Source organism: Malus domestica, chromosome 15 (assembly GCF_042453785.1).
Source record: "Malus domestica chromosome 15, GDT2T_hap1".
In the NCBI taxonomy this organism is placed as follows: Eukaryota; Viridiplantae; Streptophyta; class Magnoliopsida; order Rosales; family Rosaceae; genus Malus; species Malus domestica.
The window spans coordinates 26809526-26877622 of NC_091675.1; the positions used below are offsets into that span (position 1 = coordinate 26809526).

Sequence of the window (68097 nt, forward strand, 5' to 3'; positions counted from 1 at the left end):
TGGATACTCTCAAGTGGGATTTAGAGTTCGACATTTCGACAGTTGAACCACGTTTACTGTTAAGACTTATATGCGCTTTGAGTATTTGTGCCCTTACACTTTGGTGTCAATTCGGCGTGAGTTTACTCTGACGAATACCATCACCGTGACCAAATCCGACGACGATGATTTGTGAACTTTGTAAGAATAGTAGCCTTGTCTTCAGGTTCGAGAACCCAAGAGGCCGAGATGTGTTCCTTCCTCGGTCGCAATTGCAAGACGAAGTCAGGCAAGCGCTCAACGCAACGTCAACACATTTTACTCATTGGCCGAGCTCGGCCGTAGAGTTGGCACGCCGCGCATTCAACCGAATGACGTAGTTAGCTCATAGATTACTCGGTCTGCATGCCACGTAGGCTTGGTAGTTTTTAGGGTCAACATAAACTTATGCTAATTTACAGCTAGCTCTTTAGGCTTCCATCATGTTGTCGATGTTATACAGCTCTTCTTCTGTCAAATTATTCCAATACTGTTCATCGCCTTCTATTAGCTCCGCATCTCTTTCTCTATCTTCTTTCACCTTGTAATATATTTATGCTGTTTCTTCTTTGAAAATTTGGGGCTTCCAATAAGGCTGATGACTAATTCTTGTTTTGCTGTAAATATACATCTCTTCTTCTTCTGCTACTAGTACCATGTGATACCTAAAATCTTCAAACTCATCTAAAGCAAACATTTGGATCCCTCTAAATTTTAAACTTTCTTTGTATGAAAGAGTCCACCTATGTGAGGAGATAGAGGATAGTCTAAAGGACTCTTCATTAATCATGACTATATGCCTAGCTTTCTCCTTATGCATATGTACATACCAGTCTGGAGGACTAATAATAAAGCTTATGCAAATTTCTTTCTACCTTTCCAGATAATCTTCTGCTACTTTTATAAGTTTTTTAGGAAATGATTCTAGTTGGGAAATACGGTTAATGAATATTTTATCAAGATAACCAAACTCTAATAGTAAGGCAGGGGTAACTTCTACCACATTATGTTTTTTCTGATGCTCATAACTAAAATGCCATGATTTAAAGTCTCTCATGTTAATCCTGGTCACAGCTATGCGAACCTCTGGTTTACAAATACAATTTTCTGTACTATCACAAAGACATGGTGGATACATCTTTGTAATAACATCCATCCCTGGTTTTGGATCAAAGATGGACTCATACAAAGAACATTGTAATTGTAATTGCAATTCCTTCATGGACTGTGATACTCTATTCAGGATCTCATTTTGCATATCTGGTGCCATTATTCTTAATTTTGCTTTTGAAATTTCTTCTAATAAAACATCATCTAATATTAAGTCTGAAGATATATTGCTAAGAAAACTTTCATATTTTTCTTGTTCTTCTTTGTCACTAAGAACCTGATGCTGCTCATTATTTTGATGTTGCTCCATTTCAAAGTATTCTTCTAAAAGCTCAACCTTAATTTCTTCTATGGGCTCAATAACCTCTTTTCCTTTATTCTTATGCTGATTAATTTATAAACCTATTTTCAATTCTCTTTTCAAGGTGTCACTTGCCTTTTGCTGCATTATAAGAGATTGGAGTTCTTGGTTCATTTTGGTAAACTTACCAAGTAATAACTCATGGTCCCTAGAGATGACTTGAAGGTTGTGCTCAAAAGAATGAATATGTTGCTGGTTTTGGTGGAAATTAAAATTAAAGCTATCAAACTCTTGTTCCAAGGCTCTAATTAATTTTTCATGACCTAACCTCATGCTCAGCTGCTTGATTTGGATATTCCAAAAATTATCTAAGAGAACCTGCTGCCTATCAGAAAGCCCTGGTACCCTTGACCTATATCTCAAAGTTGGATTTCTGATTCCTTCAACAATATTGCCATTAAAGTTGAACGTAGGTACTGGTGGTAATGCTGGTCTGCTCATGCTATTTTGAAATCCACTGAATGGTGGAGGTTGATGGTGCATTATCATGCCATTGAAAGAAACTCTTCTGCCTTGCAGCCTTGTGCTATTTGCTGATGATGGTCCACGATATTCCATACCTGTTCAACAAATTAATTTTGATAAGATATCAACTAATGTATTATCATTACCTTTTATATGTTCAAAAATTGGTTTAAAACCATTTCCTGTAATTGAATCAACAAAATTAACCCATCTTCAGGTTGCCTGTAAGTGAATTAATTATCCCTAAAATTTCTAAATCTGTTGATGGTAATCTTGACTGTACATCACTAAACTTTCCTGAAGAATATCTACAAACTTGTTTGTTAGACTTTGGAGACTCCCTATGCTTTTTCTGGTATAGTATACCTGCCTATCCTAATGATGAAGCATCTGTTTCAACTATCTTGTAACTATCATCTAATGGTAATGTTAATGGCTTAAGTTTAGTAATTTCTTCTTCTATTTTTTGAGCTAATTTAATATCTTCACTATTAAATATTTTTGTCCTGTTTTGTTAGTTTTACTATGTAATATTGCTATTTTTCTTCCTAAATCAGGGGTAAAATTTCTTGCATAATTTAGCAATCCTAAAAATGCTTGTAACTGTTTCTTATCTTCTAATTCGTCTGGAAATTCTAACACCTTTTTAGCTATATGATCTTGTAATTGTATTGTACCTGACTTGATATACATTCCTAAAAATTCTATATCTTGCTTTTCTAATGCTATTTTATTTTTGCTAATCACAATTCCATTATTGATAAATTCTTGTAATACTATCTCTAAATGCTTCCTATGTTCATTTTTATTTTTACTATGTACTAAAATATCATCTACATAAACACTACAAAAATTATCATATTTCTTAAAAATTTGGTCCATCTTTCTTTGAAAGATCGATGGAGCATTCTTAAGTCCAAATGGCATAACGAGCCACTCAAAATGTCCTTCTGGACAAGTAAAAGTTGTTCACTCAATTGATTCTTCTGCTAATCTTATTTGCCAAAAACCTGATTTACAATCAAATTTGCTAAAATATTTACTCTCTTGGATTTTATTTATAAGCTCATTCTTATTTGGTAATTTATAACTATCTTCATATGTATTATCATTTAATCTCTTGTAATTATAAACTATTCTAGTCTTACCTCTCTTTAGTTCTGAATATTTTCTTACAATAAATGATGCTGATCTATATCTAGACTTATAGGGTATTACTTTTAAATTTAACAACTCTTTTATTTGCTGCTCAAACTCTTGTTTATCTATTATACTACAAGGCATATCAGCCGTCTTAATGGTTAAATCTTGGTTAATTATATCTAATTTTGCTAGTATTTTATTTTTACTCCAATGTAACTGTGGGTCTTCTCCTATAATCCTAGTTTGTTCTACTAATTGTAACAACTCTTCTAAACTCTTTGGTCTATCTAACTGTAATATTTCAATACAGGTTCCTTCTTCTAAAATCGGGTATTCATGTTCAAATATCTCTTCATCAAACTCTTCTATGTTATTATGCTCATCATTTTCTTTTGAGTTTTCTAAATGATAACTATCTTGGCCACTAGGCTTTTCTATACTTATGTTTTTGTATGCTTCTACAATATTACTTTGGTCAGTTATTGTAATGCCTCTTTTGAAAAATGTTATGTTAGGGTTCATAAATAAAAAACCTTGCAAACTTTTCAAAAAGTTTAAACCTAAAATAAATGGATATGATCATACTGGTGAAACAAATGTTAATAGTAAATTAAATTGTTGTTTTTCTACTTTAATAAACTCATTATTTATACAATGTGTTAAGCAAACTGGTCTCTCATCAAATTGTGTTATTCTTACTGGTTTTACTAATTTTTGTCTATATTTTTCTGGTACTAGCTTTTTTCTTATGACACTCTTTGTACTCCCTGTATCTATCATAGCTATCGTTTGTATCTTATGTTCTTTTGCTAATTCTAATTCGCAATTTATGGTAATTAAAGAACTATTTTTTGGTTTTTCTACACTATGAACAATATTTCTTAATATTTTAGTATTTCTTGTGATTCTGCTGAATTAACTTCTAATAACCTATTATTATAATATTTTTCACATAATATTGAATATGTATTATAGTATTTATTTGCAACTAATTTACTACACTTATGACTTTTTTCTGGCCAACCTAAATTGATGTATTTATATTCTTCTTCATGTTGTTCTTCTATGAATGCACACATATACTCTTCTAGATCACTATTTGTGTTACTTGAATCTTCTGAGTCTGAATCTATCATGTTAATACTCTCTATACTATAAATACTTTCATTATCACTTAAATTATCTAAACTGTATATAGATTGAATATCTTCATCTTCTTCTAACTTAAACAACTCCATCAAATGTACTTTTTCTTTCGACTGTTTACCTAATTTTGGACATTTAGGTCTAATATGTCCAGCTTCTCCACATAAATAACATTTACAATTACTCTTATCTTTGATGCTTTATATTTTCTAATCCAAGGTCTGCCACTCTTTTTCTAAATTGTTTTGGAATATATTTTCTTTTCCTATATGTTCTTGAATGTCTTATGCTGAAATTCTTATGCTGTTTGTAGGGTTTATATGACTTATATTTTTTTTTGTATATTTTCTTATGCTTTTTTCTTATGACAACCATACTGTTGTGGTAAATCTATATTTTTACAACACATGTAAAATTGTTTCCTAATTTGTCTCTTAGCTTTTATTTGACTACACTCTTGTTTGAGTATATCATATACATGTTGAACTCTAGGTCCTATAGCAATATCATTTTTCTTCAGATGCTTTTGCTATTCATTCCAAATCTTTTCACCTATTGGTCCTTTTATTTTTTTCATCTAAGTATCTAATAAATTAATATCACTAATTCTACCCGTTCTTCCTAAATATTTAAAGAAATATGTGATATACTCAGCTATATACTGTAAATCATAAATTTGTAATTGTTCTAAATTTCTAATTACTCTTATTTGTTCTTGTTTGCTTCCGTCATCTAGCCTATTATGATCTAAAAACTCTTGTTTAATCAAAGTAACAAAACCATCAATATTAAAATGTGTTTTAGCTGCTTGATGCTGTTCTGGATTTTGAACTTTCCATGACTGGAAATAATAAAAAACTAAACCATCCAAAGTATGCTTAAAGTAATCTAACATATTTTGTGAATTACTAAAATTTAACATTAATGCTGCATGTACGCATCCTTTTTCCCATCTCTCAATCGTTCTTTCCCAATCTTGTGGATCTACATTATCTAAATTTAATATATTACCAGCTATATTAATTTGTTCTAACCCTCTCAAATATGGAATCCTATTTTTTCTAGGTTTTATCATATTTTCTTCCATATAGTCTACTTTTGCTTTTTCATTATATTGTTCATTTGTTGGTCTCAAAAATTGTTGATCAGTTTTACTTGTGTGTCCTGGATTTTCTACCCCTGATGTACTACTTTCTTCTGCTAAATTACATTCTGCTTTCAATTCTAATAAATTATTATATTCTTTTGATTCTAAAATGTGTTCTACTCCTATTTCTAAGATTAAAATTTTCATTTCTTTGTCTGAAATTTTATGTAGTCTTAAATCATATGTCTTATATTTTTCCAAATATTGTTCTTCATCTAAATGATCAATATCTTCTATAAGTTTATCTACAATATGATTAATATTTTGTTCAACTAAATTAATATCTAAATTATCAAAAGTCATATGTATACTCTCATTTTCGATTTCACTCTCATCCTCTTCTATTTTTTCTAGTTGCATATAATTACTAAACCTAATTGTTGCTTGACATGTATTAGTTTCATATATTTGTACTTTATCTGGTTGTCTATTTGGTGCTACTTGTAAATTAGGCAATGTCCACCGAGTTCCTTCTAAAAAGCTATTATCTACGGGTTTTGCTTCTATCATATTTACATGTTTACTGCCAAATGTTTGAACTAAATTTTGAAACTCTAAATTAAACTTATGATTATATCTATCAGACACTTTACCTATATACATTAAGCTAATACACAAATTTTTATACTCTCCTTTCATATTATAATTTTTTGTTCTTATGCTCACTTTAATATATTTACTAAATGCATTAATCTTCATAACATAATTTGGAATACAACCTATGACTGCTAAGTTTGAACTTAAGTTTACTTCAGTTATTGCTATTGCTGCTTGTTGGTGATTATCTCATCTATTATCATATATGTATACTAAAGCTTTTGTACCTACTTGTGCTCTGGTTAATCCTGCTATTCCAATTAATATTGTTCCTATATGAATCTGACTAAAATGTGATTTTCTCAAATGAGTAACTGCTTCTTTACTAATTAGATTAAGTGTGACTTCTTTATCAATACAGTTAACTTCATGTTGACTGATGCTGCTTACAATTCTACTTCTATTTTCAAATAAACCTAATTGATACAAGTTATATTTATTTCTCTGTGTTCTCTCAAAACCTCTTCGAATAAATTCTTGTGCTTCTTCTTCATTTGGATAAATATCTATTGCTCTAACTACTTCTTTTCCTTTTTTCCTAAAGAGTTCCATTTTCTATTATCAAAAGGATTTAGCTTAGGTCTTCTATTATTATTTGCACTCAATAGTGTTTCCCTGTTTTGGACTAGAAGTCTAATTAAACAAACACACTAAAGGAGGAAAATAAACTTACTTAAGACTTGGAGATTACTTGAATATGTACACTTGAACTTTTATTGATATATGGAATGTTTACAAAGATGGTTGTTTACAAGAAAGTGATTACAAAGAAGTGTTTACAATGATGCTATGAAGACTATGCATGCTTGAGTGTATGAAGTGAGTATGGTGTTTTCAGATGTTGAGAGAGGTGTGTTCTGTATGGGAGGAAAGGCTCCCTTATATACAAAATCTAATTCTTCAAAGACAAAATAACATTTCATCTATTTACAATTTTTTGAATAATGACAGCACACTGTTTCTGAAAACTGTCAGCACTGTTTCTGAAAGCTGGCTATCTTGTCTTTGCTTGAATGTCATGTGAATTTATGTTATCTTGGTTACTGCAGTGTTTGCCACATTTTCTTTTGCATGTGAATCTGTATTGTCTTGGTTGTTGCAATGTTTGCCACATATTTTTTTGCATGCAAATGTTTTCTGAAAATGCCAATCTCCTTTTTCTTCTTTTAGATGTATCCACATGAACTTTGCAGAAAGTTGATCCAATCTTGTACATATGTGTGAAGGGTAGGATCGGCATTTTTGAAAAAAATATGTCCTGATGATTAAAAGTAAAGTTTTGAGGGTGTTTTGGTTAGTTTTTCAAAAAATAAATGGTATTATGACATTGATTTGGAGAGTTGGATTAAGAGAGATGTTGTGAGTGGTTGACAGTCTTGACAGCAGACACTACTAGAATTATGCTTATAGGACACCATTTTTTGCACACCATTTGAAATTGGTGGCCATAGATATAAAGCAGCATTTTTTGGTGTCTTTACAATGGGATGCCACTGATATGGGTGGCTTTCAACATTGAGACACCAATGATTGGTGTCTGTTAAATAGTTTTATTTCTTAAAATTACTTTTCTTCTACTTGTTTATTTTATTATTTATTTTGTAGGCACCGATCGAAATGGTGTTGGTTAATTTTTTTGTTTTCAAAGCTGGGATATATATTGCAATTTTTTTTTTGTTTTGAACGTTGCGATATATATTGCAACGGGAGAACACTCATCCTGAGAAGAGAACCTACGGATGCAAGTGAAATACAAAAGGGAGATAGAGGCCAAAACCCATAGAAGAACAGAGCCTATGACCTTAATCGCATCTCTCAGCCATTATTGCATCAGTGATGAAGTCGGGTGGTTCCACGAACCAGTCGCACTCGCAGAATGCGGACAGGGCGTAGTGGCCAAGGGAAGGTGAGCGGCCTCGTTTAGTTGGCGACGGGTGTGGTCAGCGGAAGCTCCACTCCTGGTGGAAGGCTGGTTATCTGCTTCTCAAACTTTGCCCTTTCAATTTCTCAACATATTAAGCTCCTCGGTTCGCCATTTATTTTTAGTTGGGTTTCGTACAATCAATTTGGGGCTGCAAGACATTGAATTGATTTTGGGGAGTAAAAACAGGTAATTTTGTGTTTCTTATAATTAATATTCAAAAATTTTTGGATCAAACTTTTCAATTTGTTTATTAAGTATTCGATTCTTGGGAGTTTTTAGAAGTTAGGTTTGAAGTGCTTCTTCTATCTGTTCAAGTTGGATCAAACTGGAAACCATACAAGGTTTAAGCTTATAATTGTTCTTGCAAATACAAGCTAGGTGTTCATTTCTTGTTATATAAATATGTAAATTCCTTTACTGTCTCCACGAAAGCACGAGTTAGGCAAATCGCAACTACGTTTTGGAATTTGATAATTTAGGTGTTTTTTCCTTCTTGTTTTTTGAATGACTAAGAATGTCGCAAGAAGGTAGGTGGAATTTGAAATTTTAGGTGTTCTTGGATGTTTTTTTTTTCTTTTTCAAACTACTATCCTTTAAGCTTGTAGAAACTAAGGGATATAAGTAGAAATATATATATATATATGTAAAGTTCCACTCTTGGTTAAGCTTATGCTATAAGGATATCACATTTTGTTCTTATGTTCTATAAACACTGTAAAAAACATAAAGGACTTGGGTAGAGAAAGTCTGGCTTATATTAACAAGGCTATGAACGAACTTGCATATGATATTTTGTGTGTTTTTAAGTTTTGGTATGATTTTTAGCTGATACCTACTACTACTGCATGAAAACTAATAGTTAAGCTAGATTCCATGATATGTTATGTGGTCTAAAGCTTCAAAACAATGTTATTATTAGTGGATGAGGAAGCGACATGACCTCTGTTGGACAACTCCATGTTGTTTACCTACGTGCATTCATTTTGTCTCATCAATATATATAAATAGGAGATTTCCCCTCATTACAACATTTGCATCGCTCTCCAAGAGTGATGGATTAACATTCAATAATCACAGGGGGGGTTTTCGACACGTCTTTGCTAAAGAGCCCTGTCTTTCTTCATTCAAGTAATATGCTAAACTCGCTCACCTTCTATACATTACATTAGTAGGGTAGGAGTTGATCATTTTGTCGTCAACCATTTTGGAAGTTTGAGATTGAATTCAAATGGGTAGATATATCTTTCTTGAAGTTGTGCCTCTTAATCAAATGGTGCAAATAAAAAAAAATTGAGGTTTTGAATGGTTGTTTAACCATTCTAGAATGAAACACTTAAACCTCTATAGATAGAGACAAATTTGGAAGGACACACGATTAACATTCCTACAAATACTATACAAATGCTGTATACGAAACAAACTTATTACCTCTACCTTTTTTATTGAGAAACCAAAGTAGTAAAGAACAATTTTCTATAAATTCTATTCTTGGTATAAACTTGAGTGTTTCTTGTTATTTTTTGTGTGTTCGGGATTTGCTTTAGAAGTGTGCAAAAGTTGGACCTCTGATGAATTATATGAACTTGTTACCATCCCTTGCACCCTGTGTTCTATGTACAAGCCTGATACATACAATGTCACTTATAAAATCGATTGAATTTTTGTTTTCCTATTACAAATTATTTGTCCGTACAATATCTACTCTCCCTTGCAGTTGGAAATTGTAAATTTTTGCCTCTTTATTCGCATACTATATTTACTTAATTTGTTTCAGTTACATATTTTACTTGACTTCTTAATCATTAGGCACCTTATTGTTCAAATTCAGGAAACTATTTATTATATTCAATCGCAATGGACAAAAGTTGGGCCACTTTGAATCCGTTTACAGAGGATTACAGAACAGGGCTAGCAAAATTTATCTCAAACTCATTCCAAGTTTCTTCTCATGATGACAACATCAAATGTCCATGTGCTAAATACTTGAATAGGTTATGGTTGAGTAATAATGAAGTCGAAGCACATCTAACTGTTGAAGGTATGGACCGTTCATACTTGGAAGGCTCATGGGTATTGCATGGAGAGACATTTGGTGACCCTCTTCCAAATAGCCAAGATGCACAACAAATTGCTGTTGTTAATATTCCTCATTGTGAACTAGGCCCCTCGCTTGAAGATATTTTCTCGGGTCCCAGTGTAATGGGTGGCAGGCCTATTAGTAATCACAGCGGTCAAGAAGCTCTAATACGTACATATACACGTAAGTTTGAAGTGATGGTGCAAGACGCCAACACGGAATTATATCCAGGTTGTAGTATGAAGAAAATGGATTTCCTAATACGAGTATTTCAAAACAAGTGCTTATATGGGTGCAGTGAAAGTGCAGTGCAAGCTAATCTTCAGCTTTTGAAACATATACTCCCAAATGGTCATTCTTTACCGAAGAAGGTGAAAAGTACAAAGGGATTGCTGAAAAATTTCATGTTGCCTCACCAAAAGATCCATGCATGTGAAAATGATTGCATGCTGTATTGGAAACATAACAGTGGTTTAAATGTTTGTCATACATGTGGTGTGTCCAAATATACAACCGAGGTGGATGACACAGCGCAAAACAGTAAAAAGAGAATACCTCGGAAGGTGTTAACATATTTTCCTATTACACCTCGCTTGCAAAGGCTTTACATGTCTCGACACACTAGTGAAGACATGTGTCGGCTTGGTCTTTCTCGCCCCGAGGATGGCTTCTTAAGACATCCAGCTGATTCCTTTGCATGGAAGCAATTAGATATGAAATTTCCAACATTTGGTGGCAAAATACGCAATGTACGTCTTGGGTTGGCAAGTGATGGATTCAACCCTTTTGGAAAATGTAGCACCGACTATAACACCTGGGCAATATTGTTGACTATATACAATTTACCACCTTGGTGGTGTATGAAATCACCGTTCATATTGATGGCTTTGTTAATACCGGGAAAAGAATCTCCAGGAAATGATAATGATATATACCTTGAACCATTAATAGACGAGCTGAAGGTATTGTGGACCTCAGGGGTTCCCACTTATGATACGTTTAGGCAAGAGACCTTCACCTTACGAGCAGTTATTTTATGGACTATTAGCGACTTCCCCGGCTATGGGAACTTGTCCGGTTGGAGCATACATGGGAAATTAGCATGTCTTCCTTGCAACTACAAGACTGAGTTGACATATCTAAAAAATAGTAGGAATATTGTTATATGGTTCACCGTCGTTTCTTGCCCATGTCATATGTTTTTCATTGACAAAGGAAAACCTTTAACCTCTCTGATGACAGAGAGCAAGCACCTTCCCCATGACCGGATGGGAATGCCTTCGGCAGTTATTCATTTGACGGTTCAAATATGGTAAGACCCCACGACAAAAGGTTGGAGATAAAAGACCACCGCCTAGACCAACAATTGGGCCATGGAAGAAACATATTATTTTCTTCAAATTGTCATATTTGGAACATCTTGTCCTTCGATACTGCCTTGATGTCATGCATATTGAAAAAAATGTCACTGAAAGTTTGGTTGCAACTCTGTTGGGTATTGTTAGGAAAAGCAAGGATAACTTGAATGCAAGGTTGGACCTAGAATTGATGGGCATGAAACCGGAGTTGCAAAGAAAATTTGTGAATGGAAAGCCAAAGATGCATCCTGGTGCATATACTATGAAACCATTGGAGAATGAATTGTTTTGCAAGGTTTTAGCCTCAACAAAAGTGCCTGACAATTACTCGTCAAATATTTCACGGCTTGTGCATGTAAAGGAAAAGATTGTAAGGGGACTTAAAAGTCATGATTAGCATGTTTTAATGCAGCAATTCCTTCCAATTGCCATACGCAAAAGCCTCCCAGCTGGGACTGCACATATATTATTGGAACTAAGTGCATTCTTTAGACATTTGTGTACAAAAAAAGGGTCAGTGGAAGGATTTCACAAACTTACACCCAAAATAGTTATGATCATGTGCCAATTGGAAAGGATATTACCCTCTGCATTCTTTGTCGTCAGTCTTCACCTCACAATACATCTTGCTGAGGAAGCTACACATGCAGGTCCAGTACACTACAGATGGATGTACCTAATTGAGAGGTATTCTTTAACTTTTAATATGTTTCCATGGGTATTACATTTGTGCATCATACAATTTATAACCGAGTTTGTAGTATTTAAATTAGGTACATGCTAACCTTGAAGAAGTATGTTCGAAATAAAAATCGACATGAGGGAAGCATGACCCAAGGATATTTGGCTGAAAAGTGCTTGTCTTTTTGTACGATGTACTTGGAAGGCGTGGAGACACGTTTGAACCGTCCAAGCCAAAATGTAGATAGAATACGTCCTGACTATGAGGTTGACATTGACATATTTTGTGCCACAGGGCATTCACTTGGTATGCGGGAAGATTATCATCTTGACAACCACAATTGGGAGATTGCACTATTGTATGTTTTAGCCAATTGTGATAAGTCAATGGCATATAGGAGGCAATTAAACTTAAATGTTATAAACTGTAGTTGAATGGCCCTAAATTCTGAAACTCAACTTGTGGTTATACAAAGTGACATTGGCATTATTTTCACATACAGAAGTTATGTGGAGAATGCTCAAAGAACTCGAGGGAGTGCTACAAGCAAAGAAAGAAGCTATTAAATCCTTCCCATATTGGTTTGAAAAACATGTTAGTACAGAATAAGTTGATTATGCATATAATGGTTTCCTATTTATCTTCCTATTATGAACTATGCATATGAACCTATGTGTAAATTGTGTAGGTTAATCAATTACAACAATTAGGTGATCCAAGGGCAACTGACGACCTGGTGGCGCTTGCTAATGGACCTAGTAAGTGGTGTCAGAGATATAAGATTTTTGTATGTAATGGGTTCAGGTTCAAAGTAAGAGGCACATAATCTAATGGGAAATACCAAAACTACAGTGTTTTCCTATAGTCTGATGTTCCAAGTTATGCTAGCCCATGTGACTGGAACCTTGTTATTGGTTTGGTAGACTACTATGGGGTTCTGACTGATGTATTTGAAATCAAGTACCATATGGAACGCACAGTGGTATATTCAAGTGCAACTAGTTTGATGGCACTTCTAGAAATACTAGTCAGGGAGTAAAAACAGATAGATATGGCTTTAGATTGGTTAACTTCAATAAGATTTCGTCTCTGAGTGACCCTTTCATTCTCACATCACAAGCACTACAAGTAAATGTATAAGACCCAATAGATATTGAATGGCACGTTGCAATCAAAATGAGACCACGTGATTTCTTTGATATGTCCTCAACACATGATCATGATCCGTGCGATAAATAGGATATGGAACATGCAACTGGTGATAATGATGAGGTTTGAGTTAGAAGCGATGTAGATGCCCAAGACTTCGAAGAATGCCTGTAAAAGCATTTCACTTTTGATTAAGGTAATAGTTATAAGAAGTATGACTGGAGGTGCATTGGAGCATGGGTTTATCCTAATTCAGATCATTATAGTATGTTGAAGCCTTCCGGACATAGCATTGCTGCTTGTTCTTTTTTATATCGCACTCAATAATTCAGTAGTAAGAATATAATTGAGGTATGAAATGAATTGTGAATTAACCAGTTATATTGTCATGATATTTAATTAGAGCAACTATAGCTGAATACATATAAATTAAACCAGTACACATTTTTATAATTGCAAAATACACAGAGTAGTCTTACAAGATTTTGATTCCATAAACCATCCATCCAAAAACAAAAATAACAGAGTAGTCTATATAGTTACCAACTGCTTAGGTTCAAAATATAAACATCCATATCTTTTATGGTGGTATAAACTGAGAAGGAATGTTTACATAGAGCAAAAAAGAAGAGATTTTTTTTTCTTTTGTAAAGGTTGATATCTTGCCTGCACTGGACATATACGAATACTAATACCATAATAAAACATCCATTCCCACCTAGGTTCAACTATTCTTACCATAAACGTCATTAGATGGTGATTTTGCACTTTGAACTTAAATAGGGATGGCTTCCTGTTTTGCTTTACACGTAGCACGATTCATCCAATCACAATGTTCTTGACCACCCACATATTCGCATGCAGCACACTCCTTAAGAGCCTTGTAACTTTTTTGAGGATGATGAGTCCTCGCAGTACTGGTACAATCAGAATCAGAATCGAAGTGTACAACATTGCAAATCTCAATAGGATCAAAGTGGTATGAATCATCTGGGAAAAAAGATGATATTATTTTCATTGTGTCACCACTAATGGAAGGTTGCTTTCCACTAGTCATTAATTTCTCAGTATCACCACTGATGCAAGGTTGCTTTCCACTGCTACCATGTTTCACGTGGTTGATTTCATTAAACCAGGGCAGAATCACGTTCACACCGAAACCTGGAAGATCAGATGGAAAGTGCTCATCTTTCAACATCACATTTTTCACTGCCTCATCATAATGAGGACAGTAAATATTGATCAAGGGATTGGGTGATTGAGGAGGGTAAATGGGCATGTTTAAGGCATGCGAAAAATCGTTCCATTCACCCCAAGCAGCAGTTATCTTTGCAGGGGATTCGAACTGCTGATTGGCACCTGACTGCAATGTAGGATTTTACTCGCACTTGACTTCGACGTGAAAGTTAGCCTTTAGGTAACTCCAAAAATCAGGATCTTTATGATTGGCAGTAAGTACAGGGATAAGGTTTTCCTAGGTGGGAACTGGGGTTGCAGTGTTATTGGTTGAGGTAGGCATCATGGGACCAATTAGTTCATGATCAACCGTAGGAACATGAGGTTCACTTATGTTACAGAACAACTGTTTGTGAGCGTTTGGGAATAAAGGGGACATTGGTGATTACGGGTGATTTTGAAGTTTTTGAAACTGCTGGAAGTCCAAAAAACTCTTCATGGTTGATATTTATAATTGACATTAGAATGGAGGGCATGGCACTTTTAAGTTCACACCCACTTAGTGTTTAAAAAAAATTTAATTAGGGTGTCAACAAGTAATAGTCTTGGGATTCTCCTTACAACAAGTAAGTTCACACCCACAATGCATATGCCAATCGCATCAACCATGATTTCCAAATCTGCCAACTCACCGACTGCCAAATTATTTAATAGGTTGCCAATTTTTTTATTTGGTAATAGCAACACCTGGCCAATTTGTGTGGTTAGGGGCTTACCTCCATAAGGGTATATCAATTAATTAATGGTTTTACTAGGGATTACTTGGCGGGAGGACTTCCTGCTCACCTTGACTATCTGCTGGAATTTGAATATTGGATTTCAAAAAGGAAACGTGTATGGTGTAATAGATATCACTTTATTCACTTTGCTTGTTTAATTGCATCAAGCTATCAACATAAACAAGAAAATATCTTGAGGGCACAGAGGTTTCATTGAAGCCATTTCAGGAGGTATCTATTACTCTTCTCTTCTTACCAAAAAATTAACTGAGGTACTAAATAGAAATGCTTTTGTTTACAAATGTTAATTTAACACACTTGTCTTGTGTTTACATGAAAGGTAATTACTTCGGTATTGTGGGTCAACAACAATAACTCACTTGCATCAATGTCGACGATGGCTTCAAAACTCAACCACCGGCATTCAACCTGATGGAACATGACCACATGGATCATTTCATGGTTCCAAATAATGTTGAAGGCGTCGTGGATGAACGTCAATGTATGACCCGTAGAGCGTAGGCTCCTAGGGGAATAAATAGGTCACGATGGGCACCAAATGGTACAAAGGAACTGATGAAATTTAATGAGAAAGGGCAACTGGTAGAGCCTCCTCATACTGTTGCTAAATTTTCTAAGTTCGTAGGAATGCTATCTCAAGAACCATCATATTTTCCAATTAACATAGGTGATTGGAGGCATTTCTACAAGGCTTCAAACATGGATCGTGCTTGGTAGAGGACTAATGTAAATCAATAGAATAGGCATTAATGGTTGGTTGGTATTCCTATATATATAGCTCGTTATGTCATTGTCTTTTAGTTTTACCCCTCGAATAAAAAAACCCACAAAATGCCATCAGTGGAAGGCTTTTATTTACTTTGTCAACAAGCAAGTTGAAACCATAAGTTTTTAATTATGATTAATTCATTCCAAACCCACTTTGACCTCAACTGCTGTTATCCATACACAAGTTTAACTCTTCATTGGTTATGTCAATTATTTTTCAGTTGGTCACTTAGAAAGGAGCACTAGAATAAATTACGGTTCATTGTGATATATTTGAAATAAGACGCACCAATTGCTTAGTAAGAGGCTCCATATACAATTAGAATAGGGTCCCCAACACATTATGCACCACTAAAAGGCAGCATCCATGCAGATTGGTGATGTGCAAGATGGCTTCTTTTAACTTTGTCTTCTTTAATTTTAATTTGTTATACTAGAAAAATATTTGAAACCTACTAGAGGGGTATTACAAAGTAACTGTACAAATTCATATTTCATATATTAAATGATGGTGCATAATAACAACATCATATATGTGTATATGGGCAGGGGACTCTTGATTGGACATATGCTATAACAATAGAATTGGAGCCAAAAATTCGGTGCGTTTATGAGATGAAGTTGAATGATAGATGGAAGAAGTACAAGGCAAACCTCGAGAAGGTATACTATACTCCATGCCTACGCTCACTATTAGCGGAGAGGTTCCATTGTCATGATGGACGTGTCAACCAAGGCCAATGGAAATTGTTAGTGCAGCTATGGGATACCTTAGATGCTTATGTACCACACACAATCAACAAATGTTCTTCCTTTTTTATACACCATATATGCTTCATTTAGTTATGACATAATATGGATGATAAATGTATGGATTGTATGTATTAGAAATTAGTATGAATTTCCTTTCACGTAGCCCTACTAATGCATGCTAAACTCGACATATGCAGAAGCGTGCTACATCATGTAGAAAGAATAGGAAGATCCTACAAATAAATCACACGAGTGGAACCAAGACTTTTGCGCATATCAGACACAAACATGTAAGGCTCTTCCAGGTGTTTTGTGTTATGGTAAATTAAGTACATGTTAGTGCAAATGGAATGAAGGTGCCAGTTGATGTCAAGATATGAAATAATGTGGAAATTAGTTGTTTGACAGTTTATGTTAACAGAAACAAGTAAATGAAAGCAAATCGGACTGCATTACATTCTTTACGCTGACATATACACAGAAGAATGGGGAACCTGTGGATGCTCGGTCAGCTGCAATAATTGTAAGTATGCCATCAATTACCAGCTGCTACTATTTATATGTAGGTATTAGACGATATGGGGTGACTAATGCTGCATAGGACTGATGTTGCATATCGTTTTAGGGTTATTAAACGATATGGAGTGACTGATGTTGTATTAGACGATATAGGGTGACTGATGCTACATATATCGTCTAATAGTTGGCAAGATATATAAAAGGTTTGTGGATTATGAACAATCAGGTGTTTTAGATTAATTTCTATTTAATGTTAGTGAAACAAAGAGCATAAGCTAACGACAGCTTGCATTAGTGAATACAGTGAAGTAATGAAATAGATTCCCATGCATATGAGTTTATTGGTATACACTATAGCTTGAAGAATAGAACAAAACAATCACTTATAGTACACGTATTATTGAGAAATATGGTTGGAATATCTTTGATTTAGAATGCTTGCAAATGTATATAGAGTGCATTAGTAATTAATCTTGGCAAGTACTTGTAGGATGATTTCAATACAAAGCTGAAACTGTATGAGGATAGGAATGAGATCATAACTGATGAGGTTCGCCATATTATGTATGCTGATGTATTGGGGCCTGAGAGAAACAACTGTGTAAAAGGGTTTGGGACAGGGGTTATGTGGTCTGATAACTGAGAAAAAGGGAATTTATAGAGAGGTTGAAGCAATTAGAGCATCATATGAGGAGCAAATAAAAGCTGCTAATATTGAAATTGAGAGACTTAGGATGGAGGCAAGTGAGAGAGAGGAAAGGCAAAGGTTTAAGTAAGCAAATATGGTTGCACAATTGAGGAAAGAGTATACGGATTCAATGATGGCACACAACAAACGGGTGGACTTGGAAGTGGAGAACATGAAGCGTGAAATGAGGGCTGAAATTATGTCTGCGCTGAAGATGACTACTGATGGAGGCATGGTGAAACCAAATGGAGTTGATGTGACTCAAGTTTGTGTCAATAGAATTGAACAATGAACTGGTTTGAAGATCCAAGCAAGTGGAGAAGTTGAAGATAACGGTTTTGTTGTGCTGCAGAATATTGGCACAGATGATAAGATTGGGTATCGTCCATGCATAATGAATGTCACTGGCATTAGTAAGTGAAAAGTTAACTGTGATCCTTTTTGTGAATTTTGCTTGATGTATATAGTACAAATGCCATAGGGAAGGCATAAAACAAATTGGGCAGATTTTGTTAGTTATAAGTTTGCTATTGGTGGATGTGCATAGGTACATAGGTGTTATAAAATGTAACGTCATCACCCTTGGGTACTTGGTTGTGTTGGACAACATCGTTGAATGTAATATGCTTTCTTATGTAGCACAAACCTTGTTATTGATAAATCTATTGGATATAAAGTGTGGTTGGTTGGAAATGTGAATCTTTTTGCAAATTTAAATTTCATGTGAATTTTATATTAAGAAGCTAAGTTTTAATATAGTACAGAGCTATTACTAAAATGCATGTAATACAATTCGAACCTACTGGCCATTTGGAATGTTATAGATTCACACCATTGTTGGTGCCTATACTTTAAAAGCCACTGATCCTAATAGAGACATATAGGATTGGTGTGTGTATGAGTATGAAAGGCACCAATGTTAGTCTCAAATCTAACCACTAATAAGAGAGACAATGAGATATTTTGAATTTTAGAAATAATTATAAAACCATAAAAAAGTTGTACTATTCACATACACACCAAAGCAATATTGGTAGCCATTGCTACAATAAAGTCCTCTACATAGGACAAGTTCCCTAGTTTAGTGGCTGCTGGGTGCCCATTGAGGTTTGCTACCAATGAGAGTGTCCACAAATGACAAGACACCAATGAAAAGAGTGGCTTTTAGCCAAATTTCTAGTAGTGAGAAGAAGAAAGGAGAGTCAGACCATGCATTATTGAATTTGGAGACGTTTTTAGGAGGATGTGATTGATTTACCAATTACATTCAAAATCTAATGACATGTTTGTTTACGTGAGAGTGTGATTGTTGTACTCTTTTGTGTTCACCAATTAATCATTGGGTATCAAAGCTACAAAAAAAAAAGACCTAGCCGCTCCTCCTTTTTTCTCTCACGCGGAAGCCCCTTTTTCCTTGATTTTCGCTGCCGACTCCTACCTTTGGTTGGGGTCGGCCGACAACCCCTTATCCCTTTTTTTTTCTTCTTCTCTTTTGTTTGTGTCCTACCTTTCACAACTTTTGGTTGTCAGTTTTTTGGGTCACAATCTCGGCTGTCCTTGCCATTTTCCCGGTGTTTCTTACTAATGTTTTTTCTATGGCTTCCCTGTTTTGTTGCCTCCCCTCTCTTCTCCTTCTCCTTGTTCCCCTTGCTTCTCTTTCTATTTCCATTTCTACAGCTTTTTTCCCTCCACTACTACAAAATTGGCTTAATGTGTCGGATATTGGTGGCGGTTTTATATTATTACTATCGGATAAAATATTTCCAACAACATCTTTAAAAGTGTCAGATAAAAAAGTACAATTGTCGCTTATATCTGACATTAGTGCACTACTTTCTGACAAGAATAATGAAGTGGGCCGTTAACTTCACTAGATTTATTTTTAAAATATTTTTAACCAATTATGGAAGATATATTTGACATGAGTAAGTAATGTGTCAGATTATATTATCTGACACAAATATTTTCAAATTTTTTATACTAACATTGGCAGTTATATCCGACTCAATTATTATTTTATTTTTTAAATCTTGCCAAATTTTGAGATCGAATTTTGGGCTGGATATTTCCCACCATTCTTTACATTGAAAAGTGTGTTGTCGGTTCTATCAATTCTAACCAACAGTACTACCAATTCTACACAATAAAACCCATCTCTCTTCCTTGCACTGCTGCCTTCTCCCTTGCCCAGTTTCTTCTCCTTCCCGCTGCATTCCTTCTCCTCTCCTCCTTCTTTCCTTCTTCTTCTCTTCTCCCCTTCTGCTCTCTCCTTTTCCCTTTCTTCTTTTCTCCTATTCTCGTTCATTTCCCCCTTCTTTTTTCCGGCTTCTCTTTCTTCTTTTCTCCTATTTCTTCTTTTCATTTCATCTTCGTACCATGCTCTTTTTATCCACTTCATCCAGTTCCTCCATCACTCTCTCCATGACAGTCGTCGATCTCATCTCCCCATCTTCTCTCACTAGTACGACAAGACATGATTTATGCCAAACACCAGAAATGTCTAGCTTTCATGCTCCTGTTTTCTATTGTGTGTAAGGGATTTTGCTTATCCGAGGTAATTAGTCAGGGATTTTGTTTCAACTTTTTCAAGTTAACTAAAAATTTGTAGTTCCCTGATTTTATTATGGTTTTGTAGTTTTTGTTCAATTCAATCTATTTTTATGACTAATTTGCTAATTATCAAATTTCTCATACATTGTTCTACTTAAACCACATTTATTTTATCTAATTTGTTAATATTTAGTGATGTTTTTGGCATCAATTGTTGTTGAAATTTTGTTAATTCATGTTTTCTCATGTGATGGACTGTTGTTCTGCAGTGAAGAGCACAGAAAGAAGAAGAGGAAAAGAGAAGCGGGGAAAGGGGAAAAGAGAAAGGTAGCACCGACAGAAAAAGGGGAAGAAAAGAAGATAGGAAAAAGGAAAAATCATCATTATGTTTTCTTTATTTTGTTGTATAAACACTTTGTATAATGAGATATATTGCTGAAGAACATTATCAATGGAAGCATTTATGTCACATATGAATTTTAATATATTTTTTAAATGAGCATGGGTGTCGGATAAAGGAGCATTTTTGTTTATTTTTTATTTTTAGTCAAAACATAAATTTGGTTTATATACTTTTTTTTATTTTTTATTTTTTTTATTATGTCGGTTATATGTGACAGCATTGTCTTTATATCCGACGAGATTTCTCAACAATTAATGTCGCCTACAATCAACAGGAGTATGAAGGAAATATTTGTGAAAACTAGTTTATTTGAGCAACATCTATGCATGCTATTAACAATTAAAAGGCGGAATCATGCTTGTATGCACTCAAAAACAAAACTTAACCCATGAAATTCAAAGCCTAGTAGTTATGGTGAACCAAGACTCAACTCAAGAACAAAGTGAGTTAAGAAATATTATACCTTTGTTGATTCATCTTTGCATAAGTAAGGGCTAATCACCCAAGAGATAGGGTCTTCATTTCTTACTTCTTAGCTCCATGGATTTCTTGGATGAGGATGGTAGAATGAATTCTCCAAGTTCCCAAAATAGAGAACCTCTAAGTCTCCACACCAAGGAGAGACTAGAATAAGAGATGAGTAACCTTGGAGGATGGAAGATTGCTAGCTAATCTCCTCCAAGGGGTTGGCCTCCTAGAGAGAAAGGGAGAGACTTGTTCTATCCAATTTCCTCTAAAAGAACCCTAAATAAATTTTGGCTATAAAGTTCTTTATATAGTCACTTCACCTAAGTGACAAAAAGAACCAAAACCCTATTTCATCAATATGTCCGACCTTCTATGGTCTTTGGGCTGTTTGGGCCCTCTTGAATCTTTATTCATTAAGTTGTCATAAAACTTAAGTCAATGGCCTTGACATTCGAAGCCCATTGGGCCTTGAGGCCCAAAACTAACCCGAGGTCTAAAATGAACTTATTTGTTTGATTAATTAACATATTAATTAATCCTAGTCATAAACAATTAAACCATTTCATTGTTCTTACTCAACTCCGATGTTTCTTCAATCTCTACATTACACGGTGTACAATCCATTAGGTTCCTTTTAGCGAGGCAGTGGGCGATTATTACTCTTAACGATCGATTGTCAATTGAAACAACATTTCAATTCTCCCTTTGATAAAGATTACCAGGGCTTCTACAGACCATGAGTGACACCTAGCAGTATGTCATGGCTAACCAAGCTAATCAGAAGAGGTGGAGAACCAATTCAGTTTAGGATTAAAATGCAATACGGTCTTTCTCTAATACAATACTCTTGACCATATTGTTTGGTTTGATAGTTTATTCATGTCTACTATCCAATGTGATTCTTTTACTTATATGATTACCTTGAATGTGATTTGGAATGACTTCCTAAATCCCATTCATACTCTGGCCAGAGATTCTTAATCATATCATAGAGTATTCTCCCTCAAACGGTTTGAAGGTTAGAGATCTTTTGTTGTGCATTCACTTGCCTCCATGGCTAAATGGCTTAACCCCAACTATGTCGTGGACACCCTCTGACGAAGCGACTTTGATATAGTCAAAGATCAAGGACCTAACTACAAGACAACTATAATGCCTTAAGTCAAATGACTACTTTGCATTATGCTAACCATGAGTTCTCATGTGACATGAGTATGATAACTACTTGTTGATCGTGTTCAATGGACTCATTCTCTATTGAGCACCTACATGCTTGTCTTGGTGTTAGTCGCACCAATGACTCGAGACCAGTCACTCTCCCTAAGATAAGACATAGCACGTTCTGTCAATGCCTAATTAGCAATCCTATGATCAAGAACGTTTAGGATATGTATACGAAATAAAATGGTCTCATGAATCTAATTTCTTAAGATCACATTCTCCCAATTGCATATTCCTTGGACTTATTGTTTAAGCATGTAACATTTATATGAGACGGCTTAAAACAATAATTTTTGCCCGTTATATTAAACTAGATTAGTTTAACATGTGAAATGTTCGTAAAGTATCATCATATGATTGGTTTTAGGGCACATTTCCAACAGAGTATTAATGTCACTTGTATCTGACACTATTTTCTTGGTGAATGAGTCTTGTCCGACAACAAAAGCCTTTTCGTGACGCAAGTAATGTTGCCGGTTCTCTTATCCGCCACTACATGAATTTATGTCAGATTTTTTGCTAACATCTGACAAAAATAGGCTTTTATTGTCTTTTTTTATAAAGACACTACTGGGGACTTTTGTAGTAGTGCTCACTTTCTTCTCCACCTTTTTTTCTTACGTACACCTCCATCTTTGACCCCTTTTTCACCTCTCCTTAACCCTTACCAAAAATTAAATCTTTGAGTTGTGGACTCGATTTCGGATGTAGATCTCTACCCCTACTGCCTCCTGCTTTACTGGCATGTCAGAAATTTTGGGCAAAGTGTTCTACGACCTCCGGTATTTTACACATTCCCTTGGCCCTCTCCACCCCCATGTTATGTCAACTCCGTTCATTTCCTGAAGGCTTGGTGGGTGGTGGTACAAATTTTGATAGCTTGGTAGATTGCACAGCTTTGAGATCTGATTTTTGTTGTCGATTTTCTCTATTTTTTGGGTTTTTTTAGTTGTGCTTGACTCTTCGTGGATCCTCCTTCATTCCGATTCCTACATGGCTGTCTTTCCAATGATTGCTGACAAGAGTTCGGTGGTGGCAAGCTAGGTTTCTAGGATGGTTTTAGGTTTTATTTGTTATTGTTGTGTGTTTTCAGTTTCAGGCTTCTGTTGTTGTGTTATTGGGCCTCCCACTGTTTGTCTTGGGCCTTTAGTTGGCTTTGTAATTTGTTTTAAGTTAATGAAGTTAAGCTCTTGTCCAAAAATAATAATAATCATTGGGTATTTATAATTTATCATAGTAGAAAAATTCATTACTATCTTGTGGGTGTTGTCAAAAGAAAGAAGGTTCATGTGGGAATGTCAAATTCAGAAATTTTATGTACTGGACGGATATATACTGACACATGTGTTACGATTCTCACTTGTCAAATTCATGTCGAGTAATACTTAGTTATGGAAACTACTACTCAATCTTTATAGTCGATTTTATAAAGGTACATACTTATAATCACAATCGATTATATTATATTATTTTGTAAAAGAAAAATTAAAATTGTTTGTACCATACTTGACAAATCCCGAAACTACTGAGCACCGGTCAACGTTATACCGTCAAGGACCCAGAAGAGTTTCCCTCCAACCAGGAGGCCAATCACAGCGCGACACGTGTCGACATCAGAAGCCAATCATAGAGCGACACATGTCAACATCGGAAACCAATCACAACATGACATGTGTCAATGTCAGAATGAAACTAGAAACTCTCTTCTATAAATAGAGATCATTCTCTCACAATATTGCCTAATGTCATTTGAACTAAATCATTCACTTGTACTCACTAAAGGAGAGCTTGAACCTATGTACTTTTGTAAACCCTTCACAATTAATAAGAACTCCTCTACTCCGTGGACGTAGCCAATCTGGGTGAACCACGTACATCTTGTGTTTGCTTCCCTGTCTCTATCCATTTGCATACTTATCCACACTAATGACCGGAGCAATCTAGCGAAGGTCACAAACTTAACATTTTCTGTTGTACCAAAGTCCTCACTGATTTTGTGCATCAACAAAAACTAAACTCGTTTAGTGAATCAACTATAGCAAATAGATCAAAGATTCGTTTAGTAAATCAACTGCAGTATTTTGTATGAGAAAAATGAACTTGAAATTTAAAAAAAAATTCAGAATTTATAAGTTGACATGTAGGGGTGGGTTTAAAAAATCGAAAACCGAAAAAAATCAAGCCAAACACCGAATCGAAGCCGAAAAAAACCGAACCAAAAAAAAATGAACCAAACTAGGTGAATCGAACCGAACCGAAATAGGTTGGTTCGGTTTCGGTTTTGGTGGTCCAGAAACCGGACTGGACCGAACCGATTTATATATAATATATATTTATTTAATTATTTAATATATATTAATTATATAAATCATACACAAATACTCAAAACCAAGAGGTTAGAGGTTTCGAACCCCTTCCCTCCTGGTTGATGAATATTTGCTTCAGCCAACTTGACAACAAGCTTTGTTTGGTATAATTGTATTAGTAAAATATTTATATTGATTCTGGATCCTTAATTCCTTATATTTATAACATATCTAAACACAAACCCTAGCCGTCCACCCATTTATTCCCATTTCATCTTCTCTGACTTCTCAACCTCTCTCTCTCTCCCACCGTCAAGAACTTATCTCTCCCACCGCTGCGATGCCTGATTCAAGAAGTTCAGGTTCGTAAAGTTGCTCTAGCTGTATCAATTTCATCGATTTTTTTCCCAATCTTGTAAATCTGTTTATTTTGTGATTGCTTCTCAATCCATTCCAAGTACCTCTTTGTTGCTAGTTTTACTCTTCAACTTGCATCTCATTTTCCACCCACCAAAAGAGAAAAACCCAGAAAATGCCCCAAAAAAGGAACAATATTTCCTTCCTTTTTTTCTGCAAATTACCAACTCTTTGTAAACTCTTGTGAGTTGTGACCAAAAACGCAACTTTCCTCCAACCCTTCTGGCCTTTATCCTTCATGGTAAATATTCAGGATCAGAGGGCCCAAAAGAAGACAACTTTTTTCTTACCACATTCCGCCTGGATCTCATTCAACACCCATAACAGGGCAGATTCAAGGGATCATACAAAACCCAAAACTCACTGCTGATTGAAAGTTGCAAAACCCAAAATCTAATCCCTTTCTTGGTGGTTTCCTCGTGAAAAATATGATTTTTCTTGGGATAAAATAAGATACAAAATATGTGGGATCAAAAATGGCGAAAAGAAAGTAAGTTGCAAAACCCACTGAATTATGCTGATGTTTGTTTAATATAATTGTTTGGATTTTCTTATAATTGTTTAATCAATCTTTCTTTTTGTTTTTGTGTTTTTTGATCATCTTAAAAAAATTGTTGCTAATGTTATTTTCGATTTTTGGTTGTGAATTTTTGAAGTTGCTGATGTTTGTTTGGATTGTTGGTTTGTGAATTTTTGAAGGAAAATTGACCGATGTTTTTCTTGGATTTGTCTTTCTGGAGCCCTATGTTGGTTGCTCGTCTGTTTGGTTGTGTTCGAACAGGTGCTCATGTCTGGATGTTGTAAATTGTAATCGGTGAGGCGTCGGTTGGTTGGTGGCGGGGGTTTTCAATGCTCGGTGGCGGGTGCTGCAGTGAAAGCTTAGGTTTTTTTTTTGTTGTATTGTATGTATTGGGCCTTTACAGTTTGTTGGATCTTTTGGGCTGTTTGGCAGGTCCTCTTTTGGGCTAATTTACCAACCAAATATATATATGTATATATAAATAAAAGATAAAAAAAGGAGGAAAAAATTGAACCGGACTGAAATCGAACCGGACTGAAACCGAACCGAAAAAAACCGAAGAAAAACTGAACCGAACCAAACCGAACAGTAATTTCGGTTTGGTTTTCGGTTTCAATCAAAAACCGAACGGAAGGGAACCGAACCCACCCCTATTGACATGTACCAATTCCCTTGTTTGGATTCATAAAACATAAAGATTTAGAATTTTTGCGAGGAAAAAATTTGGAATTTGGAACCTCCAATTCCCAAGTGAACAGTTTTATTTTCAAATTTTTATGAGTAAGAGTAAAAAAAATAAAAAAAAATTCAACATTTGGTGACCACCACACGACATGTCACAACCACTGCCACCACCCAACATCATCATGACCATCACAACTATTGCCACCATTGCCCACCATCGTCACCACCACCACCCACCATCATCACCACCATCTCCTCCACCACTACTATCACATTTCCTAACTACTATCTCTCATATATTAATGATTCTATACACTCATCAAATTTTGTACTTAAATCATATTGTTTTTTTAAGTTAAACAAAAAAGAAATTCACAAATTCTAACAAAATTTCGTTGTTTCAATTTTTATTATTTTGGAATTCCTTATAATTTTAAATTATGTTTTTAATGTGATTTACAAATTTCGATTATAAGAAACGAACTTCGGTGCATTGACATCAAGAATTTTTATTGCAAATTTTTCCATTTGTAATCCATGCTAGGGGTGGGTTCAAAAAACCGAAAACCCAAAAAAAAAAAAGGATCGAAACCAAAAAACTGAAAACCGAAAATAAACTGACCACAAAAAGGAAAATCGAGCCAAACCAAATTCCTTTACACTTAAAATGATGCTGTTTTAAACCTAAGTCCAAGTATCTAAAGTGAACTTAGACCTCAACTTCGTTGGGCTTTGAATAAACAAATAGGAAAAAACACCATCAAGAGTCCAATAGGAATTCCAATCTTAAAACCAAGAATTCTCAATAATTTGCTCACAAATCCCATATTCTAAAACCTCCCAAAAGCTTAAAGAACCCACATGCATTAATTGCAACAACTAAACCACTGGAAACTTTCCCAGCAAAAAAGACATGGCTACAACGATGGATTCTAAGAAGAGAATGTGCTGATTAGAAGCGTTTCAAATATTCTCCACAACTCAAACCACCAAAAGAGAAGAGACGTATATGGACTAGTTCAAAACATCCAATGTTTTAACAAAGCTACAAGTCTAAACATAGACTATGAAATGACCTAATTGTCCATTGTCATTGTTGTTATATCTTGTATATGTTATATCTAGTGGCGGAGCCAAGAATTTAAGACAATGGAGTCAAAAAATAGCTTTCAAAAATTGATCATACTTTCATTTATAATTGTCCACCACATGTTCTCATATTTTGGAAACATCGTATTACAACATCATTATCAATAGAATCAAATACCTTTTTCTTAATGTACACAACCAAACTATCATACAACCGTTGATCAGTCATCCTATTATGATGTGGATTCTTCACAATTTTCATCGTCGAAAAAGCTCTTTCAACTAAAGCAGTCGCAACAAGTAAAATCAATGCTAATTTCACTAGCAAGTACACCAAGGGATACTGTCTATCCCTCTTTATCTACACCAACTTTTGTGCAATGCTACTAATTCCTTTCAACGCAGAAAATTCATTATTTGCATATCAAAAATATAATTCTTTAGTTCATCTTCAAGAAGTGTGAGCTCTAAATCAGAAAAAATCTTTTGGATAAAATTGAGTAAGACGAACTAACTTTTCAATGTCAAAAGCTGAGAATAAGTTATTTGGGCTTAAGCATGCAACACAAAGAAACAATTAAGTACTTGCCTCGTTAAAACAATTGTTCAACTCTTGAAGCTGCTTATCAATAACATCAATAAAGAGATCAACACGGTAGTGATGAAGGTTTGTCAAATTTTCAACTCTACGTCGTGACCTCCCTCTAGCTATAAAGATATCAGGAATATCAATATCGTGCTTGCTACAAAAAGAAGAAACTTTATCAAGCCAAACATCCCATCCATTATCCCTAATTGCTTGTAGTTGTTGCTTACAAGCTTTGACTAAAGCCATAACACTCGCTATATCAAGATCTATCTTTTGCAATGTTTGTGACAACACATTTGTGATTCCCAATATTTCTTTCATCAGAAAGAGACTAGAGACAAAATCAAAAGATTGCAAAAGATTCAACAAAATATCCCCTTCACCTCTTTGATCAAGACTTACACCATCATCTACAATCATCTTAAGCACTTCAATTACAGAAGAGAATATTTTAATCAAGCTTACCAAGGTACCATAGTGTGAGCCCCGACTTGTATCACTTGCACGTTTAAGACTAGTTTCTTGGTTCAAGCCTTGCCCACTTGGAAGCTCATAATTTTTAATAGCTTCCATTTGGCTTGTTGTCTTTTGCTAACCAAGCAGAAAAAAAAAGAGCCAATTTGAATATGATTTTTTGCCACACTACAAGAGCAAGTTGAAGTTGATGTGCAAAGCAATGAATATAAAATGCACTTTCATTTTCTTTCAAATAAGTGTCTTAAGACCATTAAACTCACCTTGCGTATTGCTAACCCTATCATAACCTTGTCTACGAAATCTAGATATGCTTAATCCGTTTGTAAAGAATAATTGATCAATTGCATCTTTAAGTGAAAAAACAGTGGTATTAGGAACATGCTTTATGCTCACAAATCTTTCAACTACTTGTCCATTGGTATTCACATAGCGAAGTACAACTATCATTTGCTCCTTCACTGATATATCATGCAATTCATCAACCAAAACAGAAAAGAAAGTATCATCACCAATATCAAACATGATAGCATTGGTGGTTTCACATGCTGCTACATACACAATATCTGTTTGAATATCATGTGATGTTAACTTGAGATTTTGAGGAGCATTTTTAAACATCACATCTTTAATACCCACATTATGATCTACAAGAAACTTCAAAAGCTCAAGAAAATTACCCTTATTGCTTGAATCTTCACTTTTATCATGACCACGAAAAGCAAGACCTTGTCATAATAAAAAGCGAATGCAATCAAGTGATGCATTCAAACGAGTGCGATAACCAATACGTGCTTGATCCGACTGCTTATGGACAATTGTTTGACTATGTTGATTCTGATTCATTAAAGCTTCACAATGAAGTAAAGCTTGGTTGTGAGCACTATTAGGGCCTCCAACATGAACTCGAAGTTGACATTTTTTCTTCAAATTATGAAAACCTTTGCTAGTAAAATTGTCATTACCTGCTTGGTCTGGAATCTCTAGCTTGAAGAGATAACAACGTCGACAGAAAACAATATTTTTGATATGTTATACTCCAACCAAGTAGGAAAGTCATCGAACCATTTCGGATTGAAACGGCATTGTACTTCTGCAAATGACGTATATGGAAATTGATGGGTTCGAGGTTGAACCAATTCCCTTTGTAAAAAAAGCTCTTCAGACTTGATCTCTAATATTTGGATCATATTCTAATATCCGAAGTTGAAGCCCAGGATCTCCTGGAAGATTTGTCAGTATACTTTCTATGTTATTTTCATTTGAGCTTTTAGGAATATCCGTTGTAAAGGGTGAAAGGTTATCTTTGGTTGATTTTCTCTTAAAATACCTCTCCATAATTGTTTTAAATAATACCAAAAAGAGTCAACAACATAATATAAATTTGATCAAATTAACAATAATTGACTCAATCAAACTATTTGCAATCAAACACACTATTCGACAATTTTTGTCTTTAGTGGTTGAGGCTTGGTGTAACATCCCACATCGTCTAGAGGAGTGGATCCTCTAAGCCTTATATGTATATTCTCATCTCTATCTAGCACGAGGCCTTTTGGGAGCTCACTAGCTTGGGGTTCCATCAGAACTCTGAAGTTAAGCGAGTAGCGCGTGAGATTAATCCCATGATGGGTGACCCACTGAGAAATTCTCATGTGAGTTCCCAGAAACAAAACAGTGAAGGCGTAGTCGGGGCCCAAAACGGACAATATCGTGCTACGGTGGTGGAGCGGGCCCGGAAGTGATATGCCCCGGACCGGAATGTGACACTTGGCTAATGGAATTAACTAATGGAAAATTATGTCCAATGCCCAATGAAATTTGGAATTAACTAATGAAAAATTAGGGATTATATAATTAACTAATGAAATTTGGAAGGAGAAATTAGGTTCTCATCCTTCATTTTGCTACTCCTTTGATTAAAACCTTATTCCTATTCATTTTTTTATCAAGGTCCTTGGTATTAATAACATCATTAATTATTTCAATAATAAAATATTTTTTATTTCTAAATATATTCACTTAATGTTAAAAATGTTACAATTAGTATATTTATATATATGGCTAAATTTTTTATCATATATTTTTATTTTTAGTTTGTACCCTTTTTTAATTTGTACCAATTTTCTTTTCAGTTTTAATTTGTATCCATATATTAATTTTTTTTGTGCCCATATTTTATCAAGTTTTATTTGTATTTGTACCCATATTTTTTTTATTTATTTGTACCCAATTTTAATTTTTCTAAATGTACCCATGCTAATCATATGTATGTAGCATCCCATATCGTTCAGGGGAATGAATCATGTAAGTATATTCCCATCTCTACCTAGCACAAGGCATTTTGGGAGCTCACTGGCTTTGGGTTCTATCGGAACTCCGAAGTTAAACGAGTTCGCACGAGAGCAATCCCATGATGGGTGACCCACTGGGAAGTTCTCGTGTGAGTTCCTAGAAACAAAACCGTGAGGGCGTGGTCAGGGCCCAAAGCGGACAATATCATGCTACGGCGGAGTCGAGCCCCGGATGTGGTGGGGGCCTGGGCCGAGATGTGACAATTTGGTATCAGAGCCAATCCCTGCCCGGAAGTGTGCCAACGAGGACGTTGGGCCCCTAAGGGGGTGGATTGTAACATCCCACATTGCTCAGGAGAGTGGATCCTGTAAGTATATTCTCATCTCTACCTAGCACGAGACATTTTGGGAGCTCACTGGCTTCAGGTTCTATCGGAATTCCGAAGTTAAGCGAGTTCGCGCGAGAGCAATCCTATGATGTGTGACCCACTGGGAAGTTCTCGTGTGAGTTCCTAGAAACAAAACCGTGAGGGCGTGGTCGGGGCCCAAAGAGGACAATATCTTGCTACGGCGGAGTCGAGCCAGGGATGTGGTAGGGGTCTAGACCGGGATGTGACAATGTACCATTCATGTAATTTTTTTTCAAAATTTTAATCTTAACATGTACTCATTTTTAAATATACCAATTTGTTATATGTAAAATGTACCCTTTTTTATATAAAATATATTCAATTTTTTAAAATCCATTTTTAAACTTATATGGGTACATTTTTTTTTCTTTGATTTGAGAATGTATCCATGTTAAGTTTAATTGAAGAAATTTACTAATTTTATTAAGCCTAATATCTTTTTTTTTTTTTTTGTGATTTTGAAGAATATACCCATGTTTTGATACAATAATTTGTTGGTTAATTTTTTATGAATGTACCCATGTTTACACACACACACACACACACACAATAGTATGTTTATATTTTAATATTTTTAAGCCCACAAATTATGGTTTTTTATTTAAAATCTCATTAATATAAACAACTATAAATTTCAATTTTTAATTTAGAAAAATATAGTAACGTACATAGAAATAAATTATCACATTAATTTCAGGGACTTGGATCAAAAATTGAAAACCAACAAGGTTTTAGTCAAAGAATATTCATAGTTAGGAACCGCATCCAAAGTCTCCCAATTTGGAATAAACAAATCATGAGCATATTTGCATATGCACTAAAAGAATATACAATTCGACTAAATTATACTACATTCAAGAACTTTTTTCATGCCCAATGTTATAAATGGATACGAGGATGATACTCTGCCCTTCTTAGACCTAATTCTAAACTGGAATTGAATGAAAAACTGGAATAACTCTCAGACCTAATCTTTATTTTATTCATAACTGAAATTGAATGAAACCCTAAAAACCACAATAAATCTAAGATAACAAAATTGTCAATGATTGGAAATTTGGAGTGGAGGGTACCTGATTAAACTTGACGAATAGAGCAACTTAAAATTTGAATGGATATGGCGCTAGTGGTATGGTGGAGTCGCGCACGTAGAGAGAAGGCCTCAAATGTGTTGTGGTGGAGCAGTTGTTCAATGTTAAAATAGAAAAATTATTAATTAAATTTTTTTTTTAATTTTCTTATGTTTTGTTGCTGCTTGGCTGAAGAGGTTACATGCGGGATAACTTGTTCCATGTTGGGTGACCCAACTTGGGTCAATATTTGTTGGCCATTGTGGCCTACGCAACCATTGGCTCCGCTAGTGGTTACATCTTCAAGGCCCCATAAACCCTCAAAGCGTATTTATGGATTGACCAACTAAAGTTCAAAGAAAAGGATCAGTACCACTTCTAAAAAGGGTTTTATTTTCCATCACGGGCTGACATCCTATGCTTTCATAACTCCAATATGGTGTTCTCAATTACAAAGGAGATAAGATCAAAGTTGGTTTGCTTTATTATTACAGAGGAGATAAGATAAAAGCTAGTTTGCTTTTATGACTATCAAGACTCATGAGGAATGCTATGATCAATTGTTTAGGTGTGTGACATTGATAAAATAAAAGAACCGAAACCCAACCGAAAAAAAAAACAAACAAAATAAAAACCAAACCGAACCGAATCGAATGAAACCGTATCCATCTATAATATTCAACTTTCTGGCCACGTGTCAAGACCTAAAATTCAACTCCCCTAAGAATGAGCAAGAAACGACACGCACCAACTTCCGTAGACTGCCTCCGGACTCCGAAACCGCACCTTCACTGTTCCCCGCCTTCCAGCTCCACCATTTCCAAAGTTCCCCCACTATTAATCCAAAATTAAATAAAAAAATATACTAGAAAATGGCTTCTCATAGCGCCAAAGACGACGTTCTGCTTCGCCGTCGTCCAATTCTTCTGCTATTACTTCAACAGAACCCAAGGCGCAATCGGAGTGGTGGAGCTCAGTGGTTCAGTAGCAGAACCGAGTCAGCTCGGACCGAGTTCGGCTCAGAAAACGCGTACGAGGTCCTAGGTGTTTCCGAAACCAGCTCATTTGCCGAAATCAAAGCGTCTTTCCACAAATTGGCCAAGCAAACTCACCCGGACCTCGCCGAGTCGAAGACCGATTCCGATGCTTCTCGCCGATTCGTGCAAATCCTCGCCGCCTATGAGGTTTGTATCTTCGCTGCTCCAATTATCTGAGCTTAATTATACATATAATCGCATTGTTATTGCAATTAAACTTTGGATTAATTATCATATATAATCGCATTGTTTTGCATTCAAAAGAAAGAAGTCGGTCTTAAATTTTGAAATTGGATTACTGAAAAATGGGTGGATTATTGCAAGTAAATCAAATTAAACTTGCTATATTCTTCTCTCCCCCAAGAGCAAATGTGCAGGAACGCGTAAAGATTAAAGTATCCAAATTAAACTTGCTTTCATAAACAGCTTGTGCCGTAGTCTTAAAGCAAGGGAATACTGAAGGAAAATATAGTGAATACTCTTAGCTTGCCCCGTACAAGCATTACGTGTTCTTCTTTGAATTAGATTCTATGAGCAATAGTCCCGAAAGGAATTTATAAATTACCAGGAAAACACAGGTATTCTAATCTGACTGTATAACTGGTAATGGATTGCAGATTCTTTCGGATTGCGAAAAGAGGGCCCATTACGACATGGACCTGTTATCTCAGAGAAAGCTTGTGCAGAAACATTCTGAGCAAGTCATGACATTCAGCATGTATAAGGGTCATCTAAGTACATATAAGAAGATGGAAGTTGTTGAATGGTTGAAGTGGTATAGACTAGCTATAAATGATGTTTTGTCGGAGAGGAGGGTGGTGGTTGGTACAGGTTATTTTGATGTTCTTGAGAGAGATTTCTATTCAGCCATACATGCGGCTTACTATGGCCCCCTGATAGAGTCTATGGAGCTTCTTCCGGACTGCTTCGAAGCTGAAGAGAGGTCTGTGTATGAAACTCCAGAGGTGCTGCATTTGGTATCAGGCCGTGACCTTTTTGGGATGGTCCGTCTGGGCAATAAAATTCCAGAATTGTCATATTACAACAATATGAAATTGAATTATTCCACATCTGCGGGTTTGGGAATTTGTCTTTCTGTTGAGGACTTTAGCATCAGCAGGAACTCTGGTGGCATTGATGATGTTGGAAATGCAAATACAGAAACCTGGGATATCAAAAATGACCCACCAGATGCATATAAAGATTTAGAATTGCATCTATGTGGAAGGGTGGTTGCTACAGCCACCAGAGTCCCTCCAAAAAACAACCGTGATGGGAAACAGAATGAAGAGTCTGATCGCATTCATGTTTTTCTCAGCTGTAATGAAAATACTGTGCATACCAACAAAGGGTTTTCTCAAGATTCATTTTTAGGTGGTGCCGTTGGATCAAGGATTCTGTTGGGTACAATAACAGGATTAGGGACTAGCTCTGAAGAAGGGTCCTGCTTTGTCTACAATAGCAGTGGTTCCAAAACCCATGTGATTATGAAGCATAGAACATTGCTGGTTCGTAAACCTGGTTTCTTCAAGTTATTTTGCTCTGTCTTTCATCCTTATTGATAAAATTTCTTGCTTAAAGTTAATGTATATATTTTTCAATATTACACTTTCTAATTTTCCATACTTGATTAGAGGGTGATTCTGCAGATTTCAGATCCTGCATGATTTAAGAAGTTTCTAATATATTCTAGTGGTGCATAATCTAAGATGTACATGCACCAAGTCATAACATATGGTTGCCAATGGTTCTTTAAACTAAAATGGGTTTCGTTGTACTGATGATTAACCTTTTTGTACTGGGTAAGGCATACTGGGAATCTTTTCTTTCAAGACATTTCATTTTGCCTGCATGCATATTATATTCCAACATGAACAGTTTTTGATTCAACAGGGCTTCTTTTTGTACATACGTATACCATTGCATGAAGCATCTTGTTAAGAACCATTATTGCTCACCATATATACCTGCCTGGTATTAGTTATTGTTATATATCTATTTATGATTGTAAATATATCTGGATAAGAGGTGCTTATAATATATATTATATATAGACTATATTGTTGGATTAGTATTATTCATGTATTTATTTTTGTAATTTTTACAGGTGAAACACTTGTATTGGTATGAATTGGGAGAAAAGGTTTCTGTTTGTGAGTGCAGATGCAGTAGAGCTCGGTTGCCACCAAGCAAGTAAGCTGTGACATCTGTATGAAAGAACATTCTGATACTTTATTTTCAAGTCAATGTGCCTCCATATTTTTTCTTTCTTGCAAGAATTTGATATGGTTTTGTCATGCGCAATTTTATTGTTTGTTCATTGTCATAGTCGAGGACTTGAACAAAGTTAGAAATCTACTTCTGTGTTCTCCAGTGAGTCTGTTTTACATATCAACCCAACAATTTATTGGTAAAATTATCATTTTTGTCGTATTTATGTCATGTGAGATGAGTCCAGCATATCAATAAATTGTTTTCTTAACTTGTATGAACAGATTTTGGCTGTTTGAGCCTCGCTGTGGCATGCATGACATAGGCGGTTGGTATATTGAAACATTTGGTAGAGATAAGAAAGGCCGCATGTTGCCATCTCAACGGTATTGGGATGGCTTTGATGCTGGAAAACAATTTGAAAAGTAAGTAATGTCATATGCGATCTTGAGCTCTATTTCATAATTCACAATTTTTCTTAAATCTAGTGTATAACTAATTTACTAAACAGAATAGGGATTGATGCTTAACTTGTATTGAAGCAGGTCAACTTATACTTTAAATTTAGTGCAAAGTGAAATTTAAACATTTATTTTCTAATTTGTGAATGGTTATTTTTTTTATTTTTTATTTTATGTTGGCGTGTGTCTAGTAAAAAAGCCACCATTCTGAACAATGCTGTTGTCTTTCATTTTTATAATTGAATTTGTTCAGGGGGATCGATAGGATATTATCCCTCCATTAGTTCATTATGACTTTACTTGGTCTTCTCATACATTTAGAAATGCACTTACCATCCTCTTGTGGTGTGTGTAGGAGACTCCATCCTGCGATGTATCTTCTTTCTCTTGCATATAGAACTTTAGATCTTGAAGATGCACAAAGAAGGAAAAATACATTCAAGGATGTCGTGGACAGACGACTTTTTAAAATTCTCAATTGGTGCAAAAGACTTATTTAGGAGGTATACTAGTCGGGGAATTACGCATTGGGTGTTCCTCCAAGTATTCAACAGTGCTTTGCTCTAATCTGGCGTCAGAAAGCTTAGACAGCAGCAATAAGTACAAAACCGATGGTTCTATATCCTGCTATCAGTTTTTACCATGAACATATATTGAAGGGCATTTGTCTTGACTTTGCAGAGCTTGTCTGGGAGGGATAGCATTCGAGCCTAACTTATACTATGATATGGCATAGCTATTTGTATCCATGATCACAAATGGCTCTTGGCATATTGTTGAAGGCTACAGCTCATAACCAGTGCTAGAAAGTTGTTTGCAGGGGTTTATGGACTTACACAGTTACACTAACTTGGTTGATCTATCTTTGGGGGTAGAATGCTTGAGTTCTGACATCAGAGGCTCTGCTTCTTATTTCTCAAAAATGCCACTGGTCAAGGTTGTTTGGACGCCAAGTATGACTGGCACTTATTTTCCAGATATCATTTCTCTGCCCTGTTTTTTGGTGTTGATGGAGACGAGTTCACATACTGCTATCAAGTTTTGCAAGATTATCATTTAGATATTTGTGGAAGCGTGTCTGTCTAGTTGTTTCCGCAGCTGTTGTTCTGATTCCTGAAGCCGTTCTCAAGAATTCCTGTTTTAGGCGAGAAGAGCATGCATTACATACATCTCAACTTCATGAGTCCAGTGACTGAAGAATTATGGTATTTAATGTGCCTCACATAGCAAATGATATATATATATATATATATATATATATGTATGTATGTATGTATGTATATAGTACATTTTTCTTTTTTTCGTTCCCTGTTCTTTGGTTTATCATGGATATTTACCATGACAACTGCCGCTTCTTTGGAAAGTTGATCATCTTTTCCTCTCCATTAATGGCATAATGTACAGTACAGAGAAGTAGTAAAGGAAACTTAATTGCTCAATTTTTGTCACATCACCTATTGTAAATATGTTCCACATTGTTTCATTCTCTCGTGCTTTCTTTATGTCTGTTTTCTGATCATTTTTCTCCTAAAATAAAGTAATACCTGTAGATTCTGTTGTTATATGTTACAAATTACAAAGCATAGTTTATCAGCATTTGTTCAATGACATTCACAAAATCTGTTTTATAAAATGAAGTAGTGACTAAGAGGCATTCCACCGTCTCCACCGTCTCATGCTAACCTTCCCCCCACCCCCCATCTATTTGCTGGTGCTATTGGATTTTCCTTGGATGGACATGGCATTTCCATGCAGACCACTACTTTGTTTGTAAAACAATTTTGTAGAATATTGAATTGCATATGAATTATGATTTTATCTTTTGCCTTCAACCCATCACTTAAGCAGATCCTCCCATTTGCAGTATTGTCCACCTGCTAATGCACGATAAAACCGATCTCTGCAGTAGACTGGTCTTCCGTCAGCAGCCTCAGCAGCGGCTGCTGCTAGATCATCATTGGCCTTCACATCCGTAGGCAGTTTAAGTAACTCCTCTTTACTGCATGATCAAGCAACATTTAGCAAACAAAGTATCAAAAGCAATCTGTATATAACATTTAGCGAACAAAGTATCAAAAGCAATCTGTATATAATAGATCAGAGTGAAACCTTATATTGAACTTTGAGCTGATTTTTGAGGCGGAAACATCTGACGAGTTTTGTTTCGTGCCAAATGTGGTGCGAACAAAGTCTTCCACTGGTGTAGCAAAGATAAACAGCAGCACTCCTGTAACAAGTAATGCCCCTGTTCCAACTAGAGTCTGTTTCAGCAATTTGATAACTGGTTTGACCTGCACCATAAATTTTCAAATACAAATTTCATTATCATCCTTTTCTAGGTTATGTTTTGATAGTTTGCACTTATTTCAAGTTCTTATTGCTAGTACCTTGTAAGATCCCAAGAGTCTGTCACGAGCCAAGACCTGCAAGGAAAATAGTGAGCTGTTAGTTTTCAGCAACCATATCTTGCGCAAGGATGGTTCCTGTATTATTCTGTATGAGTAGCAGAGTGAGGGTGAAGGATGATCGTATGCCCTTCTTCCTTACCATATTCATTTTGCTTGTTAACTCAACTGGACAATTCGTAGAATAAACTGATCTTGATTGATGGTTTCTGAAAGTTCTTAACTATGGGTGACTCTTTACTTATTCGTTTTTCTGGATCCCAAATTAAGATCAGATGCTTTACTTAGGTCTGCTCGCTATCATTTATTCAGCGGTTGGCACTTGGCAGTGAGGTGAAATGGCCACCATAGCAACGCAGTACCTGAATTACGGCAGAAGAGGTATTGTGGAAGTGCTTACCCTGTATTTCCAGTTCAGCATATTCTTACAAGGTGCTCTCTGTTGCATGATGTTTATTTCTCAGTAATCAAATGATGAAATTGATTGGGATGATGCCCCATTGATGCTTTCTGCCTAAATTATGGGTTGGCATGGGCATAGATAGTTCCGATCTGCTTTTTCCCTTTTTGTTGAATTGGAATCTGTTTGATTGAGTCTTCTCTTTTCATTCTTATTATGCACTAGACGCCATTTATGAAATGTTTAAATTGCTTGATGACCAAGTTTTCATATCTTCAAATTTGCATCTTCAATGACCCTACTTAAGTTAATGCAAAGTATAATATTTATGACCATAATTGCATATGCAAATATACGCCACACGATCGACACAGTCCGACTTTCTGAAACTTTATTCGAGTATTAACTATTAAGCTCTAGTGATAAGCCACAGGATACATTTTTCAAAGCATAAATCATATTTTTTTTTTTCAAGGTTTTGATGTATAGGCAATATTAACGTTAAACGTTATGTGATCAGTTAATTTCTTTGAATATTCTGATTAGCCTTCTTCAGTTGAATACTTGAGTAAGATATGTGGATTAGACTTGGAAGGTTAACCTTTTCAAGAGGGATTTCATCCTTGTTTCTCAACTGAGAAAGGATTAGGTTAAAATACTAACCTCAGGGGGCTTTACCCACATTTGTCCGTCATACCAGCCACTCTCTTCGTAAGGTATGACTGCTGATAGTAGCCTATCACCAACATAACTCCATCCCTGCAGTACGGTAATTATATGATTTATTTGCTTTAAAGATTCTACAATGAGAGAGGTTCTGCCAAACAAATATTAAGTATGAAAATTGTTTAGATGTAAAGTTCATTCTGTTAAAAGATAAACTTGTTCTTCATTCTTATTGCTTACCATACTACTGTTTAATTTATCCATATGAAGTTTCAAGCCTTGCATTTGTTTTCACGCAATCCATACATACCGGGGAACCTGTAGCAAACTATGTTCTCTGGTATTTGGGACTGGTAGCAAATAATAGATGGTTAATGTTCTACCAGTAGAATTTAATCCATGGTTGCCAGTAATACAACAAACCATGTGTCTGTCTTATCTAGTATTAAGTTTTGGCTGTGAGGTTTAGTTAGTACTCAATGCAAAACTTTTACTCATGCACTGTAGCCGCAATTGTAAGATGAAGTAAGCTGAAAACCGTACCAGATAAATTCTTAAGACAATCAACGATACAACAAAAAGAGTTCCAGTTCCAGCGGCTAGCGCAAATCTTAGAGGGTCCTGCAAGGTTGGAACAGATAAAGTAAGGTTGGAACAGGTTAAGTAAAGACAAATGAATTACCTCTTGCTGGGCTTACGTCTTCCTATTTAACTTGTTTAGTAGCATGTCAGGGATTCTGTGTGTGATTTTTACGACTATTTGAGTATATTCTTAGGCATGGAAGTACAGAGAACATTCTCTTTTAGTTTCCAGAAACCTTGTTGGTGCCGAGACAACAATCTTTTTTGCTTTTACACTACTATACATATGATATTGGCCTATCTGTTCATCATATCCACATATATTTTCTGATGTTGACTTTCAAATGCGCAATATCTGTATCTTACCCTTGATGGATTAAAGCTTGCAGCAGCAATAGGCAATCCTAGAGTTGTGAAAGTTACCAACCACAAACCTCCGAGTCGAAGTAAAAAGGGCCCAGGTCCCAGTTCGCCCCACGAGTACAAGGCTCCGTCCTTCAGAGATGAGTACTCATTCACCTATCATGGAATCAAATAACTGTAAGTACGGATTTTTTATGGCATATTGCATGCAAGACATGATGTGTGGGAATCTATTTGATTTTTCTTCTTTTTTGTTCCTTATTTATTTTCTTTGTTGCTCATTGAATGGGGTGCATAAGAAGGGATTTCTCTGAATTTCCCGCAAAACTTCTCCCAACCCTTTTGGGATTCACTTACCCACTTGCTTTGATTCAATCCCATGACTTGAAGTGCGGGTAGAAGCTACTCGGCTATAAGACCCACAAATTTGTTTGGACGGCATATTTTCATTAGTCATTGGTCATACTTATTCTTCTTAGTTATGTCATCCTTTTATATTTTCTGATTTACGCAAGAAAAACTAAAATCTGAATTGTTTTCCTCAAGTAGTGAATTGAAGTTATTACCGACTGAATTCTTGTTCAGCGAATAAGCTCATCGAATTTTCTGTTGAACAATGAAGGACTGAGACTACTGCAAAATTAGACAGAGAGATTGAAAACATACCGGCCTTTGCTCAAAAGGAACCTCAATTTCTGACCCCGGATCCCAACTCTGCCCGCGGAAGCCACTCGTTTCCCCGCCTGCCCCATCTTTCAAGGCCTTGATAGAAACCCCCTTGGGCAGCCTTCTAGCACTACGGTATTGGATGAGCCATGAGGTGGAGCTGCTACCAACCGTCACTAACTTGACTTTTGGAGGACTAAAGAGCAGAGAGCAATACACTTGCGCTCGGAGCATCTATTTCCTGAAAATCGAACCGAACCGAGCGCAGCCGAGGGGTATCCTAAATTTCTTGGTTCAACTGGCAAGAAACCCGGGGAGGAGATGAGTGTTTTTCAGGGATGGTTGTGTTTTTTCAGGGACCATGCATTATTTACGTGGAGGAAAACAACTGATTCGGAAAATCATATTTGTAATTTACTGCGAAGAGGAGGGCTTGTTTGGACAATGACCCAAAGCCAGGTAGGCAAAACGTGTGATAGTACTTGTATACTTCCATTGGAAGGGGGGACCCACACAATTGGACATGTGTGCAAGCCTCTCCTTTGTGTGTGTACTTTTGGACCGTCGATCATGTAGGCCTGTAAATAGGATTATCCAAATGCTAGGGACTTTAAAAAGTAATTTTGTTCTTGTCTGTAAACAGTGTGTTGGCGACGTTGATTGTGCAAATGAAATGTGAACACCTTCGGCCTTCCACGCAGTGTCGTGTGTATTCCTAATGCTATCATGGGACGGCATCAGGGTGCACTGTTTTGTGCGCATTCCTCGTGCTTTCATGGGACGGTGTAAGACCTTGTAGCTCATGAGGTTAAAAGGTTAAAGGGTATTGGCCCTTGTCCTGAGAACACAGTTCGAGTTCATATAATAAACGAGCCAAACTTGAGCTTTGCTATGTCTGGCTTGTAAGTTTGTGAGCAGAATGTTTATGACTTTGCTTTAGATGAATGATATTTTTCTTGATAATTTTAAGACAACTAAATACACAAAATGTGTATCGAAATAATGAAGTCATCCATCCAACCAGCAACCAGGGATCTAGCCCCAAATCAAGGAATATGACCTTGGGAGGAGGCATGGCCCGTATCTTGGTGGGAGGCTCACAAAATGGTGGGGAGACACCGGAAAGGGATAAGAGGATGAAGCGCTCAAAACCACCCATCAGGAGGGGGAGGGGGACGACGGTGCGGATGCAAGGGGAGGGGAGGGAAGAGAAGACTAATAGTTTAACAAACACTTCAACATGTTGCCCCGAAGCTGATTTGAGAATATTAGTTTTGTCAAAGAAAAATATCGCGTAGTTTAATAGTAACATTTTGATTATGATTACATTGAGCCGTTGAGACTTGACTCCATTGAACTGTTGAGACTGGACTCCACAAGAAAGTGGAAAACTGAACAGTGAAACCGCGTAGCCAAAAAGAAGAAGATGCTCCACGCCACATTGCCTACCAATTTTGTCAGAAAGAGACGCACAATTCTGTATTCCTAGTCACCATTGGATTCCAATTTCCAAATCTCCAAAATTCCGAACTTTTCGTGTGCTGATAACACGGCTGAATATATAAGTGTAATAATACAATTAATTAATTTTTTTTTTTTACATGCTTCCAGCTAATTATATTTTTACTGAATCATATTCCTGTCGTATTGAAAAAATTTCTGCAAATCCCACATCTTAAAAATTTAGCACCCCCAGTAATTTTGTAAATAATTCAAATCACAAAATCCCAGTCTTTCTCAACACCAACCTCCGCGGTGCCGTGCGTGCAATTAGAATCAAAAGAAGGCGGGTTGCTTACTCTACAAGCTCGACTGTGACCCTGCAATTAGTCAGTATTTGAGTGACTGTTAACACAGAAGAGACCAGATAAAAGCCACCAATCACCACCGCCATTGCCAATTCGCCAGCAGCAGCATTGGAAGGGAAGGGAAGTGAAATTACCGATGAGACCCAAAAGTGGGAAAGGGAATTGGAGCTCCAAGTTCAAGTTCAAGGGCATACTCGGGTTGCCCACCACTTTGATCTTCTGCTCCTTCTTCTTCCTTGCTGGCTTCTTTGGCTCCTCCCTCCTCTCCCAGGTAAAATTTCCCCGTTTCCTCTATTGGGTTTTTTATTTTGATCAACAACTTTAATGGGGTTTTTCAATTTTTCAAAATTGACTAGATTATTTTTGAATTTTTTGGCAGCATGTGAGTGGTGGTGGTAATAGGCTGAGAGCGAGACTGTTGGAGACAGAGTACAATTCGATGCCTTATGGCAAGACCGGTGACGATTCTTTAACTTCCATTCCCTTCCAGGTTTCTATTGCTTTTTAATGTTTTTTGCTTGGATTGTTATGAACAGTTTGATCAATTTAGGGTTGTAATCAAAGATTGAATTTTGATTAGCTGACAAGAAATGGGGGCATATGAACTGCTTATAGGTTTTGAGTTGGTATCCGCGAGCATTATATTTTCCTAATTTTGCAACTGCGGAGCAATGCGAAAGCATAATCGGTTTGGCAAAACCACGCCTTAAACCATCGATTTTGGCTTTGCGAGAAGGAGAGACAGAGGAAAGCACAAAGGATATACGAACAAGGTACATTTTCAACATTTGTTGTGGTGAATCAGCAAACCCCTTTTCAGGATTTGCACTATTAGTACTGGTTATGCATCCCATTTTTATTGTTGATTGTTGATATAAGCTTAGAAAAAAATAGCATTTAATGTGATTCGGGTTCACATGTAAGTAGTTTTTGTAAAGATGAGCAGTTATAGATGCTACATATCATATGCTTACATGGTATTTTGAAGCAGTTCGGGCGTGTTTCTTTCCGCTTCTGATGATAAATCCGGGACTTTGGATGTGATTGAGGAAAAGATTGCAAGGGCTACAATGCTTCCCAGGACACATGGAGAGGTACTGTTTAGTTATAGTTTTTGAGCTTGTGATTATCATCCTCGTCATTTCTTTATCTATATCTATACAAAGATCATAATGGCTTGTCATGTTTCGTTGTAAGCAATACTTATGGAACTTTTTCAGTCATGTCCAAGCTGACAGCATGAAGTTAAATATCATACATTGTGTTGCCAAATTATATTCCTTGAACTTGTAATATAGTTGTTCTGCAAGCGCAAACTGGGTTAAGAAGGGTTGTTGCAAAATAATCCTGTTAGATTAGATGAGAAGACTTTACATTTACATACTAGTTATTTTTATGGATTTTTGGTTCTGTTCCTCACATGTCTATGTTTTTCTGTTACGTGCCCACCACCCAATAGAAACATAGATAAATGAAATCGGTGCAGTGTTGCTGAAAGTCGCTGACCCTTTTGTTGAATTAGTTAACCTTTTATTTCAGGCCAGTTTGTAAAATTGTCTGAGCTGAGGATATCATCATGTTTCAGGCATTTAACATCTTGCGCTATGAGATCGGGCAGAAGTATAATTCTCATTATGATGCATTCCACCCTGATCAATATGGTCCTCAGAAGAGCCAAAGGGTACATCTTCAGCATAATACATGCATTTTCAATTGGCCTTTGTTGGTTTCATGATCATAACGTTTGTGGTTGTGTATCACCGATACACTAGCACTCCCACGTCTAGACAGATAAAACTAGGCAAAGATAAACCTCAATGTTTTATTTGCTACCTTTGCACAACTACTACAGTTGGGATGGAAAGCACAGTAGGTCACTTTGAAACATATCGGTGTATGCTACCTGGATAAATTGGATTAGCTAGTTCGAAACCAAACAGATGTGATGGTTTTCATGTCTTAAGTCACAAAAAGATGTTCTATGACAAGTTCTTGAATTTTCTCAAATAATATCGTTACCAAGCTAGAGATTTGATAGAATTGTACTGTTTATTTACCAAAAGCTCTGAAAGAGTCATATTTGAACTTGTGCAGGTTGCATCATTCTTGTTGTATTTAAGTGATGTTCAAGAAGGCGGTGAAACCATGTTTCCTTACGAGGTAAGGTCAAGACCTCTGTGCTTCTCTTTGCCTTTTTGGTTTGTTAATTATTGATCATCCTGCATTTGATCTGCAGAATGGCTCAAACACGGATGGAACCTATGATTTTCGGGAATGTGTTGGTTTGAAAGTGAAGCCACGGAAAGGGGATGGACTTCTGTTTTATTCATTGCTTCCAAATGGTACAATTGATATGGTTAGTGTTGTTTTGCTTCCCATTGTCACTATTATTACCATCATTTCCAGAATCATCGATGAAAAACAGAAAGAAAAAACGTTTGCCGCAGCTTGTCTCGTGAAATTTATCCCGACTGCTGTATATCATTCTGTCCGAGAGAAATTATTCATTTATTTTGTCGGTGTCTTTATACAATACGTTGTGCACCAAATCGGTAACAGTTAAACGTTCCTATACAATTTCTGTTTAATCATCCGTTCTAATTTCGTAATTGGCTTGATGCCTCTGCAGTTAGCATTACACGGGAGCTGTCCTGTAATCGAAGGGGAAAAATGGGTAGCTACAAAGTGGATCAGGGATCAAGAACAGGAGGATTAGTTGCTAATATATTGTTGTATAATGCTCAAATTTTATCTTCACTTGAGCATTAAGCACACAACAACGGCCGGCGGCAGGGGTCTTTCGTGTTATAGATCGGAATCTTGAGAAATTTTCCGTCGTGTTGACATCTTGTATCTCATCTAGCAACCGAATTAAATAAATCATGTGTAGCAGGTAAAAATAGCATGTATTTTCAGTTGTCCATGCAATAACAGCAAGTACAATTTTGGCTGAAGTATAATGTCATATAATGTCAATTATGTCACTTCGGGGCATAAATATTACAATCTACATAACAAAAAATGAAAAAATAGATCTTCGGAACGAGGATGGCAGAGATTTGCAGCTCTCAGCTACTGTCGATTTATAAATCCCTAAACCGCAACGGTGCCGATAATAAACTTGTAAAATCTACTAGTAAACATGTAATCCCTTGCTCTTCTCCTGACTAACCAGCAGACGTGCCCTGAAAGTTGAGCGTGCGAGATGGATTTGGCAACTTGAATCGAACTGAGTGACAAGGAACCGATAATTGATTTCCGCCTTGCAGTCAGTCAGTTGATCCCTAAGGAGTATACAAGACCATATCAATCTAATCTTTCACACTTTCTTCCAATATTTATATTCTTCTATAGTGGCATACCTCAGTGCAGATTCAAAGCCACATAATTTTTTCTTTAAACACACTCATTGTGCTAGTCAGGGACTGAGCAATTGATGATCAGGATTCTCCAACTCAGCCGATAAGCTCGGTGATGATTGGGTAAAAACATCACAATTTATGCCAGTTGTGATATGGTTGCTTCCCCCATCGCTTCAAGACATGCATGCAACCAGCTGCTGTGAATAGCCCAAGGGCAGCAAAAGCAATGATTGTTGAATTACCAATGTTATGGTAATATTTCCCCTGCATCAATACCACCGTAGCAATAAAAGTCAGTGGATGAATGCCAAATCAATAATCTCCATGATGGAAATCACCAGTCAAATGGACTTTCTATTACGGTGGCTGCGGGAGATGCTTAATTATATGTTTTCTTTTTCTATGTCGAAGTGATTCCAGGAAGAAACACTTACTTGCACCAGAAAAAGCAGAATTGCTGCATTTGCAGGTGCTTGAGAAAGGCTTATCATCCCTCCACGGAGTGCATTAGGTACATACCTGTGAACAAACAAGTAAAAGCACAAAAACTATGTAATAAAAATCCACGGAACAAAAATTGAGAGGAGATATCAGCTACTAGAAAGAAAGAGCACTTGTTTAATTTACATGGTCCTCAATCTGGCAAGTGAAGGCAAAACCACCCCGAGACCAGCGTGAAATATGCAAAACAGTGTCACTAAAACTCCAATTTCCTGCATATTGCATATCGGCGTTTAAAAGTTTAAACTTCTGAACAAGCAGCATCAAACAGGAGTGATATTATATTTCTCAAATATTCCAAAACAGAAACATCTTTACCTGATAATCATAAGCTGTTATGGACAATACAAGCCCCAGTATGATGAATGCATATACTAGGCAATCCTCAGTTCTAAGGGATGACAGTCCACTATTCAGCCACGGAAATACTGTGCTTCCAAGCATTCTTGAGCCCAGAAAACATGGATATATCAACCCTAGGTGCACTTCTCGTCCATCAGCCTAAAATCATGTTGTTATTAAAATTATAGGAAGAAAATGAAACCCTCAAGTCTCAAGAGATATCCAAGGTCCAAAACTTCAAATACATCTTTTAAATTAACCCAGATGGAAGAAACCAAGAAAGAATTGTTTATTCAATTTATGGAGTAAAGAAAAGAATCTCATTAGTGCAAAGTTCAAAGTCCTTCAGATATTAAGCATGGTTACTTTCACTTCTATTAAATAGTTTAATTTTAATTATAGATAACCATACCACTATTGTAGGGGCCCATAGTATCCAGAAGACTGCTATAGAGAAGTGAAGACAAGCTTGTGCCCATGCCAAAAGCCATATTCTTTTATCTGGCAATCGTACAAAGTCACAACAGTAAGAATAAACCTCAACTTCATAGCTAAAGCTTACGCCTATAGTTCACACCATGACATGTAAAGCATATGCAGAAGAGCAGCTAAATACTTTTATGAGAACCCATCACATAATCAAACCTCTAACTGGCAAATAATCAGTTATGAGAAACAGGGAACTTTATAAAACAAAACTTCCAGATAAACAGTGTGAAAATGCTCTACAAGTACTCATCCCATCAAAGGAAAGATGACATCAGTGACTTAACTATTCAAGACGGAATAAAAATGGTGAAACAAAAACAAGAAGTATCATCGGAGGGGCAAGTATATACAGCTGAGTGTCAATGGAGGCAAACATAAACAACGAAAGAAATAAAGTGCAATGCAAATAGGAGTTTGGTCCCCATGAATAGAGTTTTGCACAAATAGAAAGCATCTAACTTTGACAAATCTTAAATGATTATACATTCAGTCTCAATCAACCTCATTTAATAACTGATTAATTTTCATAATGAATGTATCGAAGCAGTATAATTTGTTTTTGAGTATATTTAGTAGACGGAAGTTTATAAACAAAATGGAATCTTACCACCAAAAATATATGCAGAGAAAGATGCCCTATACTCCTTAAGAGCTACTTTTTGTGGGGTTTGTGTCCATCCTCTCAGGAGACAGACTAAGCCAAGTATTGCCAAGAAGACGGCTGTAATAGAATGAGAAGCCATGTTTTTCTCCAAATTGTCACCAATGAGCCAATTTGAAAGCACCTGACTTCCAATAAGAGATGCAGCCTCAAAGAAACTCATTAACCAGAACGTCTCACTCAACATATCTTGCCTGTGCCCTTGCTGCAAACACAAAGCCTACATATTAACCATTTCATTTCCTCGACTAATTGCTGCACACAAATCAAATCTGAAAGACGACATTTCTTAACAACCTCTTCGTGTTGAACTACCATCCACGTCTCAAAACTGAATGAAAAAATAGAAGCTGTGAGAGACAAGCAAATTCTCGCCACCAAAATGCTCGGGTGATCAGTAATTCTCTTCCACAAGCCAAGAAAGAGATGTAGAATGCAAAAGAGGATGCAAACTTTCTTTGGACCTCTACAGAAATTACAAAACAACAACAAAGGGAAATTGATTAGGGTTTAAAATTGGGCATCCGAATAAAAAACAAGAAACAAGACTGACAATTTTAGCTAAAAATCAACACTCACATTAAATCCGAAAGCACGCCTAAGAAAGAACCAACAATGAGAGATGCTGCAAATCCAACACAGAGAGAAAACATCATTTGCTTTCTGCTCAAACCGTAGTAAGCTAATTCGAACTCTCCAAATACAGACCACACTCCTTCCATACCTGGCGTCATCAAAGTACAAAAGTATCCGATCAGTGATTGAAATTTAATAGCTAAATTTCTAAGTTAGATTATTAAAATGCGATTTTCAGTTTGAGCAATGACAAAATGGAAGTATAAAAATATAAATTTCTACGTAAGTTGAGTTCAACTTTCTCGGCAACCAAACAAATCTGAATTTAAACAGAGAAGATCCATCTGGAAGTGGAAGGGAATAATAAACGACGTCCTTAGGAGTACGGACCCGAGGCGAGAGAATAGATGAGAAGGAAGTTGCGCTGGAAGCGCAGAGAGGAAGCGGTGGGGGAGATTCCATGGTCGAAGAGCGACGGAGCTTTGCCGGAGCTGCTGCTGCTGCCGCTGCTAGAAGCATAAGGGAAGACGATGATGGAGAAGAGAGAGGCCAGGAAGATGAATATGTATACGCCGGGATTCGGTTCCCAAACGGAGCTCTCAATCACCACCGCCATTGATTCCGATTCGGAGCTTCTTGGAATCGATCAGAGCGAGAAGCTTCGGATCTCGGAGATTGGAGGAGGCATTGGTGCGGATTGGGAGTTGAGAGATCTGTCAATGGATTATGGAATTTGGGGAGGATTTTTGAAACTTCAAGGTTCGTACATGGAGATGGGCTCTCTCGGCCTGTTAACTGTAAAAGGAGCGGAGCTTGTGACTGAGTAGTACAACTGTAGAGGAAGCTGGACGCGTCGTCGTTTCGAGAGGAAGTTCCGCTACCCGGGCTCTTCTGTTCATTACGATCGTTCTTTCCTCTTTCTCTTTTTTTTTTTTTTTTTTTTGTTTTTTTGTTTTTGAGCATATGATATTATTTATATTAAAAGGGTGGGGGAGTGGATTAAACCTCACAATAAGCCAGTAATAATATAGTTCAAATTCGTCTTTAGCGATAATTGAATTGAAGACCTTTCACTTATAAGTTAAAATTAATACTATTAGATTGTAGTGCTAAGTGGTTGCTTTTTATTTTTTTTTAAACAAAGAACAAAAATATATGTTTGTTTGTGAAACCTCTATCGAAATTTGAATCTAATTCTTCTCACTTGACGGGTGCATTGTATTAAAATTTAAATGGAGTTGATTTTTTTTAAGTGGTAGACTTTCACGGATTTAGTAGACTTATAATGATGTACTTTTATGAAAAAGAAAAGAGTTACACGATAGACTTTGTAGAATTCTAGAGAGTTTCATGCTAGAATTTTCTAGAACTATGTGGATTATCATGAAATTTATAATCACCATTCATAAATAAAGCAATATTATTTTTAAGTTTCATTATTGAATTGGTGATCATGACTATGACAAAGTAGTCTTATACGATGGTGGTGGAAATGTCACGTGGTGATTGTCTTGGTGGGGTGGTGTTCGGTAGTGTAGGCGGTGGTTATGGTAGGAGTAGCAATGATGCTCATGGCAATGACAATGATGGCAACGACGGTGACAGTGGTGGTGGCGGGTGTAGAGAAGATGGTCATAATAAGGTGGTGGTGGCAACATGGCGATGGAAGTGGTGTGAGTATATATGACAAAGAAAATGAATTCTATCAACATCTTAGGGGGATAGATTGGATTTTCTATGACACTCTTTATGTAATCGGCGGTGAAGACGATCTTTATGTGAGGGACGACTTGGAGATTGAGAGATGAACATTGTGATTTGAAAGAACAATAGCAAGTGAATGGATATGTTATGGATTCACAAGAATAGAGGTGGGAGATTGGGATGGCTGTGTTAGGGGAGTTAGTTCATATAATTAGTTACTTGGTACCAAGTGGTATAAGTACGGAATGAGACATACGAGGTTTGGGTGTTTTGTTATTCAAATTAACGGGTATAGATGAAGAGTATGCATTGTTATCGATAATGATTTGATATCTGATTATGTATGATATTATGACACTTAATTTAGTTTGGACAATTTATCGTGGTAATGTTATGTCCCTACTGAGCTATTGAAGCTCACCCCTTATTGTTATCCAAGTTTACGAACTAAACAGTTGAATGGGTAGATGTTTTGAAAGTGAATTAGATATGAGGCTAGAGGGTATATTTATTTATTTAAGCCTTGTAAAGAATTCTTGAGTTTTTTTTTGTTTATGAGAAATTTTATAGTTTTCACCCAGTTTTAGCTTCAACTTTGTTTATTTTATTTTCAGCTTGTGTTCCGAATTCGAGTTCGATTTTTCCACCAACTCCGATGCGGGGCGTGACTATGTTCACAAATATAGTTAAAGTTGCCGAACCTGGTGTAGAAGATCCTGAACCTAGTATTGAATTGCATACCCTTATCTTCAGGTTCTAGAATCTTAGGTTGAGAGTGTTCCTTCTTTGGTCAAAGTTGCTCGATACAGAAGTCATCAGCATGTTTCGTAACTGCATCACCACAGTCATTTCATTCGCCTAACTGAGTTTGGTTGGGAATTGGAACGCCCGCATCAACATGAGGACATAGTTTGCTCAATGGTTATTCAGTCTACATATCACACATGTCTTGTAACTTCTAGGGTCAACATAGAGTCAACAAAAGTCCATCAAACTCCACGTACAATAACCAATTTATAAGTGAAGAAAAATATTATTAAACCGTATTACTAAGTAACATGTTTTAACACAAAAAACTAAGTGACACGTGACAGTTATCATTTGGGTACCATATTTGTCTTGTAAGTCTGTCGTTAATAATTGACAGTGTGACAACATCATGCTTCATAGAAGGTATAGTCTCAAGGACTAGTACAAAAACATGTGAATTACAATTAAAAAAAAATTAATGCTAGAAAGATCAAACTATTAAATTGAATTTACAAATCAAATAATGTGTCACCAATAGAAAATGAACACGTTAATCAATACTTAAATAATAATCAAATCATCAATAACCACATTATTTGGTTTACAAAATTTAGTTTAAAAATTTGATCTCTTTAGTATTATACTTAAAATTCTGTTACCTTCAACATAAAGAGAAAATCATTTAATATTTTGATTCAACAATCTCTAATCGAAGCACATAAATGATATATAAAAATAAGTTGTAAATCAATGTTATCTAGAATAGTATGAATTTCCAAACATAAGTCATACAATTGAGATTTTGAATTTTTTAAAAAGAGATATAAATTCGTGAATTTCCAAATATAAGGATCGTGCCGGTCACGTGCCGTTGGTGGCAAAGCAATTATAGCTCACTAGCCAACTACCGTGACGGAAGGAAACTCATGGAAAAGTAATTCGGCTCGCACCCAATAATTGCTCCCCCTTTCTGCCTAAGAGGCACAGAGCTCAATTGCCAAATTAGGGTTTCCAGCTCCTCACCCTTTCTTTCGATTTACCACACGCCATGGGAGGAGGCAACGGTCAGAAGGCCAAGATGGCGCGCGAGAAGAACTTGGAGAAGCAGAAGGCTGCCGGCAAAGGTAAATATTTTCATCTTCTTTTTTCCCCTTTTTTCACAGATGTAAATTACCCTTTTCATTTGATACAGAAATTAAAAAAAATACAAAATTTTCATTTAGAATTCGGTTTTAATTGCTTGCAAGCTTATTTGGGGATGATTATGTGTAAAATTTCACTGAAAATTGTCCATTGTGAGAAAATAGAAGAAAAAGAAAATTCAAGTTTTATGTTTAGTAGCTCCAATTGGGGATTATGGTTAGATCTAGTTGTTGGTCTAATACAATTGGGTAAATTGTTTGATTTGCACAGGAAGTCAGCTTAAAACAAACGAGAAAGCCATGTCTATCCAGGTAATTGCTTCAACTAATTGGTTTGGTGATGATATGATTCATGGTTAATTCAGAAAACCATTTGTCATGTCTTTTGGTATTAGTCGCGATCGGTTTAGAATGTGTGCTTTCGTTCCTACTTGTTTAAATGGAATGTAATTGCAAGTGGGTTATCAGGGAATGTTAAATTTGTTTTCTTCCTCTTTTTGGGGTACTTTGTGATAAAATCGGCTCCTTGTGTGACCGGTAGAAAGATAAATTCAGTTACTTTGTCAAAAGTTTGAGGTGATAGTGATTATCATGTATTGGTCAAGATGACTTTGCATATAATTTATGAGAGCCTTTCAGTTTCAACCTACATCCGAGAGATTTTTCTTTTGGGGTGGGAAGATTGTGTTTCAGTCACAAATGAAGTCTGTGCCATCAGTTTGCATGTGCAGCGGTCGCAAGAGTATGTTATTATATAATGTCGATTGTTGGTAGTTATTGATGAAGACCTGGTCGATCAATATATTTGAGTTTTGGGGCTAAGACAGTTAACATATAGTACAATTAATTGTTGGTCGATCGATGTAATCAAATCTAATTGCTCCTCAGGTGAGCTAATGCATTTTCTACTTCATCTGCTTTAATATGACGATGATTATATGTTGAATGCAGTGTAAGGTGTGCATGCAAGCATTTATGTGCACCACATCGGAAGTGAAGTGCAGGGAACATGCTGAGGCAAAGCATCCCAAGTCTGATGTCTACGCTTGTTTCCCTCATCTCAAGAAATGAAAGAACATTTGATAAGAAGTCGCAGGGACGGATTATGAATGTCGTGGCCCTCTATATTAAAGCGTGGAATGAATTTACCAAGAGTTCATCTAGAATGATAGCTATTTAATACTTGCTTGTGGAGTTGTTTTTGTGTGTGTGTGTGTGTGTGTGTGTGTGTGTGTGAGGGAGAGAGAGAGAGATATATCTCCTTGTTGAACTGAAACTCGGTCTTGAATGATCATGGATGTTGGTGGTATAACTCTTGAAAAGAGCTGTGTTTCATGGAATCTTGGTGTTCATCGTGTTCTGCTTTCTGTTTTGATAGTCAAATTCCTGCCTATACCGAAAATTCCCATTTTATACAAGCTTCAGAAAGTTGATTTGTCGTTAAATTGCTTTCGCTAGTTAATTTGTCACGCTGGACACTGGAAATGCTGGATTAGCATTCCAGGTTTTATCAAGTTTTTATTTGGTAAACAGGAGCAGCCACTGTAGGAGTGATCTTTATATGAATTCAATATAGGGAGCTTTAATAGTGGCTGGCCGATGGGGGTAGTGGCGGCTACACCACATGTGATGGTGGTGGGGCTGCTAGAGTGACGGTGTAGGCAGTGATGTCGATGGTCTTTGTTCATGAAATGAATCGAAACAAGAAAATTGATAAATATCAAATATTCTAAGCGGTCGAAATGTCGGGGTTATTTTCTCCATCGAATATAGAATAAAGGATCGGAGGTGAGAAGCATCGCTGAAAATAGTGGCATAATGTTGGCAATGGCATTGCTTGGCGAATGAGGGTATGCATTGGTTTAATTTGGTTTATAGAATTAAGCAGAAATATTGAAAGAAAACTTGTTTAAATGACCATGAAAACATACAATCAGTTTTAAACATACAACAGTTGACAATGGCAAACCACAGTGATGATTTTCAGATAAATAACACTCCCAATTCCAAATAGCAATGGACCTCTAGTCTATGTAATCGGACTAATCGAGCAATTACGTCCGCATCCTGCTGCTTTCGGCTGCCCTCACTTGAGAGAAATATGGATGGCCCTGCAGGATTTACCACCGTCAGCTACTTTTTATCATCCACAAAATGATGGTAAAAGCTATCGAGATGTCAATAAAATGAAAGGAAAATGAGGAATGAACTGTGTTGCCCTCATTCAGCCTGACTACAAACAACTAAATGCTAAATTGTGAAAGCAGGGTAGATTTACCATTGCCTCTTTTGCAGTTAGTCTGTCTTGATGATCATACCGAAGAAGTTTATCCAGAAAATCGATGGCCTGCATATCAATTACCTTTGAGTTGACATTTGTATAATACAAAAGGAATAAAAAACCGTTTTGGCATGTTTAAATGACATATAATGTGAATAACTAAAGAGCTATTAGTGTAAATAATTCCAAGCAAAATAGAGCAAGTGACCTCTGGAGAAACTAGATGTTGATTATCTGCATTAATAAACTTAGACCAGGGCTTCCTGCTGTGCCTGCAGTAGTGTAGCAACGCATCAATACATGTATAGAGATACTAATTTTACATTATTTATTACTTGGCAGGGTTACATTTGCACTTGTAACCCGCACCACCTTTTTTTTTTCGTTTTATAAGTTACACTGCAACACTTTCAAGCGGAAGATGGAACCATTGCAGTCGCATGCTAAAGATATTTCCACAAAGAATTCACAGAATTGACCTATTATTTTATTATCATCCCTTAGAAGAGAATTTTGCTCAATGTACCTCCCAACCAGAGCATCAAGTTGAGGATCAAGCTCTAAATGATACTTGCTCAGATATGCATTCAGCTCATCAGTCCCAAGTACCTAGAAATACATATGAAGTACTACAATTCATTAGAAAGGACGTTACACCAAACGATACTGGTTAGACCATATATAATGTACACATTAAGTCATTAGGCCATATGTGTATGAGTGTGAGTCCATGCATGTTCGTAAGCGCTAATGTGAAACTACATTAGATTATATAACACTGTAGTGCAAGTAGTTGTGTATAAACATAAACCAACATAAACCACTAATTTGATTTTTTTCAGGAATTCCAACAGTAGCTATAACGTGCATACAGAACAAGTTATGCCATCTAAACAAGTACATTACCTTGGCAATTTTGACCAGCTGGTCATGGTTGTCATGACCATAAAAGAAAGGTTCCTTGCGAAATATCTACACAAAAACAAGTAATGACGAGCAAAAAGACCTGATTATATGATTTTCTAAACACAAGCACATTCTGGAGTTCAAGTAACAAATCTGATCAGAATACAGTAACTGTAATTCTCACCATTCCCGCAAACATACAGCCAAGGCTCCACATGTCCAAAGAATAGTCATAATCTTGCAGGTCAACTAGAAGTTCAGGGCCCTTAAAATATCTAGAAAAAACAAGGAAAGACATTTCAATCATCTCACAAAGATGAATATATAAACTGAAGGATGTGGGAAAAAAAAAAAAAAAAAAAAAAAAACCCCTCAAAAGGAACCCTCACAGAGTCACAATGCTAAAATTATTGAAGAATGTGCAAGAAACAACCTACTTAAGAAAAATTTCATCCTAGCCACCTAACCTGATCATTACTAATTTAGATGACATATTTGTTCTACTCAAACAATTCATCTTTCAACATTCATTCATTAACATGCATGTTTTCTAAATGACCCACTACTAAGAATCGGCATTAGTCCTATATTACCAATTTACCATAAATTATTACCTGGATGCTACGCGGACATTGTATTCCTTGCCAGGGTGGTAAAATTCAGCAAGACCCCAGTCTATCAAGCGAAGTTTGCGCAATTCATGGTCTATCATAACGTTGTGAGGCTTGACATCCCTATGCATTATTCCTTGCGAATGGCAGTAATCTAACGCCTGAAATGAAAAATAATTAACTTATAAAAGGCAAAATTACACACTACTTGGACCTTAATTTCGCCAGTACTTATATAGGTCCAGAAAAAATGTTAACCCAGCATTCTTATTATACGTAATAACACATCGAAAAATTGATGGCAATGCCTTGGATTGAGTAATTAAGCTTGAGCTGACATTAAATTGCAAATTGTTGAAGCATGGTGTGAATTCTTTCCCACGAGTTAACATACCACCATTAAAAAAATGCATACATAACAACGGACCAAGAGCATATCAGAGTCAAATGACATACTAGTCATTGTGCAAACCATCACATGGACTGAAATTTAAAATCCCTGAGTAACTTGGAACAGAGCACACCAGAGAGCACTTTAAGGTCCATTATTAAAATGATTTGAAAGGAAGACTCAAGACTTAATAATAAAACTCAAAATGCCTACATCCGATGAATCATTTAAATCCTTGTGTGTTTTACTTTCTTCTTTCCATAAAAAATATACAAATACTATGTAATGATCCAATGACTCCAATCCAACAACTTAACTAACATAATATTAACTAATTCCCTGATTTTGAAATACGTCATCCCAAACGGCCCCAAAGAGATTAAAATCTCTCCTTCCTGAGAGAAAGCAATGACCATCCACGAAGGTACCAAAAAAAAAAAAACACACGTTTAAAAGAATTTCTGGCAGAGTTAGAACAATCTCTTGCGGAAAGGGCATGGTCTCTCATTTCTAAATTAAACATCTTTCTCTCAAAATCTAGGCTCAATTCCCCTTCTCTCATATAACAAACCATGCCATGTTAAAAGTACAATAATTACCTTAAGAAGCTCATATATGTAGTAGCGTATGTCATAATCAGTCAGTGTGGGGTACAAAATTTTGAAATCTGTACTGTTCACAAACTCAAAAATCAGGCTTGGGGTTTTCGAGTGCTGATCTCGAACAATATCAAGAAGCTTGACAACATTTGGGCCCCCGCAAAGGTTCTGGAGAATTTTGATCTCTCTTTTAATCTGCACAAACACCACTACGAAGATGAAATGGTGTGCTAAATGTTACAACAAATGATCCACATAGTTGATATAGTACACAACCGCGCCATTATGCACTTACAACAAATGCATATTAAAAAGTGCAGAATGGGGTTATTGGCAACTGAATCGAACAAAACACCAAAACCGAAAACCCGAATATCCTAAAAGGCAATTACTTTACCTTCTTTTTCTTAACAGGCTTGAGGATCTTGATTATACAGCGCTCGTTGGTATTGACATTTATACCTTCGAACACCTCGCTGTATTTCCCCCTTCCCACTTTTCGAACAACTTCATAATCATCTTGATCACTGGAAACAAAAGATAAAAAAAACCCACAAAAAGTTGTATTAAAACAAAAAAAGGAGGGAGGGGGGGGGGTTAGGGTAGTGCACCCATCATTGCCACAGATAGCACAGTAAATACACAATCAATTCCCTAATTAATTATATATTAATCTAAATGAGCTAACTATTGCTTTGTATCTTAACTCCACTACAAGCTTCAGAAATCCAAATAAAAAATCAACAGTTTTCTGATAAATCCGCATACGAAAGCTCCCGAATTGGATTGAAAATCTAGAAAATCAATAAAATTAGGGAGGTAAAAACGGTTACCCCCATTGGACGGTGAGGGACTCGTAGTCCCAGTACTCCTTAGGGCGGAGGACATTGACGTCGGCGTAGACGCGTGCTTTGGACATGGCTTCTGCTGCTGTCGCCGCTGCGGTGGGATTGCTCGAGGCCGAGATCTGGCGACGAGTGGATTGGGTGGCTGTGGGAGTCTGCGTCTCGAGGGGAGGGTTTGGAAGAGGGCAGGGGGTGCGCACGATAGGAGGGTGCGCGACCGGCGCACGCAAGGCAGCGAGGGTGCACACTAGCAGGAAGCGAAGGGGTATTGCTGGATTTGTGCGCATGTATCATGTGCTTGGATGGGGGCTGTGGAACGACGACAACAATAACGTCAAACGACGCCCAACGAAAAACCTGCGTATTGGGGGTTGGGTTGGTTGGTTCGTAATTTATGCAACTTTTCCGGTTAAATAGTCATTAGGGGGGGAGTTGGGCTTGGCTGTAGCCTGTAGTGCGGTGGAGTGGACAATATGTTGACGTGGAAAGTGCAGAGTGGCCATTGTTTAGCCGGAAGAAGATCCTCTCCGGATCCATTGTGGGCATCTAGATTCATATCCTACCCGTTTATCGTAGATCGTACGATGAGTTTTTATCAGATACTATTTGTATTTAATTTTAAATAAAAAAGTCAATTGATTTCTGACTGCATGATGCACGATGAATGACTAAGATACGAGAATCTATAGGATCTCCACAATTTGGATCTGGATGGGATCCAGATCCTGTTTAGCCAACATGATCCTCTCTTTGTGAGGCTCCTAGAGATCTTTAAATTGTAAGGTCAATTTTTGTTGGTATTGTTTGGTGTTCAATTTTAAGTAAAAATTTTAAAATGATTTCTGACCGCACGATATACGATGAATGGTTACAATTCACAGATCTCCGAGATCCACACAAAGAGGATCCGAATTCATTGTTTAGTGGTTTTGTTACTTTTTGCGGTAGTATTTTTGCTTACCACCATAAGTGTGTATGTTCACCATACACCTTATAATATGCCTCGTGTCCTTTCATTTAAGCGTAAATGTAGTTGTATTACTATTTGTATCATCTCAGGACTAAAGATAGGCCCGCCAATGCATGTGGGTCTCATTTTTATTATAGAGATGATACACATAATGGTACAATTAAATGGTAAGAGTAGCATTTTTGTTCTTTTAATCATAGTTAATTATTTTTCAATATTTTTTGAAATTAGGTAAAAAGACGTGTGATAGATGATGAGGTGCATGATGAGCATACACCATAGTTTATGGTGATGAGCGAAAATGCACTCTTTTAACTACATTAGATTATGTCTTCCAAAAAAAAAAAAAAACTACATTAGATTATAGTCCAAGTAGTTTAACTGGATTTTCACTTTCGTTCCTATAATTTTGTTTTCTTCTATTGTAGTCCAATCCGTCAAATGGGATGGGCCAAAACTCTTTTCTTGTTGAGTTTTCAAATGAAAAGATGGGCATAATGAGCCAAAACTCTTCTGTAAGTTACCAAAACCAAAGTGATGGTTGATTATGTGTTAGGTTGTCTAATATTATATGTAAGGGGATTGTTACTAACTCCTTAAATTTCATCTACATTTTGATGAGGCACATGCTTATTTTTGGTTCGTTTGAAAATTTCTTTTAAATGACTAAAAACACCTTTAGAAAAAAAAATATTTTTGAGTTCCAAAAACACTTGACGTACTTTCTGCATGAAACACCAATTATGTGCTTATTACAGGATTCCATAATTAACTTGAATTTTACTTTGAATTAATTTACAATCATTTTATTTTAAAGCAATTTTATTAATTAAAAACACTTCCTAAACGAACCATTTATTTTTTTACTTAGTTCTCTCGTGATTGTAATCAAACAAAGCATCTTTTGTTAATGATATTCATGGTTGGGTGAGAGTAGACTTTTTTGGCTATCCATGTTATAATCTCCAACAACAACACAAAATGAGAAACTGTGACAAATAAAAACGAAAAACTAATGAATTAGACTGAAGTAAAAACATAACAAAATTAAAAGGACAAAATTTGAAGAAAAAACTACAAGAATGAAAGTGAAAATTGAGATAATTTTTCTCAATAATTCTCTCATGTGAAAAATCCTAAATTTCACAACGGAATTTTTAAATTTCTAAAAAATTCCTTCTTTTATACAAGCCATAATAGGGATAAGAAAATTGGACAAGATTATGAACAAAGTGAATGCTCTTAACCAATATAACGAATCTCGTCTCATTTTCGATTGTTAAGAGCAAAAGAAATAAGAAAGAGATGGACTCCAGAAAGAACAGCAAAAACTTAGGCTGCAACATTACATTGGGCGCCACTTGCAAAAATGTGCTCTAGTCACATATGCGAGTGAAAATAAATGATAAAACTAATTTAATAAAAACTATTACATCTTTATATTACATCAGTGTTGTTAGATATCACAATCACATATGGTTCCATGCAAGTATTTCCTATTTAGAATACAAAAATGAAGAAGTTGAGCGAGCGGAAAAAGAACGCTTTCTGGCAATGCGTAAAGATTTGAATATGAATCCTTCATCTTCACACAGTCACAGCTTTAGGTTGGGTTTGCTCAAAATCGAAAACCTCAAACATGAGGCGTCTTACATCTGGCTTCCCGTATATTGTGTATGCGAGACCATGAATGGCTTGTTGAACAGCGGTTGTGGCTGGATTTCTTAATCTTCGGTTGTGCTCATATGCATCCTGAACTTGGTCGGAGAAGATGATAAACTGGTGGAGACGCTTCTCTCTCAAATATCTCCCGCAGAATTTGTTCATGAGAACACGGCGATGTCTCTCTGCTAACCACTTTCCAGGAGCATCTAAATGTTTCATCAGCAACCTTTCCGCCATCACAAGGTCCTAGACAAGATATAAACACACAACCACCCAAATTCAACATATATATTTAGTATGGGGAAAGAAATATATGGGGTCTCCTACACAATGTAGGACAAATAAATTTGCATTTACACAGTGTAACTTATTACCTGGATCTTTTGGCCAACATATTCTAAACGCTCGTAACAAAATCGAGGATGCTCAAATTTGTGCTTCGATGGATGCAAGAAAGAAAGCTGTATGCAAATAAGAAAGCAAACAATACATCAAGATGCGGGGCCTGAACAGACTATAAACATTAACAAATACGAGTAAGTACATCGAATAGAGTGACATAACGGACACCTATCCAGATTTGGTGGATCTAAAATCTTGGAATAGGATAATCCGCCCTAGTAAACTTTGAGTGTGACAGAGAAAATACTAGTTAGACATCCGGTGACACATATAGAAATGGTGACAGATCATTTTGGCATGTTGCCTTTGTCTTCTCTTATTTTATTTTTAACTTTTTTTCAGATTACTCACAATGTTATATTACGATTAGTTTAAATAAAATTGCATACTACATGCAAATGCACATATAGAGATGGAGGACAGTGAGGGAAACACCTGTAGCCCAAGTCCAAGTTCGATGTTCCTAGCTGCAGTAATGTCTGGAATTCTATCAGTCATTGCTAAGGGATATCCCAATGTCCGCATGACTTTAGGTCGGCTCTCATAATCCCATATATTTCCTCTGAACCGATGCATACCTGGTGGAACACAAGCCCTGAAGAGCCTTGGATGTGCAAAAAGCGCATCTTCTGGGGGCTGTACAGGGAAAACACATTATTTGCTGGAACTTACTTGAGAAGATACAAAATCAAAACTATTTCCGTAAAATATGGCAACCAAATTGTATGTGAAAACTTATATAGTCATTCTAATATATAACATGAATAATTTATCCAAAAAGATGCAATATAAATCCCAATATTAGAAGATTAACAGGGATTTAACATATGTTCAAAACAAGCCTCAAGAATCAGGTTAAACCTAGTGCCCTTTGACGACCCTTAAATTATTTAGTCTTTATATTCAGTACCCATCACGGTTTTGCAAACTGTGTACATATAAACTGATATTCTTTTAATAAAACTCGTTGATCTTCTAAAGATCCCAGAGCAACTTTTGGAGCGTTTATTATTTTGTTAGGATGCATAAACAACAGAAACAATGCACAGAAAAAACTTGCCCTGTAAGCCGCAACATCCTGCCAGCTGAGTTTGTTGCCATCAAATTCTACAGAAACATAATCTACGTCTTCAAGTTGTCTCCGTAATTTTGGCTGGCAGGTCTCATCTTCTGGGTCCATGCCAAATACTTCGAAAAGAACACGATATACTTCTGGCATACCAAAACACAAATATATTGCCCCAAACAAAGCCCAGAATACAGACCTGCCCAAAATACACAATAAATTTGAAGCTCAAATGCATTTTCTCATCAACTATGAGTTTTCAACGCACAGAAGAATCTATACAATTACATGATAAAAAGTAAATAGAAATTATTTATGTAGTGCCAAAGAAACTATGGTCTGGTTCTGCAAGGTGAGATCTACAAGAGCAGCAAGAGATAACTTGCAATCACTATGAGATACATATAAACGTATAGTGTGTCCGTGTGTGTATATATATATTTTTTTATATAAATAAGGAATGTAATTCGTCACTAAAATCAGCTAAAAACTTGTACTTAATATGTAGATACACCCTAAGTTGAGGCTAGGAAAGGGCCACACACTTATCATGTCTTCAACTTCCATTCTTAATCCCAAAAAATGATTTTCAGCATTAGCTATAGAACTTAGGTAATAGAGAAAGGCCAAAAGCACAGAACTTTGCTTCCATACAAGCCAACCTCAAACCCTACATCTCCATTCTATCCCTTCATGATATAAAATTATAAATGCGATATGATCCATCATCAACACTGAGGTTAGTCAATATAACCTAATCCCCACATATGCATGAGGGTACCAAGAAATGAAGAATTCTTATCATAGGCATGCATCAGTAGCCTTTAACAAAGGTCCATTCATCAGTATTGAAGTCTTCACTGAGTTTGCTCGTACGGTTCTTTTGAAATTTTCTCTGAGTTGGATCAGGCTTAGTTCTAGTTTAGCTACTTGTATCGTTTTGCCAATGTGGTATTGCTTCTTTAATTTAGTATAAATCCCAGTTTAAACCATCTCATAGATCGTCTCAATAGTTAAAAGAATTCATGGCAATATCTAGTGATACAAACTCCCATTTCATGAGAAGATTACTGCAATCATCTCCTTCCATTGTTTGAAATCCACCTAAATTTCTGAACTTCAAATACGAGTTATATTCAACTAACCACCATTGATTTCAAGTATCCAAGAAAAAAGGATCATTGAACTTACTTCACAGGTGGCTCTCGGTCCTTCCTCTGCAACTTATCCATGTCATCAAAAGGAAACACCAGATTCTGCAAGCTAGCAGCTCTAATCCACCTGGGCAAGTTCCTCTTCCCAATCAACCCAAACACCCTCTCCCTCATTGGACCCGGCGACTCCCTCGGATACCTCTGCAGGAAAAACTCAGCCAAACCCAATTCCAGCACATACTGCCCCAAAAACCACAGCCTAGAATGCGCGGACCGGACGTGCCGGGCATTGGTCCTCTCACAGGAGGGATGCTGAAACGCCATGTACAGCAAAGTGTCGAATTGCTTTGCTGGGTTATCGTCCTCGAACCTATCCGAAGGCTCCAGCGGGTACCCAAGAGCTTGCTTGGCCTCCAGCAAGTACTCCTCTATCCACGCCTTGTCGGCATTGTTGAGCCGCGAAGAGGGCAAGCAGGAACTGAGTAAAGGGAACGACTTTAGCGATAATTGTGGGCTGTTCAGAAACCTCTGCGCTAATCTCTTGTCGTCCAACGGCGGCCGGAGTATGAACCGCTTCGGCGGCACCTTCTTCTTCGGAGAAGTCGCCCTTTTGCGCTCCGAGAGCTCTTTGAGGAGCCGCTGGGGGCTGTTTTGGGGGAGTTCCTGTTGTGGGTCGACGGCGACGGCGATGACGTGGAGATTTTTCGATCTTCGGTTTGGGAATTTGGGGGTTTTGAGGCGGATTTGGGTTGGGAACTGCGAGAAGGATGAGGAGAAGGAGTAGTTATGGTAAGCGGATAGGTTGGAGACTTGTGTGAAGGAAGAAGAGAGCTCCATGAGTGAGGTGGGTTTTTTCTTAGGAGGATGATAAGGGGGTGATGAGGGTTAAGAGATTAGGTCCGCCATGGATGGAGGGTTTTTGAAGGTGTTTGTGCAGGGTTTTGGGAAAATGGAAGATGGATAAGGTGGAGTAAGCGTGGCGCGAGTGTTGGCTCTATTTGTTCTGCTCGTTAAGATATTTTTTTGTTGATGGTGGAGACATTTTTTTGGCTAGGGAAATGGTGTCGTATAGCTATTTCCGGTGTCGTATATACTAGTTCATAATGTTGTATTGTATACTCCCTAACTTACTGTTTCTAGGTGGGGTGGATGTGGTATGACCTAGTAATTTCTTACAAGATACAAAAATAACAGGCTTTGAGGTTAACATCGTAACTAATTAGGTTGTTATCAAGTTACTTGTTAAGTATTCATTAATAACGAGTCATTAACAGGTTTACATGTAGGCAGTGCGCGTATGCATTGAGGGGCAGAGGTGTCAGCTGACCCTCCGAACTTCGATAAACGTCCATAGATACCTTGGTGCTGACCCTCCGAACTTCGGTGAATGTTCATGGATACATTGGGTGCTGCCTTTTTGAAAATTAGAGTTGGCTTCATACAAGCCCTCCAATTGTTTGATAAAATGTCTGAAAAAACTGAATGAAATGGTGATCTCAGTGAATAACAAAGGATCATCATTCTTGGACAAACATATTAATGGGATGCAATGATATCAAACATTGTTAGTGTGTTCAAGATAAGTGTGTTTCTTTGTTAAGCATTCATATGAAAGCAGCCTTGGAACATGTTAATTACCCTCGCAAATGAAGCATTAAAAGGTGTGCAGTATGCCTTTTCAAATTACTTCAGACCTACCAAGACTCGATGAAATGACGATATGCATGCTATTTCTGGTAAAAAAAATTTGCGCTTTGTGTGCGCTATTCTTACTGACCCCCATAATATTATTTCTTAGATCCACCACTCCATGCAGGTAAACCGTGAGTAACCCATTAAGAAAAAACTATTTTGATAATTTTAAAGAAAAAATACTAAAAAAACTTATTGTAAAATACAATAGTCATAGTGTATATACATGAAATATGTATTATTGTATAGATATTCAAAATAAGTTAAAAAAAGTTTTATTTATTTATTTGCATTATGAGAGATTCTTATCATCATTACTGGGATAAATTTTATTTGATATGTTGTCTAAAGTTCAAATCATCATTACTTGGATTGTTAATATCACGTTCCAATATTTATAGTTAACTGAAATATGAGTTGATGCTATATAGTTTCTAGAGACAATATAAACTCTGAGCAATATTTTCACTAATGTAAAACTTTGAATATAATATCAATGATCCGAACCATTCATCTTCCTGCATCCAGGAAAAGATCATGTTTTCAAAAAAGAAAATATGAAGAAAAAAAACGAGTGTTTATGTATATAGTCTTTTAATATGTTCACACTTCTATATTAATTAATATTTATGTGATACTTGAAAGACAAATGTGTTTTTATGTTTTGAAGTAATATTAATGGGTCGAGTTTTGGTCGGGTCATATTACCTGTTTATTTTAACAAGTGTTACACGACACTACTTGTTAATATATCGGATATGACACAAAATGACACAACATGGAAAACACGACACAAATGTCAGGTTTAGTTTGGACTGGTTTCTTTCTTAAGTTGTGTGATAAGTGATGTGATTTGAATCGGTTTAAATTAAAATGAGTAGAGAAATCAAACAAAACCAAACTAAGTAATTGGTAGTTTAGGTCTAAAGATCAACACATTTTAATTTATTGGTGGTTTAATTTTGTGTTAGTTATGTGCAATGAAACACAATTATTCTAAAGTTGAACAGTGAAACAAACCCAAACACATCAAGAACAAGGCCAAAGCATTTTGAAGGAAAAATGAGTCATAGGAGATATTTTGTTGTTCTTGTAGTAATTCGCATTTATACTCATGTAGCGCTTTCAACGGTTTTCAAAATAATTGATGGTGATGGATTGATTTTGAAAAAAAAAAAAAAAGGCGTGACATGAGAACTTGAGGTGTGGAAACTAAAGCCTATATGTGGATGCAAATTTTTTCCTCATTGATTTTGGACAAAATTGCACCTACAAAACAAATAACACCTTTGGTCAAGGCCAAGAGCCTCACGCGCCCACGATGAATGGGGGGGGGCTTTGGCTGAAGAACCTCTGATGCCAAAGTTATAATTTTGAGAGAAAAGTGTTTGGGGAATTTTTGAGTGTTTAGCAAGAGTCAAGACCTAGGTTTTTAGAGGAAATGAGGTTGAATATATAGTGCATGGCCGGTCCCTTTAGGAGAGAAGCTGACCGGCCTTTTGTGTATTTTTGGGTGTAATTGGTGGTTTAATTGGCCATTAATAGATTAATTAGATAATAAATCCATTAATTAGCCTATTAACATAATTTAAAAGAAATGTTTTGGGGGTTAACCTTGTGGAAATGATTTGATGAGGATGAATGAAATAGGTTTAAAAATAAATATATATTTGGGCACTTTTGACTTGATTGTGGGATGTTTGTCCACTTAAGTGTAATTTTGTCCTTTTCGCCCAAAAATCCACATGTCGCCTCTTGATTATTTTTGGCTCCATAAATGCCCCCACATCTGTTGGGCTACTCATAGGAAAATGCAGCAGGTGTAGAGATCTTCTTGCTTTAGGAAACATATGATTGTTTCCTATTTTGATGTTGATTCTCTCTTTAATAGGAAATTAGATCATTCTAGGAAAGGGAAATAAATTTCTCTCAAAGCCTATTTAAGTCCACCTTAAATGGGTTATTAAATCAACTTTGGAGAGCGATTTATTCTACCATACAAGAGAGAGAGCTTAGAGGATATTTGTTCCCCCATCCTCTAGCAATCTTCTACATATTGCTCTTGCAAAGGATCGTCTTTCGTTGCTTTCTTTGGCTTCTCCGTGCCGCACCAAGGTAAGAAAAAATTAATTTTCCTTGTCTTCTTCTTAGATAGTGCTGTCGCGGGGCAGCCGTCGGGGTGGTGTGGCATGTCAGCTGGCAGGGGCTAGGAGTCGGCTTGGCATGGGCTGAGGAGATGTTGTGGTAGGGATCACTGCTTGGGCTACTCGACTTGGCTAGAGCCAATGGCAGTTTGTGCAGCTGGGGCCGCGGATTGAGGTGCTAGGGCGCAGTGCTAGACGAGCCACATGGCTTATGTCATTTGGGTTCTTGGACTTGATGGGGGCTAGGCCGGTGATTGAAGGAGATGTGGAGGTCGTGGGCCTCATGGACTTCTAGAATGCTGGGCATGCAGGCCTTTTGCCTGCTGGTCTGAGAGAAAAAATGAGAAAAAACCGTATGGGTTGAGTTCCCTTACTGAGTACCATGAATAGCGTTGGCTGCTTAGTTTTCTTCGCCAGAAGAAATGTGGGTTACTTCCGAGAGAGAAGGTCAAGATGATCAAGGCGGATACTTTGGCTCGTTTGATCATTGTCGTGGAGCCTACTATGAATGAAGGTGGAAAGAAGAGATTTTCCCTGTCTGCTCAAGAGATGCTGGTTAAGAAAAAATTGAAAACTTTCTCCGCTGTTAGTGAAGGTCTGCCTACTATCAAGAGGCTTGTGATTGACATGACTTTTTCCAATGGGAAGAAAGATGAGGCTGCTATATCTAAGCCTGTGGCGCCAGCCATGTCGAGAATGGCTAATTTGATTGCTGATAGTATTGCTCAGTGTAGAGGTCTTGTCATGCCCCCAGTGTCAAAGTCTGTGCCAAAATGTCCATTGGGAGCAAAGTCCGGTTCTCCTTCGGAAATGCTTGCTATTATGAAGAGCGATAAGGTGGACTTTGTTGCTAATGTGGCGCTAAGGCC

The 68097-nt window shown here is 36.5% G+C and overlaps 9 protein-coding genes and 2 long non-coding RNA genes across 16 annotated transcripts; 6 read left to right on the plus strand and 5 right to left on the minus strand.

Moving 5' to 3' along the window:
- Positions 1–9765: 9765 nt before the first annotated feature.
- Positions 9766–17836, plus strand: LOC114821357 (uncharacterized). The gene is made up of 6 exons (XM_029093433.2): positions 9766–11300; positions 11494–11716; positions 12717–12815; positions 16471–16584; positions 17096–17197; positions 17684–17836. The coding sequence occupies exons 1-6, from the start codon at positions 9766–9768 to the stop codon at positions 17834–17836; spliced, it is 2226 nt and encodes a 741-aa protein (XP_028949266.2).
- A 2187-nt stretch (positions 17837–20023) lies between these two features.
- On the plus strand, positions 20024–20930 carry LOC139192473 (uncharacterized). The gene is made up of 2 exons (XR_011576647.1): positions 20024–20435; positions 20701–20930. It is a non-coding gene; the product is annotated as an uncharacterized lncRNA (long non-coding RNA).
- A 4160-nt stretch (positions 20931–25090) lies between these two features.
- Positions 25091–26290, plus strand: LOC139192590 (uncharacterized). The gene is made up of 2 exons (XR_011576798.1): positions 25091–25736; positions 25946–26290. It is a non-coding gene; the product is annotated as an uncharacterized lncRNA (long non-coding RNA).
- Positions 26291–27642: 1352 nt separating this feature from the next.
- Positions 27643–29940, minus strand: LOC139191815 (uncharacterized). The gene is made up of 5 exons (XM_070812838.1): positions 29770–29940; positions 29568–29589; positions 28866–29330; positions 28129–28556; positions 27643–27900 (listed from the first exon to the last, which is right to left on the minus strand). The coding sequence occupies exons 1-5, from the start codon at positions 29938–29940 to the stop codon at positions 27643–27645; spliced, it is 1344 nt and encodes a 447-aa protein (XP_070668939.1).
- A 3173-nt stretch (positions 29941–33113) lies between these two features.
- Positions 33114–37524, plus strand: LOC103401486 (uncharacterized). 4 transcript variants are annotated; one of them, XR_011576800.1, is made up of 5 exons: positions 33114–33560; positions 34031–34921; positions 35521–35823; positions 35909–36049; positions 36441–37524. XR_011576800.1 is itself a non-coding variant. In XM_008340196.4 (5 exons), the coding sequence occupies exons 1-5, from the start codon at positions 33249–33251 to the stop codon at positions 36583–36585; spliced, it is 1575 nt and encodes a 524-aa protein (XP_008338418.3). In that variant the 5' UTR covers positions 33116–33248; the 3' UTR covers positions 36586–37524. The 4 variants fall into 4 exon arrangements, 2 of the variants coding, with proteins under 2 accessions (XP_017178634.3, XP_008338418.3); XR_011576799.1 differs by having other exon boundaries at positions 35521–35622; XM_008340196.4 differs by having other exon boundaries at positions 33116–33560; positions 35521–35606.
- Positions 37525–37618: 94 nt separating this feature from the next.
- Positions 37619–41846, minus strand: LOC108169603 (protein CONSERVED IN THE GREEN LINEAGE AND DIATOMS 27, chloroplastic). The gene is made up of 7 exons (XM_017323146.3): positions 41168–41846; positions 40505–40657; positions 40100–40177; positions 39554–39649; positions 38473–38508; positions 38195–38376; positions 37619–38084 (listed from the first exon to the last, which is right to left on the minus strand). Exons 1-7 carry the CDS (start codon positions 41399–41401, stop codon positions 37922–37924), a joined length of 942 nt encoding a protein of 313 aa, XP_017178635.2. The 5' UTR covers positions 41402–41846; the 3' UTR covers positions 37619–37921.
- A 675-nt stretch (positions 41847–42521) lies between these two features.
- On the plus strand, positions 42522–45929 carry LOC103401483 (probable prolyl 4-hydroxylase 9). 2 transcript variants are annotated; one of them, XM_008340192.4, is made up of 8 exons: positions 42522–43246; positions 43355–43465; positions 43591–43748; positions 43967–44069; positions 44561–44656; positions 45070–45135; positions 45212–45331; positions 45605–45929. In XM_008340192.4, exons 1-8 carry the CDS (start codon positions 43112–43114, stop codon positions 45689–45691), a joined length of 876 nt encoding a protein of 291 aa, XP_008338414.1. In that variant the 5' UTR covers positions 42522–43111; the 3' UTR covers positions 45692–45929. The 2 variants fall into 2 exon arrangements, with proteins under 2 accessions (XP_008338414.1, XP_008338415.1); XM_008340193.4 differs by lacking the exon at positions 44561–44656 and having other exon boundaries at positions 42613–43246.
- LOC103401484 (uncharacterized) lies at positions 45863–49845 on the minus strand. 2 transcript variants are annotated; one of them, XR_523897.4, is made up of 10 exons: positions 49297–49842; positions 48910–49054; positions 48628–48796; positions 48277–48535; positions 47593–47681; positions 47157–47339; positions 46965–47050; positions 46772–46856; positions 46338–46601; positions 45863–46259 (listed from the first exon to the last, which is right to left on the minus strand). XR_523897.4 is itself a non-coding variant. In XM_008340195.4 (9 exons), exons 1-9 carry the CDS (start codon positions 49520–49522, stop codon positions 46467–46469), a joined length of 1377 nt encoding a protein of 458 aa, XP_008338417.3. In that variant the 5' UTR covers positions 49523–49845; the 3' UTR covers positions 45863–46466. The 2 variants fall into 2 exon arrangements, 1 of the variants encoding a protein (XP_008338417.3); XM_008340195.4 differs by having other exon boundaries at positions 45863–46601; positions 49297–49845.
- Positions 49846–52214: 2369 nt separating this feature from the next.
- Positions 52215–53842, plus strand: LOC103401482 (uncharacterized protein At2g23090). Its single transcript, XM_008340191.4, has 3 exons — positions 52215–52484; positions 52774–52814; positions 53454–53842. Exons 1-3 carry the CDS (start codon positions 52409–52411, stop codon positions 53571–53573), a joined length of 237 nt encoding a protein of 78 aa, XP_008338413.1. The 5' UTR covers positions 52215–52408; the 3' UTR covers positions 53574–53842.
- A 551-nt stretch (positions 53843–54393) lies between these two features.
- Positions 54394–58512, minus strand: LOC103401481 (casein kinase II subunit alpha-2-like). The gene is made up of 10 exons (XM_017323325.3): positions 58124–58512; positions 57688–57817; positions 57291–57485; positions 56304–56461; positions 55874–55964; positions 55690–55755; positions 55310–55392; positions 54992–55055; positions 54781–54849; positions 54394–54613 (listed from the first exon to the last, which is right to left on the minus strand). Exons 1-10 carry the CDS (start codon positions 58420–58422, stop codon positions 54557–54559), a joined length of 1212 nt encoding a protein of 403 aa, XP_017178814.3. The 5' UTR covers positions 58423–58512; the 3' UTR covers positions 54394–54556.
- A 1912-nt stretch (positions 58513–60424) lies between these two features.
- Positions 60425–64455, minus strand: LOC139192591 (ribonuclease III domain-containing protein RNC1, chloroplastic). The gene is made up of 5 exons (XM_070814847.1): positions 63430–64455; positions 62233–62437; positions 61608–61808; positions 61145–61231; positions 60425–61016 (listed from the first exon to the last, which is right to left on the minus strand). Exons 1-5 carry the CDS (start codon positions 64227–64229, stop codon positions 60693–60695), a joined length of 1617 nt encoding a protein of 538 aa, XP_070670948.1. The 5' UTR covers positions 64230–64455; the 3' UTR covers positions 60425–60692.
- Between the last annotated feature and the right edge of the window lie 3642 nt (positions 64456–68097).

What these genes read in the sequence shown, in the direction of transcription:
- LOC114821357 (XM_029093433.2), top strand. Translation starts at nt 9,766, where the DNA reads ATGGACAAAAGTTGGGCCACTTTGAATCCGTTTACAGAGGATTACAGA. An exon ending in ACAAGGCAAACCTCGAGAAG is followed by an intron (nt 16,585 to 17,095) that starts GTATACTATACT and finishes TTATGTTAACAG; the next exon opens with AAACAAGTAAATGAAAGCAA. An exon ending in CTCGGTCAGCTGCAATAATT is followed by an intron (nt 17,198 to 17,683) that starts GTAAGTATGCCA and finishes AAGTACTTGTAG; the next exon opens with GATGATTTCAATACAAAGCT.
- LOC139191815 (XM_070812838.1), bottom strand. Translation starts at nt 29,940, where the DNA reads ATGGAGAGGTATTTTAAGAGAAAATCAACCAAAGATAACCTTTCACCC. An exon ending in TAGGGTTAGCAATACGCAAG is followed by an intron (nt 28,557 to 28,865) that starts GTGAGTTTAATG and finishes CTGTAATTGAAG; the next exon opens with TGCTTAAGATGATTGTAGAT. An exon ending in TGAACAATTGTTTTAACGAG is followed by an intron (nt 27,901 to 28,128) that starts GCAAGTACTTAA and finishes AAGTTGGTGTAG; the next exon opens with ATAAAGAGGGATAGACAGTA.
- LOC103401486 (XM_008340196.4), top strand. Translation starts at nt 33,249, where the DNA reads ATGGCTTCTCATAGCGCCAAAGACGACGTTCTGCTTCGCCGTCGTCCA. An exon ending in GCTCGGTTGCCACCAAGCAA is followed by an intron (nt 35,607 to 35,908) that starts GTAAGCTGTGAC and finishes TTGTATGAACAG; the next exon opens with ATTTTGGCTGTTTGAGCCTC. An exon ending in GCTGGAAAACAATTTGAAAA is followed by an intron (nt 36,050 to 36,440) that starts GTAAGTAATGTC and finishes TGGTGTGTGTAG; the next exon opens with GAGACTCCATCCTGCGATGT.
- LOC108169603 (XM_017323146.3), bottom strand. Translation starts at nt 41,401, where the DNA reads ATGCTCCGAGCGCAAGTGTATTGCTCTCTGCTCTTTAGTCCTCCAAAA. An exon ending in TTGTCTTAAGAATTTATCTG is followed by an intron (nt 39,650 to 40,099) that starts GTACGGTTTTCA and finishes ACCGTACTGCAG; the next exon opens with GGATGGAGTTATGTTGGTGA. An exon ending in GACTCTTGGGATCTTACAAG is followed by an intron (nt 38,377 to 38,472) that starts GTACTAGCAATA and finishes TTTATGGTGCAG; the next exon opens with GTCAAACCAGTTATCAAATT.
- LOC103401483 (XM_008340192.4), top strand. Translation starts at nt 43,112, where the DNA reads ATGAGACCCAAAAGTGGGAAAGGGAATTGGAGCTCCAAGTTCAAGTTC. An exon ending in ACAAAGGATATACGAACAAG is followed by an intron (nt 43,749 to 43,966) that starts GTACATTTTCAA and finishes ATTTTGAAGCAG; the next exon opens with TTCGGGCGTGTTTCTTTCCG. An exon ending in AAACCATGTTTCCTTACGAG is followed by an intron (nt 45,136 to 45,211) that starts GTAAGGTCAAGA and finishes TTTGATCTGCAG; the next exon opens with AATGGCTCAAACACGGATGG.
- LOC103401484 (XM_008340195.4), bottom strand. Translation starts at nt 49,522, where the DNA reads ATGGCGGTGGTGATTGAGAGCTCCGTTTGGGAACCGAATCCCGGCGTA. An exon ending in CATCTATTCTCTCGCCTCGG is followed by an intron (nt 49,055 to 49,296) that starts GTCCGTACTCCT and finishes TGATGACGCCAG; the next exon opens with GTATGGAAGGAGTGTGGTCT. An exon ending in CTCTGCATATATTTTTGGTG is followed by an intron (nt 47,682 to 48,276) that starts GTAAGATTCCAT and finishes TACGATTGCCAG; the next exon opens with ATAAAAGAATATGGCTTTTG.
- LOC103401482 (XM_008340191.4), top strand. Translation starts at nt 52,409, where the DNA reads ATGGGAGGAGGCAACGGTCAGAAGGCCAAGATGGCGCGCGAGAAGAAC. An exon ending in GCAGAAGGCTGCCGGCAAAG is followed by an intron (nt 52,485 to 52,773) that starts GTAAATATTTTC and finishes TGATTTGCACAG; the next exon opens with GAAGTCAGCTTAAAACAAAC. An exon ending in AGAAAGCCATGTCTATCCAG is followed by an intron (nt 52,815 to 53,453) that starts GTAATTGCTTCA and finishes TGTTGAATGCAG; the next exon opens with TGTAAGGTGTGCATGCAAGC.
- LOC103401481 (XM_017323325.3), bottom strand. Translation starts at nt 58,422, where the DNA reads ATGCGCACAAATCCAGCAATACCCCTTCGCTTCCTGCTAGTGTGCACC. An exon ending in ACATATATGAGCTTCTTAAG is followed by an intron (nt 56,462 to 57,290) that starts GTAATTATTGTA and finishes TTTTCATTTCAG; the next exon opens with GCGTTAGATTACTGCCATTC. An exon ending in GCTGTATGTTTGCGGGAATG is followed by an intron (nt 55,756 to 55,873) that starts GTGAGAATTACA and finishes GTTTTTGTGTAG; the next exon opens with ATATTTCGCAAGGAACCTTT.
- LOC139192591 (XM_070814847.1), bottom strand. Translation starts at nt 64,229, where the DNA reads ATGGAGCTCTCTTCTTCCTTCACACAAGTCTCCAACCTATCCGCTTAC. An exon ending in AACTTGGACTTGGGCTACAG is followed by an intron (nt 61,232 to 61,607) that starts GTGTTTCCCTCA and finishes ATTTGCATACAG; the next exon opens with CTTTCTTTCTTGCATCCATC. An exon ending in ATGTTGGCCAAAAGATCCAG is followed by an intron (nt 61,017 to 61,144) that starts GTAATAAGTTAC and finishes TATCTTGTCTAG; the next exon opens with GACCTTGTGATGGCGGAAAG.